Source organism: Cupressus sempervirens, chromosome 4, assembly GCF_028749045.1.
Source record: "Cupressus sempervirens isolate cs-2001-9-10 chromosome 4, ASM2874904v1, whole genome shotgun sequence".
Taxonomy (NCBI): Eukaryota; Viridiplantae; Streptophyta; class Pinopsida; order Cupressales; family Cupressaceae; genus Cupressus; species Cupressus sempervirens.
In genome coordinates this window covers 355,252,233-355,324,321 of record NC_143121.1, presented here as the reverse complement: position 1 = coordinate 355,324,321, position 72,089 = coordinate 355,252,233, and the positions used below count along the sequence as shown (strand labels likewise).

Here is a 72,089-nt window from a genome sequence, read left to right as displayed (position 1 = left end):
AGATTTTGAGCTGATGCACTCTTGCAACCGTTGCGTATATATGGAGTCAATGGTTTCTCCACGGATATTTCCGCTCTTTATCAGTATTTAGCTGTATGCGTAAAACATTTAACATTTTGCTATAATCCCTTCAATTCTAACACCTTCTCTGTGACGGACTAAATTCTGCTCTGCCGGCAGCGAGAAAACCCTAGGTTGGCAATTTGGGTTGCCTTTATGTCTGTTCTTCAACGAGGGTTAGAAAAAATGGGACAGGCTAATTTCTAACATAAAGAAAAGTACTGAAGACAAAACAAAGTCAATTTTTTTTTTCCTGATTCAGGAAAACGTAGTGATTTTTTCACAAATTTTTTGTTGTTTTTTATTACGAATTATAAAGATAATGAATATCAAATGCTGAAATTTTCAAAAAAACTCCATGGTGTTTTCAATCTTTTGAAAATTGGTCAACTCAACTGTACAGTTTTGATAGGGATAGCCATGTGGAAAAAAAATTAAGTATTTTGTGCATAAATACCTTAGTACTCTTTGGAAGGATTCTTCTAGAGATACAACAATAAATGCAATTCACACGGGTTTCATGTGTATCTTTTGCTTCTTTTGTAGCGATGGCGAATCTTAACACATTTTTAAATTGGTTTGTAGGACTTTTAATGATGAGTGCAACTCTACAAAAGAGAAATTTAAGTTTAACAAATGTCACAAAGTGGCTAGTACTTTTTAGCAATATAGTAATTTGTTTTAGCAGTATAATAATTTATTTTATAATAAATTTTTATTTATTTAATTTGAGGTTAGTGTAGTAATAATTGTAGTTGAATTAGTAAAATCCTAACTATAAAGCAATGTTTAATTGTAACTAGTCCTAAGAATAATTTAATTGAAATGCTATTTAGATTATTTGAATGGTTGAATTTATATGATTTTTAAAAATTTACAAAATCAATATTTTATATGAATTATATTGTATAATGTATAACAATTTTAATTATTTTACTATATAATAATAATATCGTAAAATAAATAAATGTAAGAATAGTATATTGTTTGTGATATAATGTTTTATAAATTGAGGGTGCTTTCCCTCTTTAGTCTATTCAATGACTTATTTTTATGAATCTTATAAAATTGAAAGTGTTTTTCAATTTGTAACATTAATTTAAATTGTACTTTAGTTTCCTTAAATATTTAAATAGATAAAAGGTTAATGAGAGGAACAACCATTCACCAAATTGTGTAACTATTCACCAAGTAAATAGCACTCAACAATCTCACAATAGATATAATAAAATATATTTACCAAAGATGAGAAAAATGTCCAATATATCATATAAGAAAATAATAATTTTTCATATTATAAATATAATTTAATACTAGTACAAATAACCACTTCATTTTCCTCATTAAAAAGGTAAGCTATTCTCTTAGTTGAAAATTGGTGAATTTTGAAATATCTATTTTTCAAATAATATTCAAAACAAAACTATCTAAGTGTAAGAGTCCATAGCAATGATGAGTCACCGGTATACTAAATTTTATTCTCAATGGCCCAAACAACCCTTAAATATTGTTCAACTTGATTTGATTTTTCTAGTTTCGCTTTTATCTTAACAAAAATAATAATGTTTATATTATGGTAATTAGCACTATAATGTTGGGAAGTGCATTAAAAGTTGGCTGAATATTTGGAGGGACATAGTGCTTGTGGGAAATTCGTGTATAAGACCCTAATTTTTTTAGCAAATCAATAGTACCAAATGATGGATAAAAAAAACCATTACAAGTTTGAATCCATACATCCAATTTATCATAAAAAACAAGTTGCAAACTTTTCATAAAAAGCTTTTCTTCTATAATAATATTGACTAAGGAGGTAGGATCAACAAGACAACCACAAGTAGGTTTCTCAGCAATCTTAGCATAAATATGAAGGGGACCATCGGGAGCTTTAATAGTCTCAAGATCATCAAAGGTAATAAAAAGTTCCTGGGGTAATTTTTTCTTAGGTTGTTGTCAAGGTTTAGGCTTCGATTTAGGTTTAGGTTTCAGTTGATATAAAACTCAAACTTGAGATTGAAGTGGAGGTTGAGATTGAGGCAGAGATATAATTTGAACCACATGCTCCACTTGATTAATAACATGATTAAGATCATTCATCTTTGAATCATACATAATATCCATAGAAGATGGCTAAGCAATAATATTAGTATCATGTGTAGGTAAAGGATTCGTATAGATTTACAAATTTTGATTGGGAGGACAAACAGACTTATTCCCACTACCATCAAAATTATCAATGGATAAACCATTAGAATCAATTAAGTCCTGGACCATATATTTTAAAGAATAAAATTTCTTAGTATCATAACCATTCTGGTGATGATATTGACAAAAAGATTTCAGATCAAAAGATTTAGCCACCATTGTAGTAGGTAAAAGAGGACGAATACAAGGTAAAGAAATAATATTAGCAGTTAACAACCTATTCATAATAGAATGTAAAGATTCAGAGAGGAGTAACCGTATGATTCAATAAAAAAGTAGTGGATGTAGAAGTGGCATTGTTTGATGCAACAACAACTTGATCAACAACTAGATTTGCTTGTTTACTTATCTTGACATTATTGTTAAATTTTTGAACTTTATTTGGATTAGGAGTAGCATCACTTTTATCAATAGGAATAGGAGCCATTAGAATGGTGCTCTCAAATTGACTCGCTTGTAATTGATAATGATGAAGCATCACACAAAGTTGTTGAAAAGAAGTAAATTCAGTAAGAAAAATCGTATCTCTAATATCCTTTTTGCAAATTTGAAATAAACATACATTGAATATCAATATTAGGAACATGATAGGAAATCTAAGCATGCAAATGCTTAAATCTACCAATAAATTCAATCAATTTTTCCTTAGAATTTTGTTTACAATGCATCAAATTAGTCAAAGACACTTGTGAGCAAATGTTGTTTTGAAATTGTTGAATAAAAGCATTAGCAAGTTGAGGAAATGAATGAATAGAATAAGAAGTTAAAGAATAAAACCACTGTAAGGCCTTGTCATGAAAATTTTGAGTAAATAACTTTTCTCAAATCATATGATCATGAGCATAATCACTACAAAGGATTTGAAATGTTTGAACATGATGAACAAGGTCTCCGCTACCATTATAATTCTCAAGATGAGGCATATCGACTTGCTGAGGAATGGGAGTACAAATAATATCCCAAGAAAAAGGACTTCCCATGTCACAAGTAGGGATAATAAACTTGTTTTGAGTCAAGGATGCAAGTTGTTTTTGTAAAGATGGCATTGTTTGATCAAAATTGATAATTGTAGAATCATGAGAAGAAATAGAAGGAATAGCAACATTAGATACACTAGGTAAAGTGTAAGAAGTTGTAGGAATATAAAACACAACTAGTGGAACACTAGGAACTACAGTTGGCATATGAGTAGAATAAGTAAAAGGAATAGTATCATAAGAAGGTTGTGAAGTAGGAAGGGACATAGGAGGAACATGCATAGGAATAGAGGGAATTGTCATAGTCACCGAAGGAGTATAGGTAGGAACACTACGGAAAGCAATAGAAAAAGGTTTGACACTAGTGATAGGAGGAAACAACCCTAAATCTTGAGCTTCCTGAGCTAAAGGTTTAACATTGGAATGTACAAGGTGAGTAATACGATGCAAGAGATTAAAACCTTGGTCACTATCACAAAGAAGTTTTATTAGGAGCCTCTATAGCTTTTAGAATAGAATCTTGATTATGGTTTTCTTGAAGAAGCCAATTATCCATTCTATCAAGTTCATTTGAAATTTTTTGGAATTGTTTAGGAGGAACTCTTAAAGCATCATCCATAAGAGGAGTTTTGATCCATAAGGGGATTAGAATTAGGAAGAATCAAAGCTTCATTCAAAGTCCTAAGGAAAGGAGAAGAAGACTCAGGCTCAAAAGTACCCATAAGTCTACAACTGCGTCTAACCCTAAGATTAGAAGTAGGACTGGAAGTAATAAAGCTCATATAAACCAATGCAATATAGATGAACTACAATATTTTTTTTTTTTTGAAAGAGATTTTGCAATTTTTGTGTATTTTTGAATTTAAAATGCAAGAGCATAAACTAAATCTAATCTTAATGCAAGAAAAGACCTAATAACACTAAAGGAAATATAGCACCACAAAGCACAATAGGGCATCTAATTCCACAAAAGAAAAGTTGGTAAGCATGCTGGGTTCACAAAAATGAATAGAAAGAAAATAGAAACCTCATCTACAACCCTAATTTCGAAAAGGAATGATCCAGATTTATTAAGCACAAGAAAGTGTTCAATGCAGAAATGGATCAAGTGATAGAAAATAGGGAGAAAGGAAGTTATATGATCTTTTTATTGTGGGGGGAGTATGTGCTTAAATCCTAAAATAGGTAAAAGAGAAATACTAACCTTGAATTTGGAAAATATTATTTTTTGATGTCTGTATGTAGTTTCTAGAAAATCTACAACCTGTTCTGGACCGAAAATGTCGAGACATAGAAAACCCAAAAATGTTTTTTTTTTTTTGAAGGGATGTCAACCTTGACCTTGTTGGCGGGGCACAATCTTACCTGGGGCACAATTGTACCCTGAAAACTTGACCTTGACCTGCATTGCTCCGGTGGAATTTTTGTTTGCGGATCCTACAAGTTCAATGAAAAGGGTATCTAAATTTTCTTTCCAATTCATTGTTCCACACATGTATCTACAAGAAAAATAGTTTTTTTTTTAGATGGGGAGCTTGCCTCAGTCAAACCCTAGTTTGGAATTAACCTTGAAATATAATTGCAACAATATATGCATAAACAAAGTAAATGGAACTATTCACTTAGCTTATGTGGAAATCCTTATGGAGGATTCAAATCCTTGAATCCACAAGTACGGGTGCTCCAAAAATATGTAGAGATGTATGTAGGATGTCTTAAATCAATGTCATTAGATCTTCAACACCAATCTTGAATGTATCTTTGCATAGAAGAAGACTTGGATGAATGTCGATGAAATCGTCAACAAGAGGGCTCCATAGACATTGAATCCTTCAATAGCTAACAATGGATCTCCTTGATGAATTGGATGCTTGAACACTTGAACACTTGATAGAAATTCACTTCATGTAGGTGGATGTACTTCATAAAGGGTAGCTCTTAGCTCATAGAAAATTAGATCGCTCGTGCATAGATTGTAGATAGGAACTTTTCTCATAGAATCGTGGATGTCAAAATGAGGGAAGCAGACTTACTTATATAGAGATCTAGGGCACTAACTCCTAGAGAAGGTTGATATAAGAGCATTAAACCCTATTTAACCTTAACCCCTATGAATGGACCTAGATCAAATATAATTTAAGAGTCTACCATTCTGAAACCCGAAATAACCGACCCAAAAGTAAGAAAAGAAACTTTCTGAAGCCCAAGATCCTAAAACTCCCAAGAATTAAAAATGGGACCTGGGGTCAGGGTTGTGGTCATCCTTGACCTAGGTTAGGGTCGAGATTGACCTTGACCCATAGGCCAAAGTCCTCAGAATAGTTTGTTAGAAATAGCCTAGAAATATAGAGAGAAAACCATAACAAAGGAAAACTATCAGATCCATGCAAAGACACATTCAAGTTGCTTGACATGATCCCAAACCACTTACTCAAAGGGCTAAATGCTCTTAATATGGAAGTGCTTCCATTTTAAGATGATACACAAACTACCTTCATAAATATGCATTTTTACATCACCTGAAAAGTTTCTAGACATCAAACACTAACCCTTGAGACTGACTAAATCTAAAATTACATATAGAATCAACCCGATACACCTTTGACACTTATTTTTGAAATTTTGGTCAGCCCAACTTCAAAAGGCCATAACTTTTGAACCGTTGCTCTTATTTTCTATTATAACCACTTTTTGGAGTCCTTAGCTTCTGATCTATAGGGTATTACATGCACAAGCTCTAGTTGACCCCATTTTGGAGCTCATCTAGGGTCTCTAAGGGCTTCAAAGATGAGATTGGTTTTTTTGTAAAAAATTTGCAAACCAAAAATCCACATTAAATCCATGAATACTCATGATATAGCACTGATCCTCAACTAGTAGGCTAATATATCCAAGATGAGCGTCCACCTATAAAATTAAGACTTTCTAAGCTCATATGATTGACGTTCTAAGTAGCAAGCCTTCACAACCAACAACTCTGCACTGAGACAACCCTTATTCAAGAAATAAAAGGGAAATATTTTTGGGTGATACAAGATTTCTCTTACAACCACCATGCTTCAACATCATGGATCTACATACTTGGTTAATGTGTGGACCTATGCCAAAGGCCACATAATACTATCTCATGTATTATGTTGTTGGAAATGCAAAGGAGTAACTAAAAGGGGAGGGGTGAATCATTTATTACAAAAACAAATTCAAGTCCCTTAAGATGTCAACACAACTTTAAAAGAAATCTTTTTTGAAACTCGGTTAACACTAAATTATTGTTACTCAGTTAACATTGAATATATTACTGTCACTTGGTTAACATTGAATATATTACTGTCATTAGTTAATAGTGAATATGAAAATCTAAGATATTAAATGTGATTAAACTTAATTAACTTAGTTGAAGAAACATAGAACATATATCATGAACACATGAGACACTAATTTAACATGAAACCCAATTTGAGAAAGTCACCAATTTCAACTAGTTATTGTTTTTCACTCTTCTGAAGTGATCCTTATTAGGAGCAACCATGTTAAAGGTTACAAAACACACTGTTAGGTGTGATCCCATTAGAGAATTTATCACACCATGTTAGGAGTGGCCTTGTTAGAGGTCTTTAGACAATTTAATTTAGAAATTCCACCTTGTTAGAAGATTTGCCAAATAGTTGTTAGGCTAACTCTCTTAGGAGATTTGATTCATTGCTACAATTATTATAGAGTAACAATGACTTGACCTGATTGCTAATGCAACTATCTTTATTGATTTATATCTTTGTTCTGGCTTGATTACTTGATCCTACTTGATCAAAATATTCTTTGTGGCTCAATCAACTTGGATATTATGTACTCTTGCAGATATCCTTCCAATTTGCTTCCTTAATTCATCTTCTTCAATTCCATACTTTAATCCTCAACTTGACCTTATACTTACATGATTTACCTTGTCAAGTCAGCTTGAATACACTTTCAATCAAACAATTTTCATCCCTTAAGTCAGCTATCATTAACCAATAAATCTACTAGACTCAATATCTTGACAGTCTGCTAATAAATAATTGAATACTCAGTTAACACAGGAAAACCCTGCGTTAATCAATCCAACTCGGTCAATACTGACTTCTTGCTAACTTTCCTTTGGTAACTGAGTGAACTCGATCAACACATGATCCATGCTAACTTTCCTTTGGTAACTAAGTAAACTTGGTCAACACAGGATCTACCCTCAATGCTTGAGTGAGCTCAGTCAATACTATCTTTGAACTTGGTTATAACTAGAATGCTTAGCATATAGAGGAACTACCTTCAATGCTCGAGTGATGTCAACAATCACTAACCAATTTGGTAAGGCTTGACATTTTGTGTAACATCAAAGACAACACACAATTGAACAATTATTTTCAACAATCTCCCTCTTTGGCATTGATGACAACACAAGATGTCATAGTACAATGAAATTTTAGAGAAAAATAAAGGTAAACATAATATCCTTAGTTTTATTATGATTCTCATCCATGAGAACTCCCTCTATCAGTGAGAACTCCCTTTAACATCAATCTCTCCTTCTGGAATGATTTTCTCTTACTGTAATTTCTCTTATATGACATCAATCTCTCCCTCTTTATTGATACAAAAATTATTTGATATGACAACAAACTCTCCCTCTTTGACATCTCATGCCAAAGACAAATTTCAATGTATATGTCATGTACTTAATGTATTGATTCATATGCAATCTGCTCTAACATAACTGCATCAAATTGATTGATCTTCAAATGCTCAGTTGATGTATTGCTAAACTTTGATTAGTGAAATTTAGATAGTGGAATGTACCCTAGCATACCTCTTAGATGCAAAATTACATCCCTAGGTAATCGCTTGGTGAATATTTCTGCAATTTGTTCTTTTGTATTCACATATTCCAATCTCACCTCTTTTTCTTGCACTAATTCTCTCAGAAAGTGATATTTTATTGCAATGTGCTTTGTCTTGGTATGCATGATTGGATTCTTGGAAATGTTAATTTCACTCATGTTATCACAGAAGATAACTGATGGATCCTTGATTTCTTCCTTCATACTTGACAACAGTTGTTTGAATAAAATGATGTTGGAACAATTGACTGCTACTCCAACATATTTTGCTTCTGTTGTAGACTGAGAGGTGCAATTTTTCTTCTTGCTTGTCCAAGAGACTAGCCTCTTTGCAAGAAAAGAATGTTCCACCACTAGTGTTTTTCCTTTCATCAATACTTCCTACCCAATCAACATCAGTGAAGGTTTTTAATTCAAGGTTTCCTCCTTTCTTATACCACAAACCATAGTCTTCAATACCTTTTAGATACCTCATAATTCTTATTATTTCTATTATATGATTTTCCTTTGGATTGGCAAGAAATATTGCCATTATACCAACTGCTAATGCAATATTAGGTCTTGTGTGTAGTACATACTGAAGTTTTCCAATCATTGATCTATATATAATTTGATCTACCCCTTTGGAATCATCATTTTTGGAAAGCTTATGTCTAGTAGACATAGGTGTTCCAATTGGTCTAGAATCCTCCATTCCAAATTTCTTCAATATCTCCTTATTGTACTTTGACTAAGTGATGTAGATGTCATCCTTCTTCTATTGAATTTGCTAGCCAACAAAGAATTTGACCTCTCCAAATATCAACATTTCAAATTCTTTACTCATTTCCTTGGAAAAATATTTTTGCAAGTCATCATATCCAATGAATAATATATCATCTATAAAGACTTCTGTCAACAATATCTTCTTTTGTGGTCCTTCCTTGATGTATAGAATTTTGTTGTCATTTGTTCTTTGAAAACCATTTTTTACCAAATAACTATGCAATCTTTCATACTAGGCTCTGGGGGCTTGTTTGAGACCATATAAAGCTTTGTGTCTTGTTTGAGCGGGGGGCCTTGAATTTCTCCAATTGGAGTCGTTTACTAGTTCTTCGAGCATTCTTCTTGCTCCTCCTCGTGTCTATATCTAAATCAATGAGGCTAGTTTTTACTTCAGAGGAAAGGGTTTTCTTGATTTTTTTGTGGCTTGAGCCAGGGCTAGGGTCCATAGAGATTTGGGGAGTGATAGTAGCCAGCAGGTTGACCAGAAGTGGTGGGTTTAAGGCAAGGTGGTAGTTGTAAAGTTTATTCATGAAACCTTGGTGGATGAGATAAAAGGGTTTACCCTCCTCTTTATTTTTTTGAGCCTTATATACATAGTCTTCCATGGAATTCAAAATAAGATATGAAAATAAATCTGATCTAGGTTCCTAAAATGGTTGAGAATGAGAAAATGGTAATAATATAGTACCTGGAACTAATCTTCAAGGGTAATATACCTCATTATGGTGTAGCAAATCACATCCCAAGGATTCAAAAAATCCTCTCTGGAAAACGAACATTCATTCAAATTGGCTCCTCATTAAATTTGAAGACTTCCTCATACTAGTTTCATCATTCACCCTGGCTTGCTTGTGCCAATTCTTTCCTTCTAGGGAAAACCCTCTAACCCTAGCAATAACCTCTTCCATGGTTCCAAATTCCATCCCATTGATATTCACTTTCCTATCATTCCATGAGTTGAAGAATTGCATCGAGATGTGCTCATCATGTTTTTCCATTCCTTCCATAAATGGTAGTAAACCAACTTCCCGAAGATAAATCATCACAACTTCACTCTCACAGATGCAAGCCTCAACTCCCACTAGTTCAATGTAGTCACTGGCATCCATTTCTCCACCCAACTTAACCACCAACTCCTAAGATTTTTTTGACATCTCCTTGTTGCAAGTTTGGCAGTCATAGTAGGTTAAATAAATTACACCCAGAATGAGAATGTCAAGGTAGAAAAAAATCATCATGAGACCCTTGAATTTGAGTTACTACACTTAAATACTTAAATGAAATGGTATATGGTTAAAATGTGGAATTTGGCTGATGGATATTAAGACCTTGTGGAGACTATTGAAGGATATTTCAAGAATGAAGAACCCCACTTTGAGATAAGTTCTAGTGAATGGCAGGTATTTCATCTTCTCAATAAAGAAATGAAATGTAAGAGGATTATGTTGCAAAATGACCAAGAAATTGATAAAGAGTTTGAACTTAGGGGGTGATTTTCTAGTAAGTCAAAATAATAGGACTTCAAATCTAAAGAGGATAATACAAATGAACCTTCTAAGAATATAATGATCTCCTTGATAATATATGTGCCTCCCCTATTCATAAACTAGGCAATATTCCATAGGACGAACCACACTACGCATAACCATAATGAAACCAACAAGAGGAATTCTATGCTTCAACCCAAAATATTTGAATTGCATCGAAGACTAAAGGAGGTAGAAGATAGACTTGATTCCTTGAGTCTATAAAGTACATAGGTTTTGGTTCTTATTCTATAACAGTTGTTCCCCATTTTGTAAATATATGAATTGAAAATCACTCCAATCACATGGAAAATGCAGTTGAGTTTGGGGTAAGCATTAGAGGTAAATTAAAGAAAGTGATATTTAGTGGCTGAGAAATATACTATTTGGTAAACATGTTGAGGAAATATTTTCTAAGACCACATACAAGGGAACTTATAGATAGCTTGATGTTCATTGATCATCATATTAAGGTTGCATAACCAAAATAGAAGTTAGGAGGTAAACTCTACTTCTATCTTCTCATATGTAATGAGAGAAATTTGATTCCAAAGGAACTATATCCTTCATCCCTTGTATAAAAATGTAAAATTTTATTACTATTAACTTCATGTGCAACATCATGAATGGTGTTATTAGAAAGACTAACATGGTCCTCGTGTTTGGCCAAAGTAAAATGAGAATGTCAAAAAATTATAGCATAATAAATAGAAACAAAAAAAAGTTGTTATCAAGTGGAACTAAAACCAAGAGTACTTAATATTGTTAGGAATAAAAAATATTGAGAGGGGCGGTGGGGGCAACAGGGGTGAATCGGTATTTTACAAACTTTAGCCTAAAACTAAGTATTATTAATAACCTCATAACTTGCATATGAAAGTTAACTAATTATGATAATCAGTATGTTGGAATACTTTAGAATAAATGGGGGAAGGGGAGTGAATTACTTATCCAAGGTCCAAATGTCCCAATACAACTTTTCAACACTTAACAAAACTCATACATATACATCATTATTATGTTTCTTGCATGCATCTAAAAATTCCATCAACTTAGAGGGTCATTGTCCTAGGTTAGAATCACTTAACAAAAATGTAAACATTTAACACTACAAAATCATTCACACATTTTGACACAAGGATTTTACGTGGAAACCCAATTTGGGAAAAATCACTAGTAACATGCTACTAATTCTCACTCTTCTAAAGTGATGGCCTATGAAAGGCCAACCCTGTTAAAGGTTATAATACAAATTGTTAAGTGTGACCTAGTTAAAGGATTTCAATCACCTTACATTAGGAGTAAGCCATGTTAGAGGACTTTAGAAAATTCCATTAGAATTTTACCTAGTTAAAGGATTTACAAATGAATATTAGGTCAACCTTAATCCAAAAGATTTATCCTAAACTGATACACTGATTAGAAAGTAATAGTTGGACTTGATCTAATAACAAATCACAACTCGCTTGTAGATTACTGATCTATGTTTCAATCCTTCATTCTGCTTGGCTTTCACACTTTAGCTCTGATAACTTGTTCACCCTTCAAGAATTCATCCACATAAGCCTTCTTTCATTGCATACCAATTGCAGACTCTCTTATTAGGTCGCCATATGAAGCAACACCCTTCTCACACATGCCAAATGTTTCTTTAAGCCTTGTATCCCCTTATAAAGATAATTTAGGTCTTTTTGCTACTCAATAAAAATCATCCATTTTAGGGTTAGGTCATATTCATTGAATCTTCCCTCTCTTTTTTTTGTTCCCTCCAGAAACTTCTTCTACAATCCACTTTGAATTTGCCTCAAGGGTATGTGCAGGATCATGGTGTGCCAAAAGGTGGCAATGTGAAAAAAATAGAGTTTGAACACGTCTAAAAGCGCTTCAAAATCCCCTCTGACTTTTTTTCACCTATCCAAGTACCAAACTTGGAAAGTAAGGCCCAAGCCTTATCGGATATCCAATTTGAGATCGGATATCTGATATGAGATCGGATATCGGATCTCATATCGGATATTGGATCTCATATTAGATATCTGATATGAGATCCGATATCCGATATCGACATCATAAAAATTGGAGGGAAAAGGCACAAAAATTAGAGGAAAAAACAAATTTGTAAGTGATATAACTAATTTGAGTTATGAAATATGTAAAGATATAATATATAACCTATAAATATATAATATAATAACATAACTATTATATATAAAATAATATATAATATATATATATATATATATATATATATATATATATATATATATATATATATATATATATATATATATATATATATATATATATATATATATATATATATATATATATAAAACGTAATGTAAAGATATAATATATAATAATATATTATGTTATTATTATTATTATTATTATCTATAAATATAATATATATTATTATTATTTTTACTATATTTTTATTAAATATAACAACGTAATATATTATATATATGTTATTAATACATATTATTATTATCATATATAAATTATAATCTATAATATATTATTATTATTATCATATGTAAATTATATTATATAATATATTATGTTATTATTATTATAATCTATAAATTATATATATATATATATATGATTGTTATACTATATTATTATTATTTTTACTATATTATTTCTAGTGGTGTCATTTATATGGGTCAAAAGGGCTCACAGGATGACCTATGACCCCTTTCGACACATTCCATGATGACATATGTCCCTAAGGGATCCTACGACCCCTAGTGACATATTATAATAGTTTATATGGGTCGAAGGGGGTCACAGGATGACCTATGAACCCTTTCGACATATTACAAGATGACATTTGTCTCTAGGAGTCCTAGCACACTTAGGGACATATTAGAATCATTCATATGGGTCGAAGGGGGTCATAGGGTGACCAATGACCACCTTTGACACATTCCACGATGACATATGTCCTTAGGGGTCCTAAGACCCCTAGGGACATATTAGAATCATTCATATGGGTCGAAGGGGATCATAGGGTGACATATGACCCCCTTTGACACATTCCATAATGGCATATGTCCCTAAGGGTCCTAAGACCCCTAGGGACATATTAGAATCTTTCATATGGTTTGAAGGGGGTCATAGGGTGAACTATGACCCCCTTCAACAAATTACATGATGACATATGTCCCTAGGGGTCCTAGGACACCTAAGGACATATTAGAATGCATCATATGGGTTAAAGGGGGTCATATGTTGACCTATGACCCCCTTTGACCCATTAAATGATGACATATGTCTCTAGGGGTCCTAGGACCCCTAGCGACATATTAGAATCATTCTTATCGGTCAAAGGGGCTCATAGGGTGAAATATGACCCCCTTCGATTCATTAGATGACGACATATGTCCCTAGGGGTCCTAGGACCCCTAGGGACATATTAGAATCATTCTTATGGGTCAAAGGGGGTCATAGGTTGACTTATGACCCTCTTCGACACATTACATGATGACATATGTCCTTAGGGGTCCTAGGACACCTAGGGACATATTAGAATGCTTCATATAGGTCAAACGGTGTCATAGGTTGACCTATGACCCCCTTCGACTCATTAAATGATGAAATATATAGCTAAGGGTCCTAGGACCCCTAAGGACATATTACAATCGTTCTTATGGGTCAAAGGGGGTCATAGGTTGACCTATAACCCCCTCTGACCCATTAGATGACGACATATGTACCTAGGGGTCCTAGGAACCCTAGGGACATATTAGAATGTTTCATATGGGTCAAAGGGGGTCATAGGTCAACCTATGACCCCCTTCGAACCCTTAAATGACAACATATATCCCTAGGGGTCCTAGGACCCCTAGGGACATATTAGAATCTTTGACCCATTACATGACGATATATGTCCCCAGGGGTCCTAAGATCTCTAGAGATATATTAGAATCATTCGTATGGGTTAAAGAGGGTCGTAGATTGACCTATGACCCCGTTCGACCCATTACATGACGACATATGTCCCCAGGGGTCTTAGGATCCCTTGGAACATATTAGAATCGTTCATATGGGTCAAAGGGGGTCATAGGTTTACCAATGACCCCCTTTGACCCATTAAATGATGACATATGTCCCTACCGGTCCTAGGACCCCTAGGGACATATTAGAATTGTTCTTATGGATCAACGGGGGTCATAGGTTGACCTATGACCCACTTTAACCCATTAAATGATGACATTTGTCCCTAGGGGTTCTAGGACCCCTAAGGACATATTAGAATCATTCTTATGGGTCAAAGGGGGTAGTAGGTTGACCTATAACCCCCTTCGACCCATTACATGACAAACTATGTCCCTACCCCTAGGGACATATTAGAATCCTTCTAATCGGTCAAAGGGGGTCATAGGGTGACCTATGACCCCCTTTGACCCATTACTTGACGACATATGTCCATAGGGGTCCTAGGACCCCTAGGGACATATTAGAATGTTTCATATGGGTCAAAGTGAGTCATAGGTTGACATATGACCCCCTTCAACCCATCAAATGACAACATATCTCCCTAGGGGTCCTAAGACCCCTAGGGACATATTAAAATCATTTTTATGGCTCAAAGGGGGTCACAGGTTAACCTCTGACCCAATTCGACATATTACATGATGACATATGTCAGGAACATATTAGATTCGTTCATATGGGTAAAAGGGGTTAGAGGTTGACCTATGACCCCCTTCGACCCATTAAATGATGACATATGTCCTTAGGGGTCCTATGAGCCCTAGGGACATATTAGAATCATTCTTATGGGTCAAAGGGGGTCATAGGTTGACCTATGACCCCCTTTGACCAATTACATGATGACATATTTTCCTAAATGTCTTAAAATTGTTCATGACCTATTACATGATGACATATGTCCCTAGGGGTCCTAGGACCCCTACGGACATATTGGAATCTTTCATATCGGTCTAAAGAGGTCATAGGTTGACCTATGACCCCCTTCGATGCATTATATGACGATATATGTCCTTAGGGGTCCTAGGACCCCTAGGGACATATTAGAATTGTTTATATGGATCAAAGGGGGTCAAAGGTTGACCTATGACCCGCTTCAACCTATTAAATAATGACATATGTTCTTAGGGGTCTTAGGACCCCTAGGGACATATTAGAATCATTCGTATGGGTCAAAGGGAGTCATAGATTGACCTATGACCACCTTTGACACATTACATGATGACATATGTCTCTAGGGGTCCTAGGACACTTATGGACATATTAGAATGCTTCATATGGGTCAAACGAGATCATATGATGACCTATGACCCCCTTTTACCCATTAAATGACAAGATACGTCCCTAGGGGTCCTAGAACATATTAGAATTGTTCTTATGGGTCAAACGGGTTCATAGGGTGACCTATCACCCCCTTCGAACTATTACATGATGACATATGTCCTTAGGGATCCTAGGACCCCTACGGACATATTAGAATGCTTCATATGGGTCAAAAGGGTTCATAGGTTGACCTATGATCCCCTTCGACCCATTAAATGATGACATATGTCCCTAAGTGTCCTACGACACTTAGAGATATATTAGAATGCTTCATATGGGTCAAAGGGTGTCATAGGTTGACCTATGACCCCCTTCGACCCATTAAATGACAGCATATATCCCTAAGGGTCCTAGGACCCCGAGGGACATATTAGAATCATTTTTATGTGTCAAAGGGGGTCAAAGGTTGACCTTTACCCCCTTTGACCTATTACATGATGATATATGTCCCTAGGGGTCCTAGGACCCCTAGAGACATATTAGAATCATTCTTATGGGTCAAAGGGGGTTATAGGGTGACGTATGACCCCATTTGACCCATTAAATGATGACATATGTCTCTAGGTGTCCTAGGACCCCTAGAGACATTAGAATCATTCTTATGGATCAAAAGGGGTCATAGGTTGACCTATGACCCCCTTCGACCCATTAAATGATGACATATATCCCTAGGGGTCCTAGAACCTCTAGGGACATATTAGAATCATTCTTATGGGTCAAATGGGGTCATAAGTTGAGCTATGATCCCTTTCGACCCATTACATGATGACATATGTCCCTAGGGGTCCTAAGACCCCAAGGGACGTATTAGAATCTTTTTAATAGGTCAAAAGGGGTCATAGGGTGACTTATGACCCCCTTCGACCCATTACGTAACGACATATGTCCATAAGGGTCCTAGGACCCCTAGGGACATATTAGAATGCTTCATATGAGTCAAAGGGGGCCATAGGTTGATCTATGACCTCTTTCGACCCATTAAATGATGACATAGGACCTTTAGGGACATATTAGAATCATTCTTATGTCTCAAAGGGGGTCATATGTTAACCTATGACACCCTTCAACATATTACATGATGACATATTTCCATAGGGGTCCTAGGACCCTTAGGAACATATTAGATTCATTCATATGAGTCTAAGGGGGTCATAGGTTTGACCTATGACCCCCTTTGACCCATTACATGATGGCATATGTCCCTAGGGGTCTTAAGACCTATAAGGACATATTAGAATCATTCTTATAGGTCAAAGGAGGTCATAAGTTGACTTATGACCCACTTCGACACATTACATGATGACATATGTCCCTAGGGGTCCTAGGACACCTAAAGACATATTAGAATGCTTCATATGGGTCAAAGGGTGTCATAAGTTGACCTATGACCCCCTTCGACCCATTAAATGATAAAATATATAGCTAGGGGTCATAGGACCTCTAGGGACATATTCCAATCGTTCTTATGTGTCAAAGGAGGTCATAGGTTGATCTATAACCCCCTCTGACCCATTAGATGACGACATATGTCCCTAGGAGTCTTAGGACCCTTAGAGACAAATTAGAATGCTTCATATGGGTCAAAGGGGGTCATACTTTGACCTATGACCCCCTTCAACCTATTAAATGACAACATATATCCCTAGGGGTCCTAGGACCCCTAGGGACATATTAGAATCTTCGACCCATTACATGACGACATATGTCCCCAGGGGTTCTAGGATCCCTAGGGACATATTAGAATTGTTCATATGGGTTTAAAAGGGTCATAGGTTGACATATGACCCTGTTCGACCCATTACATGATGACATATGTCCCTAGGGGTCCTAGGATCCCTAGGGACATATTAGAATCGTATATATGGGTCAAAGGGGGTCCTAGGGACTTATTAGAATCATTCTTATGGGTCAAAGGGGGTCATAGCTTGACCTATGACCCCCTTGGACACATTACATGACAACATATGTCCCTAGGGGTCCTAGAACCCTTAGGGACATATTAAAATAGTTTTTATGGGTCAAAGGGGCTAATAGGGTGACCTATGACCCCCTTCGACCCATTACATGATGACATATGTCCTAGGGATATATTAGAATCGTTCTTATGGGTGTAAGGGGGTGATAGGTTAACTTATGACCCACTTCGACACATTACATAATGAAATATGTCTCTAGGAGTCCTAAGACCCTTAGGGACATATTAGAATACTTCATATGGATCAAAGGTTGTCATAGGTTGACCTATGACCCCGTTCAGCCAATTAAATGATGACATATGTACCTAGCAGTCCTAGGACCCCTAGGGACATATTAGAATCGTTCTTATGGGTCAAAGGGGGTCATAGGTTGTCCTATGACCCCCTTTGACCTTTTAAATGATGACATATGTCCCTAGGGGTCCTAGGACCCCTAGAGACATATTAGAATCATTCTAATGGGTTCAAGGGGGTCATAGGTTGAACTATGACCCCTATGACCTCTTTCGATAGATTACATGATAAAATATGTCCCTAGGTATCTTAAGACCCCTAGGGACATATTAGAATTGTTCATATTGGTCAAATGGGGTCATAGTTTGACCTATGACCCCCTTCGACCAATTACATGATGACATATGTCCTTAGGGGTCTTAAGATCCCTAGGGACATATAAGAATCGTTCATATGGGTCAAAGTGGCTCATAGGTTGATTTATGACCCCCTTAGACCTATAAGAATGATTATAATACCTACCTAGGGGTCCTAGGACCCCTAAGAACATATGTCATCATTTAATAGGTTGAAGGGGATCATAGGTACCCCTATGGGCCCCTTTGACCCATAAGAACGATTCTAATATGTTCCTAGGGTTCCTAGGACCCCTTAGGGACATATGTCGTCATGTAATGAGTCGAAGGGGGTCATAGGTCAACCTATGATCCTCTTAGACCCATAAGAATGATTCTTATATGTCCCTAAGGGTCCTAGGAACCCTAGAGACATATGTCATCATGTAATTGGTCGAAGGGGGTGATAGGTTAACCTATGATCATGTTTGACCCACATTAACAATTCTAATATGTCCCTAGGGGTCCTAGGACCCCTAGCTATATATGTCATCATTTAAGGGGTCGAAGGAGGTCATAGGTCAACTTATGACACTGTTTGACCCATATGAAGCATTCTAATATGTCCTTAGGTTTACTAGGACCCCTAAGGACATATGTCGTCATATAATGTGTCGAAGAGGGTCATAAGTCAACCTATGACCCCCTTTGACCCATAAGAACGATTCTAATATGTTCCTAGGAGTCCTAGGACCCCTAGGGACATATGTCATCATCTAATTGGTCGAAGGGGGTCATAAGGTCACCCTATGAGCTCCTTTGACCCATAAGAACGATTCTAATATGTCCCTAGAGGTCCTAGGACCCCTAGTGACATATGTGGTCATGTAATTGATTGCTTATGACCCCCTTTGACCCATAAGAACGATTCTAGTATGTCCCTAGGAACATATGTCATCATTTAATGGGTTGAAGGGGATCATAAGTCAACCTATGACCCCCTTTGACCCATAAAAATGATTGCAATATGTCCCTAGGTGTCCTAAGACCCCTAGGTACATATGTCACTATTTAATGGGTCGAAGGGCATCATAGGTAAACCTATGACACCCTTTGATCCATATGATGCATTCTTATATGTTCCTAGGGGTCCTAGGACCCCTAGGGACATATGTCATCATGTAATGTGTCGAAGTGGGTCAATTGTCAACCTATGACCCCTTTTGACCCATAAGAACGATTCTAATATGTTCCTAGGGTTTCAAGGACCCCTAGAGACATATGTCATCATGTAATGTGTCGAAGTGGGTCATAGGTCAACCTCTGACCACCTTTGACCCATAAGAATGAGTCTAATATGTCCCTAAGGCTCCTAGGACCTCTAGGGACATATGTCATTATGTAATGGGTCTAAGGGGATCATAAGTCAACCTATGAACCCCTTCGACTCATATGAATGATTCTAATATGTCCCTAGGGGTGCTAGGACCCCTGGAGACATATGTCGTCATGTAATGGGTCAAATGGGGTCATAGGTCAACCTATGATGCCCTTTGACCAATATGAATGATTCTAATATGTCTTTAGGGGTCCTAGGACCCCTAGGGACATATGTCATCATTTAATGGGTCGAAGGGGATCATAGGTCAACCTATGACCCCCTTTGACCCATAAGAATGATTCTAATATGTCTCTAGGGGTCCTAGGACCCTTTTGGACATATGTCATCATGTAATGCGTTGAAAGGGGTCATAGATCAACCTATGACCCCCTTTGACCCATAAGAAGCATTCTAATATGTCCCTAAGGGGTCGTATGACTCCTAGGGACATATGTCATCATGTAATGGGTCAAAGGGGGTCATAGGTCAACCTATGACCCCCTTAGATTTATAAGAACGATTCTAATATGTCCCTAGAGTTTCGAGGACCCTTAGGGACATATGTCGTCATGTAATGGTTCGAAGCAAGTCATAGGTCAACCTATGACCACCTTTGACTCATAAGAATGATTTTAATATTTCTCTAGGGACATAGTCATCATGTAATGCGTCGAAGGGGGTCATAGGTCAACTTATGACCCCCTTTGTCCCATAAGAACGATTCTCATATGTCCCTAGGGGTCGTAGGAACCCTAGGGACAAATGTTGTCATTTAATGGGTCGAAGGGGATCATAGGTCAATCTATGACCCCCTTCGATCCATATGAATGATTCTAATATGTCCCTAGGGGTCTTAGGACCCATAGGGACATATGTCGTCATATAATGTGTCGAAGGCAGTTGTAGATCAACCTATGACACCCTTTCACCCATAAGAACGATTCTCATATGTCCTTAGGGGTCCTAGGGACATGTCATCATGTAATGGGTCAAAGGGGGTCATAAGTCAACCTATGACCCCCTTTGACCCATATGAACAATTCTAATATGTCCCTAGGGGTCCTAGGACCCCTAAGAACATATGTCATCATTTAATGGGTCAAAGGGGGTCATAAGTCAACCTATGACCTCCTTTGACCCAAATGAACAATTCTAATATGTCCCTAGGGGTCCTAGGAGCCCTAGTGACATATGTCGTCATTTAATGGGTCGAATGAGGTCATAGGTCAACCTATGACCCCCTTTTATCCCATGTGTCAAAGAGGGTCATAAGTTGACCTATGACCCCATTTGAACCATAAGAATGATTCTATATGTCCCTAGGGGTCCTAGGACCCCTAGGGACATATGTTGTGATGTAATGGGTTGAAGGGTGTCATAGGTCACCCTATGACTCCCTTTGACCTATAAGAACAATTTTAATATGTCCCTAGGGGTCCTAGGACCCTTAGGGACATATGTCATCATGTAAAGGGTCAAAGGGGGTCATAGGTCAACCTATGACTCCTTTTGACCCATAAGAATGATTCTAATATGTCCCTAAGGTTCTTAGGACCCCTTTGAATATATGTCATTATGTAATTTGTCGAAGGGGGTCATAGGTCAACCTATGACCCCTTTTGACCCATAAGAAGCATTCCAATATGTCTTTAGGGGTCCTAGGACCCCTAGTGACATATGTCATCATGTAATGGGTCAAAAGGGGTCATAGGTAAACCTATGACCCCCTTTGACCCATATGAACAATTCTAATATGTCCCTAGGTGTCCTATGACCCGTAGGAACATATGTCATCATGTAATGAGTCAAAGGGGGTCATAGGTTGACCTATGACCCCTTTTGACCCATAAAAATGATTCTAATACGTCCCTAGGGGTCCTAGGACCCCTAGGGACATATGTCATCATATAATGGGTTGAAGGGTGTCATGGGTCACCCTATGACCACCTTTGACCCATAAAAATGATTCTAGTATTTCCCTAAGGGTCCTAGGACCCCTAGGGACATATGTCATCATGTAATACATTGAAGGGGGTAATGGGCGAATCTATGATCCCCTTTGACCCATAAGAACAATTATCATATGTCCTTAGGGGTCGTAGGGACATATGTCATCATGTAATGGGTCAAAGGGGGTCATAGGTCAACCTATGACCCCCTTTGACCCATATGAAAAATTCTAATATGTCCCTAGCGATCCTAGGACCCTTAGAGACATATGTCATCATTTAATGGGTCGAAGGGGATCATAGGTCAACCTATGACCCCCTTCGATCCATATGAACAATTCTAATATGTCCCTAGAGGACCTAGGACCCGTAGGGACATATGCCGTCATGTAATGTGTCGAAGGGGGTCATAGGTTAACCTATGACCACCTTTGACCCATAAGAATGATTCTCATATGTTCTTAGGGGTCCTCAGGGCATATGTCGTCATGTAATAGGTCAAAGGGGGTCATAGATCAACCTATGACCCCTTTTGACTCATATGAACAATTCTAATATGTCCCTGGGTGTCCTAGGACCCCTAGGGACATATGTCAACATTAAATAGGTCAAAGGGGGTCATAGGGCAACCTATGACCCGCTTTGATCCATATGAACAATTCTAATATGTCCCTAAGGGTCCTAAGACCCCTAGGGACATATGTCATCATTTAATGGGTCGAAGAGGTTCATAGGTCAACTTATGGTCTCCTTTGATCCATATGAACAATTTTAATATGTCCCCACGGGTCTTAAGATCCCTAGGGAGATATGTCGTCGTTTAATGGGTCGAACGGGGTCCTAGGTCACCCTATGACCCCCTTTGACCTATATGAATGATTCTAATATGTCCCTAGGGGTCCTAGGATCCTTAGGGACAAATGTCTTCATGTAATAGGTCGAAGGGTGTCATAGGTCAACCTATGACCCCCTTTGACCCATATGAACAATTCTAATATGTCCCTAGGGGTCCCAAGACCCCTAAGGACATATGTCATCATGTAATGTGTCGAAGGGGGTCATAGGTCAACCTATGACCCCCTTCGACCCATAAGAATGATTCTAATATGTCCCTAGGTGTCCTAGGACCTCTAGGGACATATGTCATTATGTAATGGGTCGAAAGGGATCATAAGTCAACCTATGAGCCCCTTCGACCCATATGATTGATTCTAATATGTCCCTAGGGGTGCTAGGACCCCTAGGGACATATGTCATCATGTAATGGGTCAAAGGGGGTCATAGGTCAACCTATGACCCCCTTTGACCGATAAGAACAATTCTAATATGTCCCTATGGGTCCTAGACCCCTAGGGACATATGTCATCATTTAATGGGTTGAATGGGGTCATAGGTCAACCTATGACCCCCTTTGACCGATAAGAACGATTCTAATATGTCCTTAGGGGTCCTAGGACCTCTAGGGACATATGTCGTCATGTAATGTGTCGAAGGGGGTCATAGGTCAACCTATGACCTCCTTCGACCCATAAGAACGATTCTAATATGTCACTAGGGGTCCTAGGACCCCTAGGGACATATGTTGTTATGTAATGGGTCGAAGGGACCTATGACCCCCTTTGACTCATGTATATTAATAATATACATATATATTAATAACATACATATTAATATAATAATATATATTAATAACATATATATATATATATTATATTTAATAAAAATATTACGTTATTATATATATTAATAACATAATTATATATATATGTATATATATATTACGTTATTATATTTAGTAAAAATAATAATAATATAAATTATATTTATAGATTATAATGAGAATAACATAATATATTATTATATATTAATATATTATATGTTATATCTTTACATTACGTTATTATATATATATATATATATATAATATTATAATACATATTTACATAGTAATATAACAAAAATAATTTATAAATCATAAGCTATAAAATATTATATTATAATATACATTACATTATATATATATATATATATATATATATATATATATATATATATATATATAACTTTATTATATTTAATAAAAATATTACGTTATTATATATAAATTAATAACATACTTATATATATATAATATATATATTACGTTATTATATTTAGTAAAAATAATAATAATATAAATTATATTTATAGATTATAATGAGAATGACATAATATATTATTATATATTAACATATTATATGTTATATCTTTACATTACGTTATTATATATATATAATATATTATAATACATATTTACATAGTAACATAACAAAAATAATTTATAAATCATAAGCTATAAGTCTTAAATCCGGTTTTCCCTCCAAAATGGGTTGGGATTTCAAATTTCCCACCAAAATTCACCTAGCCATATCGGATATCCGATTTCAAATCAGATATCTGATTTGAAATCCGATATCCAATTTCAAATCCGATATCCGATTAGGCTTGGTATTTACCAAGCCTACCCGGTCAACCCAAAAGACGTGTTTGAAGAGGGTTTTAGTGATACTCAGACTTCGGGTAGTCATCTGACAATGTTATTTTTATTGAAATTGAATGAAATGAAAAAGGTTTTTTAATATCGCTCTCGAGATTCCATCAATATAATTTCTGTCAAATTCTGAGATCGATAAGTATTTATTAGTTAATTATCAATGAAGATTATTGTAAAGTGCTGATTGACATACTGATTGAAAAACAGCTATAATTTTCAAACGGTATAACATTTTTTAAATCTAAAAGTTGCGTCACATTCTATGCTTCACCTAGTATAAGAAAAAAAAAAGTTTAAATTTGGTAAAATTTTCTATTAGTTAAGGTGGTCAGACATGGGATTTTTTTTTTCGAAAAAGTTTTGCTAGAAACTTCATATTTAATTATTTATTTGGAATTAAAATATCAAAAAATATGCGTCACATCCGGGCATGAGTCTACTTTTCATATCTATAATTATATTAAAAAAATATTATCATTTGATTTTGATTAAGGTGGTCAGACATACACCTACTTTTTATTTTTGCTCTGAAATTTTTGTAGTACTGCATTAAAATTCAAAATTTTGACCAATCAATTATTTTTTTCTCCTAATAAGACCTAGTAGTTTAGAAACTACATTCAATTTCCTACAGATTATTTTCTTACAACTTTTTGATATAAAGTCCATAACCACTTTAAAATTATGTGTCAAGTTGACATAACCCAGATTTTCTGATTTTTCACTGCCACTTAAGGCCATAGTTTGGTACACCATGATCCTGCACATATCCTCAAAATGGTTTATCTTCATTTCTATGCCTCCAACTCATCAAGCTTATCTTCCACAAACTTCACACAATCTAAGAAATCAACTTTGTCGGCTCAGATTTAGAGAATCCACAATGAAACTCATATTGCTATCACTTGACAATAACTAACCTCTAATGATCGGCACATACTATGTTGCTCGAGATCCACTAAAATTTACTCAACACATACTATCTTTTACCGTAACTTGGCACTCACTAGAATTTACTCAACACATACTAAATTCACTTGACATACACTAGATCTTCACTTTGCTCAGCACTAACTAATTTTCTACTCAGCTTGAACTAACTTTGCTTGGCATGAACTGATCACTCAATCAAGCTTAGCAAACTAAATTTGTATTACTTGTTCTTCAAGACTTAACTAGTGTATCCATCAACTTCAACTTTAAGTAAATAAACAATACAACATATCATCCATGTCTTACTTGGTCTTAGTACTCCTTTTATATACCAAATAACTTAACCTTTCCTCTAGGTGCTCTTGTTATCACATGTGATCAAATCCTCTTCATCAATCAAACAAATGATAGCATTTAGACCAAACAAGCAATTGTCTCACCAACCAACAAGTAGCAGGTTTGATGTCATTGCCAATATAATGATTATTCTAAAATTCCATACAAACAATCTTGTTTTCAACATAGTAAACATAAAGATGCAATAAGAGAACACATAACACCATAATTATTTACTAGGGAAACCCTAGCCAAGGGAAAACCCCAGTGGGGATGGTACCCAAAAAATGGTCAAGTAATCAAGAGTATCTGATTAAAAATATTGACCCTATTAGGAAAGTATTATATTTGAATAGTGTCTTGGTCCTTGTTAGAGGACTCAGGCCTTGTTGGAAGCCTCAACCCTATTAGGAGTTGTTATATAAAAATACAAATAGTATGCAAGATAAGCCCATGACCCAAACATGCAATAAATAATGTGGTTCCTCGATACAAAGAGTTACACAAAAACTTCTTTCACACTGCTACTTATATCTTCAATATTTGATATTGACTTTTCTCCTCAGCACAAAAAATTATCTCACATTCCTCTTATCGTACATCAAAATTCACAATTCTCTTATCATTCCTCTTATCTTGCATTTTGCTTATCATTCCTCTTAGCTACTTATATAAGGAGATGAATGAGACCATTTTTTATTGCTTAGTTTCTAATCATTATTGATTGTTGACAAAGTGAAAACATTTGAAGGAGAAAGGAGAACAAGGTGAATTGGGCAGAATAGAGGAAGAAAGATCAAGCAGAGGAAGTGCAAGGTGAAAGGGAAAAGGAATAAATTCCAGACAAGAGATCAAAAAGAAAAAGATAGAGTGAAGCAGAGCTCTAAATAAGAAAAGGTGGTTCTAAACCTAAACATATCATTTGACTATTACTTTGTTGCCATTGTAGTAGGGAAAATCTATTAATTGAGTAGATCTAACCACTCTATGAAATCCTATATGCTAACATTGATTAGTGATGTTTGCAAATCCTTTAAAAAAGGCCTCTCTTTAGTAATGAAAAGAAGTGAATAAGGTATCAATGATCTTTGGTTAAAATCCTCTAACTAGGTTACATTAAAAATGTGCATATAAACTTTTTATGAGGTTGACCCCTAATAGATCTCACTTCAAAAGAGTGAATTATTCAGGTTGATAGTCCCAGGAGGTTTTTCCCTTTACAGGGTTTCCATGTAACAATTACGTGTTCAATTGTGTCTTTTCTTATGTGTTGCAAAGTGTTTTTTTATATTTTATATTTCATACCAGAACTCAATATAAAATAAATAATTAATCTGATACTTGATATAATCACAAATAGTGAGATGATAGTTTGAAGTAAAATATTTAAAGGTGAAAGGGGTGAACCCACAATACTGGGTACCACTTTTGCGGGATGAAAGAAATCGCGAAATGATGAAAAATTCTCACATTTCATTTTACGTATGTTCGCACGAACGTTCTAACAATGTTCATGCAAACATAAAATAATTACTTGTTCGCGTGAACATATTGAGTTTAAATAAGGTATGTTCGTGTGAATATACCTTATTAATATGTTCGTGCGAACATATTTAAATGGCAATTTTGCTATTAAAATTTTCTTTTCCCATTTGAGAACATGATAAATTTTGCCTTTTTGCGCAAACACAAATTATTTTATATGTTTGTGCGAACATGTTAACTTAATTTCTGTCTGTTAGATTATTTTTCTCATACATTCCTGCGAACATATGTTTGTGCGAACATATCTAATATGTTCATGCCAACATTGTGTTCACACGAACATGTCAATTTAAAAAATTTTGGTATTATTTTTTGAAAAAAAAATGAAATTGGCTCTTTTGACCCCCAAAATTGAGATTGAATGATCTCCTACTATAAAATTAAAAAATGTCAAAATGTGCTGCTCAGAGCAAGCTTTCCAGTGATTATAATTGTAATACATATTTTAGTCATTAAGACTTTCAAATATGAGTTTAACTCATTATAGGTTCATTACCAATTGAACATCAACCGACTTCAACACCTCGAGAAAATTAGTAAATTAGGTCAAATTTTTTTTGAAAAATATGTAGGAACTAGCTTATTGAGATACCTTTCTATTCAAAAAAAAAAATTTAGGTTTATCATAAATTGACTTCAAATTATCTATGTCAAACGAAACGTATGTCTGAATTACGATTCGTGTCAGTTCAAAACTTCATAAACTATACAATATTCAACCAAAATGAATCAAACCAAATGCATCCTCTGAATATTGATGTTACAAATCTAATGCCGAAAGAATTACTTCATTATCATTTCTAGAAAAAAAAGTTATATGTGTCAAACGAACTGTCACTCTTTAAAAATATAAAATTTTATTATGTACCACTTTTTGGAGGAGATGAAAAAATTGACATAAATATTATTATTTTTTAGATTAAAAATATAATTACAAAGTAGGAACAAAGCACTCAAAATCACTAGTTTATGTCATCTTGAAATTATTTATAGTTTTGGAGATATAGTCACTTGAACGTGACGTTTGTTTCAAAAATATTGATTTTAGTGTCAAAATTGGTCAAAAAGTGGAACCCATTATTGTGGGATCACCCAAAGATGAAATGTTGGATGTGGTAACTGAGCTTGTGATTAGAAAGTATATGAAATTTATTTTTTTGCTGAATTATTTTTAAGTCCTATGGGATAGCTGGATATAATTGATTCATGTGGCCCCCTCCCTGCCCTCCTATAGTTATCTAACACTATCCCCACCGCATGTTTCCACTTAAGCAAGGATTTTTGTGTGACCAAAATATTTGTGTCATGTGTGATGTTTAAGTGGTTTATGTTTATGTGCATATGGTGAATTAGATTAGCTAAGTTTAATTTGTTTATGAAGTTAAGTATCTGCATGATTACCCTGTTCAAAATTATAAGGCTAATCTATTTTGAAAGGTTTACTTTTTTTTAAGGATACTAGGATTCACCCCCATCTCAACATCATGTCTTTCCTAAATACTCCAATAGAAATGGTCAATTATAGTTAAAAAATTAAAGTTACATTTTCATATGGATTTGCATCTACAAAAGACTATCTTTGACGAACAAAAAAATAAAGTTTGGAAAAGAACACCATGAAAATTAGGAAAAATTACACTAGACTTTCAAGAAAAGTTAGATTCCTCACATCCTAGATTCTCTTAATTTGGAGTTTATTTGCATACTTGATATTCCTTAGAAACATCAAATATTTAAGTTTCTATTATTTAGTCAATTTTAGATTTTTTTTGGTTAATGCCTTCTTGTCATTTGTAGATTGTGACCATCTATTTTTGTCATTTTAGTGCAAAATTGACTTCAGGAAAAATTTATGTGTGTCAGTAGAGAGGAGAAGATTGTGTGCCCTTTTTAGAAGGAAACATGCATTATTTTCTTGTTGTAACATAATTTGGATGCAAGTTGTTGTTCCAAATGAGTATTTTGTGTTTAATGAAAGTCTAATGAGATGCCCTAATTAAATGTTTTTAGATGATGTTTTTATGTTCTAACGTAAAGATCTTATAGTTTGATTATCAACTTAAAATCTCTAGTTTGGCTAGGTTTTGGACGAAGAGTAATTCACAAATAAATCATCATCTACTTGAATTGTGAGTTTAAATGGTTTATTAGTATAATTTTCATGTATGCAAAATTTATTCTATAATTCTTTATTTTAAAACTAAAAATTCAATAATATTAAATTTACAAATAGACTTCAATTATTTCATTCTTGTGTTTCTATGAGTAATAAATTTTACTAATATATAGAGAGAATTTTTTAAACAAATGTTCTCCAAATTATCTTAAACATAGACAAAATAAAATTTGTATATTGTCTTTAATTGTCTTAAATGGTTGTCTAAAACAATTGTCTTTCAAAGAGGATACAAAACATCAGACCTATTGTAGATAATATTTTGTAACAATAACGACAATAGCTGACATCTATCTATAATTTAAAAATGACAAAAAACAATGTTTTTCTAAGGAAAAGTAAATGTTATTATATATAAACAACAATAATAGGGATTGATCAGTAGGAAACAATGGAATTGAATCACCATATAGATAACACCCTGTAAAGTAGAATCTATTACATTGTAAAAACTTATATTTTTATATGGGCATATTAAAGATAAGCTAGAAGCTATGTTTGGTAGACCTGATCCATATTTATGATTAATTTATGATTTTGGTTTATAAATATGTAGTGCATGTTCCCTTGACATCAGTTGCATCTTTGATACTCAATGAAGAGTGTTGAACAATGTGCATTACTTTTGTAACTCGATGAGAAACTTCCCAATACATTGTGCATGACATTGATGCATCCACTAGCTACAACAACATCCACAATTGTCCCTAAAAATTAATTAATTTGATATTAACGTATGTCAGAATAGTTGACAAAAATGATGTCCCCTAAACATATAAGAAGTAGCACACATTGCTATAAATTTATGATATTAGTTTTTGAGTGGCATGTAAAATCAAGTGCCTTACCATCTTACAATTTTTCTATTATTATCTCACATTAAAAACCCATGGAACAAAATATTGACCTTGATACACTTCAAGAAATTGCTTTTGGACCAAGATGCTCATTAATAAATATGAATCATGCATGCACCCATTAAATAATTCATCTAACATGCTTTGATTTAATCTACACAAATTCAACCAAGCTAATCTTCAGTCTAATTCTATCTATATAGTGGCATGACTTTTGGAATTGAAGGATTTCATATATGTGAAATAAATAGCATGAATCACAAAGATGTTACAACTTTGAAGCCGTCCCCCCCTCCCACCTCCATGCCCTCTCAATATTGGGAGGGATGGATCCTCCCCCCACCCCCCACCCCTCTAGATCATCCCCCTTCTTGCCTGGATTTGGAGCTGGTGGCGATATCCCAAAATAGTCTCTTTATTCTACAGGATGACGATGTTATCCTAGTAGAACCTAGTACCATCCCCAAGGACTGTGCTTATCTAGGCCCCAAACCCTTGTGTGTCCCCTCGAAAGCTGCAACTTTATCGATGATCCCAAAGCCAAATTGTCTAGGGGTTGTTGTTGGTTCCAAGATTCCTATGGACTCTAATGCAAAACCCACATTTTCCTCAGGACCCACAGGACCTCTAATTGCACTTCTAGATTCTATGGTGGATTTTATCTCCTAAGGTTTTACCCTTGGCCTTGTAGGAAAGTTTGTTTCTTTTTGGCCTACAGTGGACATGGTCTTAAAATGGTGCTCTACTAAATGGAAACTTATGGGTTCTATTTCCATCTCTATGATGGCTAGTGTCTTCTTATTTAGGTTCACAGACTAAGAAGGATTGGGATTCGATCATGGCTAAGTCCTATAGCTTTTGAAAACACCATCTGATGATGGCTAAGCAGAAACCTAGATTTAATCTAGAATGTGATCTATATAGATTCACCCCAATATGGATATGCCTCCCTAGGCTGCCCCTGAAGTTGTAGGATGAGTGTGTTTTTAGATGGATTGGTAACTCCTTTGGGCAGTTCATAAAAGTGGACTCGATGACTAGATCAAAGATTAAGCTTAGCTTTCCTAGGATCTATGTTAATGTGGGAATGAATAAACCCCTCCCCACCATGATGGACCTGAAATCGAAATGGGGTACTTGGTCATAATCTCTAGGTTATGAGAATGTTGCCCCTTCTACTAGAAGTGTAATAGCTTTGGCCATCTTTTTGTTGATTGCCGGACAAGCAAGAAACTCAAGAACAAGGTCTCAGCCCTAGGTGTTGAGGTAGTTGAAAGCTCAAAAATAGTTGAAATGGTTGTTACCTCGAAAACCCTAAAAAGCACAGAAACACTAGGCTCAGGGGATTCATAGATAGATGAAACCCCCAATATTGAGGGGAAAACTAGATCCCCTATGAAAGCCCAAGATGAGAGGCAAGGGGAGGAGAACATAGGTAAGCTATCTGAGGTATTAGAGGCAGAGATGCATGAAGAGGGGGAGATGTTGGACATTCAAGTCCTAGAAATATCGCAGCTGGGTGAGGGGCTGCTAGGCAAAGAAATGATTATGACAGGAGAAGGGAATGCATGTAGCTCAACCCCCGAAGTGGGAGCTAGTTCACCATTTGAAAATGGAACCCTTGTGGTTTCCCTGCCAGGTATTGTTGAAGTTCTTTCACCTACTTTAGGAAGCCCTAACCAAGATATTTTTAACAAGGATTTTGAATGGAGGATCTCGAAGAGAAGGACTAAAGGAGGGAATAAAGCGGATGTTAGATCAACTGAGAGGGTGGGTAGACCTCTGATCAGGATCATCTGCCAAAAGGAAATGGAAAATGAGATTTCTCAGGGAAAATAAAGAACCCTGAAGGAAACCCAGAGTCATAAAAGATGAACGTCATATCTTGGAATGTGAGAGAGCTAAATAGCCCCAAGAAATAGTACAAAAAAAAAAAAAAAACATTGAACTCAGGTTTGATTTGCTTTTTTTGCAGGAAGTTAAAATGACTACATAGGTCTTCTTGAGAGTGGCTAGTTATGTTTGGCTAGGTGCTAGAGAGATACACTTATTGTGAGGCTAATGGTGCTTCTAGAGGGATTTCCAAGATGTGGAATCCTAATAAGGCATCGAGAGTGGATATTTATATGAGCACCCATTTTCTTGCTACAAAATTCATCATCCAATATGGCAACTATATTGTTTTAGATTTGTATGCCCCTAATACTCGTAATGGTAGGCTTGTTGTTTGCAATGAGGTACCAATATGGCTGACCCCATAAGACTAGGAAATATCTTATCTATGGGGGACTTCAAAACCCCTTTATACCCCTTGGAGAAGATGGGGGGATTGGAGGACTTCTCAGATAGTATGCAAGATCTAGAGGATTTCTTAAGAAGAAACGATATGATAGATATTGATCTCTAGGGCTCAGCCTTCACCTAGTCTAACAATAGACTGGGGAAAAACTTGATCCAGGATAGGCTTGATAGGGCACTCATCTCTGCTAGATGGAACATTCTTCAACACACTACCCTAAAGGTTTATCCAAGGACCATTTTGGACCATTCCATGCTTCTTTTGTCCTAGACACAAAATTTAAGTAGATGGAGGCCTTTCATATATGAGATTATGTGGCATGTGCATAATGATTTTAGAGATTGCATTTCTCATTGGTTGAAGGACCTAGCGGAAGGTATGGCCATGTTTCAAATTGCCAAAAAATTGGAGAGAATTTACAAGGAGGTTAAGGAATGGTGCAAATCGTCATTTGGGAGTTTAGCCAAAGAAAATAACGATATGGAAAAGAAGCTAGTAGTGCTCCAAAATCAAATCACGCAAAGTGGACCTTGGGTGGAGAAACATTAGGAGGAGAGGGAGTGCTACCACAAATGGAACTCCCTCCTGAATAGGAAAAAGTTCTTTTGGAAACAAAGATCTGGGATCCAATGGTTGGTTGGAGGAGGGAGAAAAAAACATGATGTTCTTCAATAGATCAGCCTCAAGGAAAAAAAGAGAAACACTATAAACATGTTAGAGGATGATAATAACTAGGATGTCACTGAAATGGGCCAAATAGAAGAAAGAGCCAACTCCTATTTCTAGGAAATATATAATCCCCCTTTGGCTCAGGTTGACATTAACTTACAGAGTGATATTCTACGAATCTTCCAACTAGTGATTAATGACCTGATGAATGAGGGGATTATGTGTAAGGTCAAAGAGGAAGAAGTCAGAGTGGATGTTTTTTAGTATGAATTAGTACAAAGCCCCTAGCCTTGACAAGTTCCCCCTACCTTCTTGTAGGAATTAGGGGACATTGTAAAGTATGACGTTATTCATGCTATAGGGTTTTTTTAAAGAATTGGCAAGCTATTGAAGGAAATCAATCAAACCTTCATTGTTCTCATTCCTAAGATTGAGAACCCCTGGAGGATGGTAGACTTTAGACCCATTAGTCTTTGTAACACTATCTACAAGATCTTTGCAAAAGTTATGTTGAATTGCTTCAAGCCCCTCATGGACAAATTCATTAGCCCTCATCAAAATGGCTTTGTGCCTGGGAAATAAATTCTTGACGCGGTCATAACTACCCACAAGGTGTTACACTTTATTCAAAAACTAAAAACCCAGGTATGGCCCTTAAACTAGATATATCTAAAGCCTATGATAAGGTCAGGTGTAACTACCTATTTGGTATTCTTGCCAAACTTGGCTTTAATGAGAAGGTAATAAGAATTATAAAGAATGGTGTGACTTCTATTACTTTCTCTATAATTGTTAATGGTGCCCTGGGCAACTTCTTCTCTTCCTCTCAAAGTCTTCATCAAGGTGACCCCCTATCCCCCTATCTCTTTATTGTTGTAGTAGAAGTTTTAAGTAGAAATTTAGTCTCTTTAACTAAATCTGGTAGAATTAAGGGCATCAAGCCTACCTCTTGGTGTCTCTCTCAAGTCTTACAATAGTTTATGGATGATACTTTCCTATTTGGTGTCTCCTCAATCCATGAAGCCAAAGAATAGAAAGACACCTTGAATATGTATGTGCTAGTCTCTGGCCAATGCATAAACTACCAAAAAAGTAAATTTTATTTCTTTAATACTTGTGCTAGTTTGTGGGAAAGGATTACTAGTATCCTTGGATGCGAGGAGGCAACCCTCCTTGATACCTATCTTGGTCTATAACTCACTGTTAAGGAGGTCTCCAACCATTTTTGGAATAGTCTCATAGAATGTTTACAAAGGAAGCTAGTAGGCTAGAAAGGAAAAATATTGAGCAATGTTGGGAAACTCCAACTCCTCTCTGCCTCTCTACAAGGCATCCCAATGTATTTCTTATCTATTTTCAAACTACCAGGTAGATTCAAAGACATCAATGAGAAAATTTAGCATAATTTTCTATGGTCCGAAATTGAAGAAAAGGCTAGAATGAGCTTTGTTAGCTAGGAGAAAGTTTGTAGACCTAAAGCTCATGGAGGATTGAATTCAAGAAGAACTAGAAACTTAAATAAGGCCCTATTAACCAAAATTAGCTAGAAGTTGGTTAATTTCTAGGGTAGTTGGAGTAGCATCATAATGGATAAGTACTTTGGGGGATTGTCTTCCCACCAATTTACTTGGGCATAGACTTTGCCCCAAGGCTCTAAGATCTAGAATAACATTGTTAACACCTGGAAGATCATGAGAAAGGGGTATTACTGGATCATGGGGAATGGTAATCCAAGATAACCCCCTTAGGAAAACTAAGTTTTCTCCTCTAAATGAGATGTACTCTAGAATGTATGGCCCTTGGACTTGACACTTTATCACCCCTAATAGACAATGGATTACATTCCAGAACCTTCAGCCAAGGGATTTGAATTTAGCTTAAGAACTATAGGATCTCTTACAAACCTATAGGATTCCCCTCACCCTGATTGAGGATTCCTTAGTGTGGAAACTCACACCCTTGGGGGAGTTCACTATCAAGTCTTCTTATCTTTACATTGTGGCAGGGAGGGGGCACATGTAGATTGGTGTAAAACTTGGCACCCTTAGATACTACCAAAAATAAACTTATTTTGGTCGCCAGCTCTGCATGGGTCGATCCTCACTATTGATAACCTCCAATTTTGAGGTTGCCAACTTGTCAACTACTGCATTTTATTCCTCAAAGATGTTGAATATATTTTTTACACCTGCTCATCCACTATCCCTTTTTCGTGGACATTTGGAGGGAGGTTCTTGCTTTATGGGAGGTCCGTTGGTGTATGGATAATGAGTTGAAGTAATTTGTCCATTGGGATGGTCCAACTACACACCCTTACCTTAAAAACCTATGGTTGATTCTCCCATCATATGTCTCATGGAAAATCTAGAAGGAGAGGAACAATAGGATTTTCAAGGACCAAGCCAACACTAGCTTGGGGGTGGCCCAACAAGTTATCAAGCTCCTTAAAGAATGCAGCAAGATTTGGTGTTGGAAACCCCCTTCATCCCCCAAGTGAAAATGATATGAAATGGGTGTTGGATTGGAGTGTAGGCTCGATGGAGGCATAGTTTGAAAATTCCAAAATCATGGCAAGAAAGAAGACAGTTTGGTACCCCCCACCCTGGATCAAGCTAAATTTTGGTGGGTTGGCTATGATGGGTAGCACCACTGTAAGGGGTATCCTTCAGAATAGCTTAGGAATGTAGGTGGTCACTTATTCAGGTAACTATGAGGGAGGCTCTAATAATAAAGATGAGGCTCTTGCACTTCTCTAGGGTTTGAGAATTACAAGGGATTGGGGAGTCACTAAGCTGGCCATAGAGGGGGACTCTATGCTAATTTTCAAGGCCGCTAAGGGAGAGGGAAAATGTAACTAGTCAATTAAAACCATGATTGATGAAATTCAAAGGTTGATGGAAGATTACCAGGAAATCTATGTGGAATATATATACCAAGAAGGTAATAGCATGGCAAATGACCTTGCTAAAGTTGGTCATGGTGTCACATGGTTAGTTGAATAGAATGACATCAGTTTATTGCAATCATCAACTTAAGTTGTAATGGTAATGGAGCATACCTACAATAATGACAAATGAACTATTCAACTAGGTGGTAGGTCTCCTTTTTTACACTTGATCATGGGAATGTGGCACTCTGTAAAGGGTTTTCTTAGCATGTTTCGATGTTGATTAACATTTATGTTTATGACCTCATATATATTTTTCTATGAAATTCTCTCAAGGTAGATTTTGGTAAGATTTGGGATTATGCTTTCAAGTATGCCTACAGATGGAGCACTAATGATAGCTCTAAAAGGCTTTTTTTTTTTTTTTTTTTTGTAATTCCCAAAATTGCAACTTTAATGAAGGAGATTATTCAAATAAACTTTCACACATTTCAAGTAATTGGCCTCAAGATATTTTTCGATCAAGGCACTTCAAATAATAATTACAATGATAGAAATTTTTTTGTTTAAGGAGTTTCGAATAATAATTATGGCATCAAAACTCTTTGGAATGATTATTTTGACCCCTTCACTAAACTCAAATAGTTTAACAAGATTTTTGTTTGCAAAGTGAAAGAAATGATTTGTGATTCCCTTAAGGTTTTCATGTTGGAGGAAATGGAGGAGCTTGTATTTCTTGTTTATATGGTTGGAGAAAAAGACAAAATTGATCCCTAGAAAATTAAAAGTGAATAGTGGGAGAAGGAATGTGTTTGGATGTATATCATTGAGGGTGGTTTGTTGTTGTTCATGAATGCTAAGGAAGACTATGATGAGATGATGTCTATGTAGTTAGGTAACTCCTGGAACAACCATAAGGTGACCATAAATGGTATTGCTTTTGAGATTAATTAGGATTTTATTTCTCAAGCTATTGGTCTTTTGCTAGAAGAAAAAAAATGGAAAAGGGTGACTATAATTGCAAATGAGAAAAGTATGAATCACTTCTTCTAAGCCCATGGAATGATTTTTCCTTTTTTATCATGAAACACCTTACTCTTGAGAGTCACCACAAAGTGACTTACCATTTCCACTTCCTGCTTTTGGACCACATTCACTATCATGATGAAATACATTTTCCTTTCTTTTTACCACATGATTTAGAGGCATTTGTTATGGATGTTAGGAAGTGTAGACAAGAAGGTAAAAACTATACCATTTTGCATTAGGGCCTCATTTTTTGGCTTTATAATTTCAATCTAATTTAATTGCTACAAATGTTAATATTAATTGGTTATTCTACTAATAGTAACATTTTTCTACTACATGCTATTTCTATCACATATATAAATGGTTCAACTCCAAAAGTCATGCAATTATATAGATATAATTAGAGTGATGATTAGCTTTGTTGAATTTATTTAGATTAAATGAAAGCATGTTATATGAATTTTTTAATGGGTGTGCATTTGTTTATTAATGAGCATCTTGCTCCAAAATTAATTGCTTGGAGTGCATTGGTCAGCATTATGTTCCATAGGTTTTTAATGTAAGATAATAAAGGGAAACCTGTACATATGGTAAAGTACTTCATTTTACAAATATAATAATATTATCATTATTATTGATATTTTTCAAATGTAGATTTCAAACTTTTATAAATATAAGAGTAGGAGACATGTCTTTATGATTAATCATTATTAGTTAATATATATTAACAATATAAATCACAATATAACATATGCTATATATGTATGTGTGTGTGTGTGTGAGTATGTATAATGTGTGTGTGTGTGTGTGTGTGTGTGTGTGTGTAGTATGGATCAACATTGCATCTTAAGATTAAATCAATCTAACTATAGCTATAAAATCTAACTATAGCTATAATCTTAACACTCCCTCTTAGCTAGGGAGGATTTTTTATGAAACACAATATGCTCTCAAAAATATGGAGATATATAATCTCAATGTGATATTTATGGATATCAACAAAAATCCATCAACTCACACATATATTACATATGGAATTTTATTCAATTCACTATGAGGCTAAATTTCTCAACACTCCCTCTTTAACAAAGAGAGAATTAAAGCAATTTGATTATAAGATTTGAATGTCACCTTAATTGTGGTCTATGATAGATTTAAGTTATGGTGTCCAACAAGATCTGGCACAAAGAACCATAACAACTTTCATGGTGTCTGGTGAAATCTAGCCCGAAGAACCATAATAAGTTGGCTATCAAGGTGTCTGGGAAAATTTGGCCCAAAGAACCATGATAAGACTTGCTCCAACACATTTTGGTGATAGGAGATATAGGTCTATTATTGATACGATCCCCACTTTTCAATAGTTACCTTGTGTTTGTTATCGTAGCTTCCGACACTGTGGGACAACTTAATGTGGTATGTTATGATAATAGGTCCAACTATTGATAAGATCATCACCTTTCAATAGCTCCCCTGTAAATATATACATCAATGAAAAATGGTCACCTTTCATGACATAATCACAAGACCATCATTTAGTAACTCAAATGATATCCACCATGAACCAAGTCAGAGGGTGGAACAAGGATTTTCACCTCAGACTTCTCTCTCATAGAGGAAAGCACATTACAAAGAATTTCTCTTAGAATTTCTCCTCATAGAGAAGATATCATCCACAAAAGATTGCACCTCAAAATTCTCCCTCTGTATAATGATTCTTAGAAGTCAGGTCTTGTAGTTACTCCCGTAGAGGCTCTCCTCACCCAAGGACTTTTGACTTTCTAGTAATAAGTAGTTACTTCCTTCAGATGTACATAGGAGTAGGCCCATAAAAATTATGCTGTCATACACATGTATATTTAGACTCCCCCTAAGTATCAATCTTCTAAAGATTGAGTCCTGCACTAATGCCTTGGTAGGATACCTAATGCACCATTCTTATATTCTTGCAAGAGTATCCCTGGAGACCAACGAGTGGAACAAGATTATAACAAGGTGCATGATTTTTATTATTAATACATATAAGCAAGAGACTATAATAAAAAAATAAGTGGAAAACTCAAAGACAATAAATAAATACTTATCTGTACATCAACTTCCTTGATATAAATGCTTCAATGAAGGTCCATATGCATAAAATTAGAAAATGCCTCCAATGGAAAATGTGTAATGGTCACCCTTGGATGTCCCAAAAAACTAAACCAAATTGCTGAAAGGAATTATGTCAAACAGTTTGCATTCAACTTCTTATTTCTCCGTTTAATGTTTTAAACCCCTTATAACTCCAGAAATAAAACGTTTATTTGTTTGTTGTGTTTCATGCATGGAATTGGTATCATACAACATAAGCAAGAAAGAAACTACAATGATATGCAAAGTGGAAATGAACTACTGCTAATAAAATGTTATTTTCAGAATTCATAAAACCAAATACATGGCAGATTTATCAACTCACTAATTACTTCAACAGTCTTGACATAATACTCCAGCCCATGCTTACGAACTTGCTGCTACAATACTTTGTCCTCCAATCAGTCCACTACCTTCATAATACCATTCCCTCCAAGCGGCATAAGCGTCGGACAAGTAGTGAAGAAGATATGAGGAAAATATCAAATCTGCCTGTAGCCGGAAATGCAACTAAACTGGCTGATAATGAAGCCAATAAGAAAGAATTCCAAAGGCCAAACCCCAAGGAAATGACGTCTAGAATGTTACAAGAGAGGATAGACATCCTCAAATGCCAAGAACAAAGCTGCAACTCACACACCAATTTCTTCTCATATTCAACCTTCTAATGAAGCCACAAATGCTTCCTTTTATTCTATTCCCACGGGTCCGCTCAACTCATATGGGCAATGTGGGATAAAAGATGTGTAATATAAAACATATATTAAAATACCCCTTATGTCTCCTTTGGGTACACATCACCATAAAAAAAATATTAAAGTAACACTTTAATATTTTACAATTAAATTAGACGTTACTTTAATAAAACTTCAGGCATTAAAATGTATTAGCAATCGGACTCCGAATAATGCGAGTGATAGCTCATCAGAAAGCTCTCACCGAGGAGTATCGAATCCAATCACCAAAATTGACCTGCACTGTGTCCTGCCGACTTACTAAAAATAGTAAGTATGCCTGAAATTGAGTAAATCAACTTCGTTTTGGCCCAAACTGAAAATGACTAGGCCAAAACACTCCAAGATCCCATTAAACCCTTCGTTAGCCCTCGGAACCATGTAGAACAAGGATAACGCACACACACTTGGTCAACTGCTAAAATGGGGACATTACAAAATGAAACATTGAATAATGTAATTATTCACCTCTCCCTCAATGTAAAATTCCTAGTCCTATATCCTTGAACAATTTTAGATCTCTTCAAATATGACAAACTCTCCCAATGTATATAAAAGTATATGAATTACAGATTTTATCTATTAGTTTGTGACTATACACAATCTCTTCTTGATATTCTAATATAATACATTGCTCTAGTTTGAAGTTTAAGTATCTCTTTTGGTTGCAACTATTGATCACTACCAATCACTACCAATGAAGTAGCACTATGATTCATATCCAAATGTTATCCGTTGATTTCTTATCTTAATAAGCAGGCCTCTTGTTAAAAGACACCCAAAAAAAAAATCTTACCTCAACTATAATCTACTCTTGCCCTCTTGCCCTCTTATCCGTAGACTGCTATAGGGTCAAATTTGCTCACTTTTCATGTACTCCCGAGTTTTCTTATTTATTTTGTTGATTTTCTCTATATCTATATTTTATTGCTAAATGATCCAACTCTATGAGAATTCTGTAGTTTGATCTTTTTCTTTGGTGACTGTCGCTAGTAATCAAGGAAGTCCCTTCCAATGACATTCCTTCATCCACAATTAAATAAAAATGATAATCTCTTATCAACTTAGCAACCTTCAAATCAGTTAATATATTGTACACAACTACATGCCTCTTCCATCTAGTGTTTGGGGTGAGAAGTCATGTGAAAGATATTATTCATGGCTTGTAATTTCTTCGTACATATTTTTGCTCCTCTTGGCTGATGATAATAATTGTATCATCATGTTAGTATTTCATGGTGTTAACTCAGATGCCTATCGCTAAACAATAACATTGTGTTACATATTATTTGGTAGTCAATATATTGCTATGACTATATAGGTCGATTTCCATTAATTTAGAATTTTTTGACATCATAATATATATAATCCATAGCCCTGTACATTGTGATCAATTGTTGTGGAGTATTTATGGTTGTGGAATTTGTTGTTCCATTCCCTCTATGTATGAGGTTCAATTTAAGGAATCACATATAAATCTCTCTCAATGACGTTACTAGGACTTATTCCTCTTTAATGTGTTTGGAATCCTCCTTTACTTTGTATCTATCTTCTACCCCTTTCTTCAACCATTCTAATTATGGCTATTTTGATGGTTCCAAACTTTGTGACCATTTGTCAATAACTGAATATAAACAGTGACGAATAGTACCCAATGTTTCCAACTCTTGATATTCTATTCGAAATTTGGGAATCCATTGATTTAGTAACATTGTGATCTGCAATACTGAAAAATGATGAATGAATTTTTTGAGTAACTGACCTTAGTCGTAGATCAGAGATATTTAAAACATAATAGAATTTTGGATCGTGAAAGAAATTAACAGCAAGAAGAAAAACAAGACCAATCGTTGCATGTTTATACTAAACTTTGAAAGGAAGAATTGAAATAGGTTGGGTAAGCATCACTAGCCAAAACCAGTACACTGCGTATTGCAGTTGGCACAACTTGATCGAAGCACATTGTAATGTGAATCATTGACTTGTGGCCTATCATAACCTGCAAGTAATCTATACAATGCGGGACTTTTTGATTGTGAGAAAAGCAGTCCGCCAAGCTGATTGTTGGTGCATAATTCCAACTCTAGCTCCAGCGGTAGAATAGACGCTGATTCACTGTTCCGAAACTACCAGTGCATCTTTGACTGCAGTGTACATGCAGGGGAGAGTTTGTTTTTCAGTTTTTAATAATAATAGCTACTGAAAACGTATAGTAGTTGTAATTTCAGCTTCCTGCTCTGTTCAATAAAATAAGCTCTGTTTTCTTTATTATTAAAGATTGCTTTTTGTTTTTCTCCTTTGTTCTTCCTGCTAAAGCTGGGAATTTTACATGGTATCAAAGCCTAGTTGGCTGGAAGAAGAAGTATTATTTCTATTGCAGGTATTGCAGATTAGAGCTTGTTTAAAATGAAAAATTTTCATTACATTGGAGGTTGTTAATGTGTTTCTATTTGTAACCATAAACTGAGAAAGAAAGTTCTGTTTTGGGGAAGATCAATGATGTCTTATATGTATTTTCATCCATATGTTGTCAAGCTAACTTCAGAAAATTATCTGTCTTGGAAAAAAGGGATAAAGGATCATTGCATTGAGCAAGATTTAATGCTCTATCTCCTTGGACACATTTATGAGCCAAGCAAGTATGAACGAAAAATTGCATGGTTTAATAGTAATAATATTGTCTATGGACTAATATGTCTTACTATTTCTGAAGATATTTTATATCATATAGAGCACAGAGAGTGCCCTTTCATTGCTTGGACCATCATTTGGCAGTTGTATGGAGATGTTGATTCTTCATCTGAAAGTGATGATTCCTTGGATAACCAAACTTCTATGGGTGATACTAAGATTTTAGTTGCCTAATCTTGTGTGAACACTTTCCTTTGTGGATGATCAGTTTATTGATGACCTTGGTGCTTTTTTTGTTTCTTCAGAGATTAGAGTTGCTTCATTGAAAGCTTCCAATGTTTTATTGCAACAAGATGAGTTGTGTCTTCTGGATCTAGTTCATTGGGATAGATTTCTACCATAAACATCATTTTTGTTTGTAGAATCCCTCATTTTGGATCTAGAGGATAGCATTGATTTAAGTCATCTTCTCTTTGATGAAGGTGATTCTTCTTCCTTGTCTGCATAGTCATTCTTCACAGATTGATACGAGTTTGGATACATTTGCACAACATTCTGAGGAGATCTATTTGCCTTTTGAGGCAAAAAATGTGTCTTTTGATTATGTTCTACAATAGTTTCTAAAAGATTATAGCTATTTCAAGATCTATACAGAGACAATGGAGCAGTTGTCAGAGGCATCACACATCTTGAGATTTCTTCCTACTTATTCCTTTCAGGATTGGGGAGACTTCATTCATACATCTTCAGTTATGTTTCTTCCTAAAGAGAAGAATGTTGTTTGAAGATCATGGACCACCTTCTACACATAGTGTCGAGCATCTACCATTCACTACACACCATGGAGGCATCTATCTTCTCTTCCATTTCACTTTCTTGGAAATCTTCTTGGGGTCAAAGAAATTGTAGTATGGTAGTTTTATTGCTTTATTAGCATCAATTTTGAGGGGGGGGTTTTATTACTACTAGGTTTTCCCTCTTTCCTCTTGTTAGATTTTTCTTTTCTCCTAAATTAGAATTAGGGGTGGTGTTGGTGCATAAGTCCAACTCCATTGTTATTAATTCCAACTCTAGCTCCAGCTGTAGAATAGGACTCCAGCGGTAGAATAGATGTTGATTCACTATTCCAAAACTACCAGTGCATCTTTGACTGCAGTGTACATGCAGGGGAGAGTTTGTTTTTTAGTTTTTAATAATAATAGCTGCTGAAAACGTATAGTAGTTGTAATTTCAGCTTGCTACTCTATTCAATAAAATAAGCTCCATTTTCTTTATTATCAAAGATTGTTTTTTGTTTTTCTCCTCTGTTCTTCCTGCTAAAGCTGGGAATTTTACAGGGGTTTTATTCTTCCCAGTTGTATGCACAATGAGTGCATGAGCTTTGGAATTTTTCAAGGTACCCATCTTAATAAGTTTATCCTGCTCATGTATTAAAGACTCAATGAAGGCATTGAGTGTGGGCATCTTCCAATTTACTCCTATTGTGAGTCTGAATGTGTGGAAAGAAGAAACAAATACTGCATATTTTGGACCCAACTTCGATAGAATGGCAAGAACTAATTTACTTTCCTCTTTGGATTTATCAATACTACATCCTTTCAGCTACAACAACAAAGCTTTGAACTTTGTGAAGTAATCTTGGATATTGTCAAAATTCCTTGGATCTAATGAGATGCGCTCATTTTCAAGGATATGATCTTGCATTTCATCTTGCTTTCCAAATAGGGTTTCCAAAGTATCCCAAACTTCACTTGGAGTTGTGCATGCCTCAACATGGAACAATAGTTCTTGAGATATGGACAAGCATAACAGACCAAATGCTTCATCCATACGGTTGAAGTATTTAGATTTCTCTATTGTTGTATTGGGCTCAACCTCTCTATTCTTAACTATTTGATAAAGACCTTTACTTCGGAGCTGAAGTAAATTTTTAGGCTTCCAATCAAAGTAGTTGTATGGTGTGAGAATAATAGAGGCTGGAGATTCCATTTTCTAGTTCTGATTTCCTATACCTACAACAGAGAATATTATATTTTTCCCTTTCCTGTAACCCACTCTGATACCATGTAAAATTCCTAGCTTTAGTAGGAAGAATAGAGGAGAAAAACAAAAAACAAGCTCTGTTCAATAAAATAAGCTTTGTTTTCTTTATTATCAGAGATTGTTTTTTGTTTTTCTCCTCTATTCTTCCTACTAAAGCTGGGAATTTTACACTGATATGGTGTTAGAGTATCTCTTCTATGTCTAATGTGTTGATGAGGAATATTTGACAATTTACATCTAGCACTCTAATTTTTTATGAGTGAGTTTAGTCTGCACCATTGGCAGAGTAATTTCTCCCACCTACCTTGTTGTCCATAGTCGCAGACGAACAACTGAAAGCAATAGATAGTGAGCCATCTACTGCAGTCTATTGTCATTAGCCACTAACCTCCCATCTTGACTAGTTTCACATGATATTAATATTATATTGTGTGGACAACTAGCTATCTAAACATATTGTAATCTATAAATTGAATGCATTGAGAATAGAATGGCAGAGGCCATTTTGGATTTCTCCATGGTTTCTCCCTTAGTTTCTCTTTTTATTGCTTGTTTAGTGTTATTTTTTATCATGGTATGAGAGTCAATGGAAAAGCAATCTTGAAACTATTTTTGGTTAGATTGGTTGGAATGAAAAGTGCTAGCCATTAAGTATTTTGTTGTTAAGGCTAAAGCAATGTAGCCTAGTAAAAAATGGAATTTGAAGTTGTCCTCTACATCATTAGATCTGCAAAGACAAGAGCTAGGGTAAGAAAATCTTGTTTGATAGATGAATCAAAGCCAGGTCAATGGAGAATCATGTCACCATTTGTGACAGAAGATTAAATCTACTAGTGAATCCTATCACCATTTGTGATAGATGTCATAAGGAAGCTGATCTAAATTTCTTGTGGATCCTATCATCATTTGTGATAGAAGTTAAGAAAGGGAGATCTTGTCACCAATTAGACTTTCAAAAGAGAGATTTGTTGCAAGGAAAATTTTAATTGTTGAAGAAAACCTAGCTATAGCTAAAGATGAATTCATTGAATAAGATCGAGCTAGTGTTGAAGATGAGGAATGTGTGTCTAGTATTATAAGTCACTCGTAGGAGTTAGCATTCATTAGGAAATGAGATGGTGTATTAGAGCTAGTTGCCATAGTGAAAATCTTTTTGTGTGTGTTGATTTGAGATTTAAGCATTGGATCAGAAGTGAAAGAATATATCTATTTAAATGTGTTGTTGTCAAGATGTGTATGAGGAAGATCAAAATTTGCGGTAGATTGAAATTGTGATAGTTTTCTATCCTCAAGGGCTATGTATTTTGAACAAATTTGTGGTGTGTGAGTTACATTTGTTAAAGGCAAATTTAGATTGTATTGTACCTAAGTTATTGTAAGTGGTGCATTATCGGTTGTATTCGACACCCTAGAGTTTGGTTAACGTATTGATGAATCATGTATCTGAAAATAATTTCTATAGAACTGGCCAATTTGCGATGTTTCCACATCGTGTGAGTTAGTGGTAATCTGAAACCATTTTGTGTTGTTTGGTGGTTTGTAGTCACCACTATTATGTGAGGTTTGTGGTTACTTGAAACCATTCAAATGCAAAGTTTTTGGTCAGCTAGAAACAATTTGTATTATATTGGTTTGGGGTAAGTCATAAAACCCAAAGTGATTATGATGAGGGGTACAATATAAATGCAGTAGCATTAGCGGAAGAAATTAAGGGGGAGTGTTGTCAGAGTAGTTTCTCCCACCTACCCTCTTGTCCACAGCCGCAGACAAACAACTGAAAGCAATAGAAAGTGAGTCGTCTAGCGCCGTGCATTGCCGTCGGCCACTAGCTGCTCATCTTGACTAGCTGCACATGATATTAATATTATATTGTGTGGACAACCAGCCATCTAAACATATTGTAATCTATAAATTGAATGTATTGAGAATAGAGTGGCAGAGCCCATTTTGAATTTCTCCATGGTTTCTCATATCTCTTATGATTTCTCCCTTGATTTTTCTTTCTATTGCTTGTTTAGTGTTGTGTTATATTTTTTATCACACACTTCATGATACAAAATCTAGACTATTATTCTTCTCATTAGTTTATTAGTATTCTCTAGACTATAAATTTATTTTAGTTAACATCTTCATTACTAAAAAGTTAGATAATAAGAATGCATCCTATAATACTACAACTTTCCTTATGATTATATTGAAATATCTCTCCTTATAATTATATTGAAATAACTCAGTTTCAATCTTAAAAATAATAGAATAGTGATTACATAATTTTCACAATCTGAAACTCAAATCTTTTTGCTACGATATTTCCCGAGACCGCTGTAAAGCTTTAAATAATACATTATTGACTAGTGGCCCAAACTATAAATAATCCAAATTTTTACATCAGTTCTCTCGAGACTAATCGAGCTTCGCTGATGTAATCTCTTACGCAAAACTAGGTTAATTATACAGTTTATACCGCCTTTGTATCTATCTTAATATTTTAACAGTTTTACTGCAGCAAGAGGAACATTGTTTTTTCTGTATCATGTCTTCGTGATCTCCTCCGTTATGTCCACTTAAACTCTTCGTCAAATTCGTTGATGAACACTCAAACCCATTCATTGCACTGACTTAAGGGAAAATGGGTGCATCTGATGACGGGATTCCTCCACCGTCTTCTTTATATTGTTCATTCAATCCCTTTCTGTGGGAGGTAGATGATACATTTGAAGTGCCAGACCAATTACAAATGGATGGTTTTGCTAATGAGCCGATGGAGGATTCATTGTCTCAGATCATCGCTACGAACGAAGAGATGATAAATACTGATATGATGAATATTGGGGAGTTGCAATTTTTAACCCATGAAGCAGCGAATCTCAAGGCTGCGGCTGACTATTCCATTACTGCCGGAGAACAATTTTGCAGTAATCAAATGGTACCGAATCCGTCTGATCATGGAAAGATGAATTTCCAAGAAGTGAGGACAGGCGGTGGTCATGAACTGGTCCAGCTTGTGTTAGCAGCGGGACGAATGATAGGCCACGGGGAATACGACTGCGCCGCCTTCCTCGTGAGAGAATGCAATAAATTATCTTCTCCGCTGGGAAATCCCACGCAGAGACTCGGCCATTATGTCTCCCACGCCTTGCACCACAGAATCCAACACAACACCCTCGGCACGTTGACCAACGCAGCTAAACTAGTTTCAGATTTCGCTTACAATATTGATGGCGGCTTTGAGAACAATAATGATTTTTGTAGTAGCGTCGCTTACTACATTAGGGTTCTGCCGCATATGAGAGTGCTGCAGTTCACGTCAGTTGGGGCAATCATAGATGCCGTGGGGAATGCGAGGACAATTCATGTGATTGATCTTGCGGTGCGAACTGGATCACAATGGACGGTCCTGATGGAGTTTCTCGCACACAGAGCTGCTACTTCCCCTGTCTGTAGTAGTCTTCAGATGCTGAAGATCACGGCAGTTGTCATGAATGGTGAGGAGCTTAGGAAATGTGGGAAAAGGCTTCATGAGCTCGCTCGATCTTTGGAGATTCCATTTTCGTGCAAGATTGTGGAGATCGAAAGCATGGAGGAGATTAAGGAAGGTTTGTTCAACGTGAGATCTGGCGAGGCCTTGGCTGTTTACGCTCCAATTGTTCTCAGAAGTTTGTTATACGTGTTGAGAAACATCTGTCTCAACCTTGCTATCTTTTCTTGGAAAATTTCAGAATTAGTTTTCCACTTGTTTATGCATTGGAAAGTGGTTAGTGAGTTGTTAAATGAGTCTTGTCCTTAGTAGAATATAGGTAGGCTACTTTTAGAGCCTTGATGACTCATTTTGTGACTTTTATGGGAGTCTAGACTAAGAGACAAAATTGTGGACGGGATTACTATTTTTAACCTGGTTGTTTTTCCATATTAGAAATGTAAATGTCAAAAATGGGTAACATGTGGCATGGTAGTTTTGCTCATGGTTTTGTAAAACCATAAGTGGTTTTCAGGTTGTAAAATCACAATAAAAGGAGGGCTTGGGGAGGTGTTTGTGTAATTGAGTTCAATTTGCAAGACTGGTGCTAGAAGGAGTCTCTCTAAGTTCGAGTTGTGGCGATGCGCTCCTGTAAGAACTTGCATTGCAAGTGTATTGTAATCATCTTGGTTTGATAATACATTGTGCGAGTTTTGGAGGGTGGGATTTTTTTCTTGGAAGGGTTTCCCCACGGTAATCACTGTGTTGTGTGTTCTTTGTTATTATGCATTTCTTGAGATCTTTGCAATAGTTACTTTGATTTGCATAATCGTCCTCTCAAAGATTAGCGCATGAAGTGATTTCGCACACTTTTGCTTCCTTACAAGTGGTATCAGAGCCTGGCCAGTTTTGGTTCTATTTGTTGGGTACAAGATTTCTTGAGCTAATCAAGGTTTGAGTGGGAGCTTGTGCAGAGCATTTCATTTATGTGTTGCAGAATTGAAAAGATGGCAAGCATGTTAGGAAGAATTGATGTTGAAAAGTTTTCTGGCACAAACTTTGAGATGTGGAAGCTGAAGATGGAAGATCTGTTGACTGATCGGGATCTATGGGATGCGATTGATGAGAACAAGCCGAGGCCCACAGATCCGACATTAGCTGCACAATATGATGTGAATGATAGAAAAGTTAAAGGTCTCATCAGATTGTGTCTTGTAGACTCGATTCTGATTAATGTCCATGAAGAACCTACCTCGAAGAAGCTTTGGAAAAAGCTTAGTGAGATCTATCAAGCGAAATCACTTGTGAATAAGATTTTCTTGAGGAAGAAGTTGTATTCCTTGAGAATGGAAGAAGGTGGACAAATTTCTGAGCATCTGGAAAGGTTTAATATGTTGGTGACTTAGTTGACCTCAGTAGGGGTGCCAATGGATGAAGAAGAAAGGTGTCAAATCTTGTTATGTTCGTTGCCAGACTCATGGGATAGTCTTGTGATGGCTATAGGGAGCACTTCAGTTGTCTTGAAGATGGAGGACGTTGTTGGTTCTCTACTTTTTGAAGAGATGAGAAGGAAGGTCTCTCTGAATGCTAAAGAGGCTTTGAGTGTTCATGGAAGACCAAAAGAAAGAGGCAAGAACGAAAAGCAGCATGGCCATTCTATGTCCAAAAATAAGGGGAGATCGAAAACCCCTAGTAAGTCCAAGGAAATCTGCTAGAATTGTGGCAAATCTGGACACTTTCGAAAGGACTGCAAAGAGGAGAAGAAAAAGAAGAAGAAGAAGAAGCAAGATTCTAATTCTGAGTTCGAGAAGGAAGATGGAGATGCTTTCATTGCAGCCTTGGCCACTCATGCAGGTGAAAATGCATGGTTAATAGATTCAGGTGCATCTTTCCACATGACTCTTAATAGGAACTGGTTTAGTAAGTATGAAAATTTTGATGGTGGTAGGCTGTATTTGGGTGATAATTCAGTACTTGATATTGTTGGTCGTGGAAGTATTTGTGTGAAATTTTTTGATGGTAGAATTAGAAGATTTGATGGTGTCTTGCATATCCCTGGACTAGCAAGGAATTTGTTATCTGTTAGTAAGCTAATAGATGCGGGTGTGCATGTACAGTTTTCTGAAGCAGGTGTAAAAATGGTGAGAGACGCTATGGTAATAGCAAGAGGAAGTAAATTGGGTACATTGTACCAACTTGATGCACGCACAGTCGAGTGCAATAGTACTTCTGATAAGATTGTGAAAAAGACTACTCAGTTGGAGAAGGAGAGAGTTTCTCTTTCAATAGATGGTCATGGTTTTTGGGTACCCAAGGGTGCTCTGTCTACCGAATCAAAGTTGCTTGAAGAGAAGACTATGTTATGGCACCAGAGAGTCAACCACATAGGTGAGAAGGGTCTACGGACCTTGAAAAATAAGAACCTTGTTGATGGGTTGAATGACTGCAATAAAGTTTGATTTTTGTGAGCATTGTATCTATGGTAAACAAAATCGCATTCAATTTTACTCGAGTTCTCATAAGTCTTCATGTATTTTGGATCTAATTCATTCAGATGTATTTGGTCCAGTTGATGTTCCTTCTATTGGCAGATCAGTTTATTATGTTTCTTTCATTGATGATTTTAGTAGAAGAACATGGGTTTATTTCCTTACGAGTAAAGCTGAAGTTTTTAGTCGTTTCAAAGAATTTAAAGCAATGGTTGAATTGCAGACTGGAAAGAAAATAAAATGCTTGAGAACTGATAATGGTGGTGAATTTTTCTCCAATATTTTTGACACATTTTGTAAAGATTGTGGTATTAAAAGAGAGAAGACAACTCCGTATTCTCCACAGCAAAATGGAGTTGCAGAAAGAATGAATAGGACCTTGATGGAGAAGGCTAGGAGTATGCTGAGTGGTGCTGGACTAGAACAAAAGTTCTAGGCTGAAGCTGTAGCCACTACCTGCTACCTGATAAATAGGTCTCCTACATCGGCTCTTGTTGATAAGACGCCAATGGAAGTGTGGTCGGGCCACAAGCCTTCACTTAGACATCTGAGAGTGTTTGGTTGTGAGGCATATGCTCATGTGCCAAAGGAGAAGTGAACAAAATTGGACAACAAAGCTGTCAAATGTATCTTCATCGGATATAGTTATGGTGTGAAAGGATATAAGCTTTGTGATCCTGTTGCACAAAAGGTATTTTATTCTAGAAGTGTTATTTTTAGAGAAACTAAGCCTTCTTCTGTTACAGTGCAGCCAGAACAAATTAAAGAAAAGAAAGATGTGATTCAACTTCCTACTACACCTGAGAAAGTTGAATCAAGGTCCTTAGAAAGACGAGATGTTGAAGAGAGCTCTATGAGTTCTGAATCATCAGAGGAAGAGGGAGAACCTAATCATGAACCTGAAACTCCTGAACCTGAACCAGATCTTGTTCGAAGATCTACTAGACAAAGGAAACCACCTGAAAGGTATGGGTATTCTCCTAATGATTGGAGGTGCATATTTGCATTGAAAGCTAACATTGATGAATCAAGATCTGTAGAAGAGGCTCTTGGTATGAATGATTCAAAGTCTTGGAAAATAGCCATGGATGAAGAAATGGCAGCTCTTAAGAGGAATCGAACATGGGACCTTGTACCATTGCCTGAAGGACGGAAGCCTGTTGGTTGTAAATGGGTGTTCAAAAAGAAGATGGGTTCAGATGGAAGCATTGAGAAGTATAAAGCGCATTTGGTTGCAAAAGGTTACTCTCAAGTTGAGGGAGTAGATTATGGTGAGATTTTTTCTCCAGTATCCAAAATGACATCCATTAGATTTTTGCTTTCTATTGCAGTAGCTTATGACCTAGAGATCGAGCAAATGGATGTGAAAACTGCTTTCCTTCATGGAGATTTGGAGGAAGAAATTTACATGTCACAGCCAGAGCACTATGTGGTGAAAGGTAAAAGTCATTTGGTTTGTAAATTGAAGAAATCCTTGTATGGTTTAAAATAGAGTCCTAGGATGTGGTACTAGAAGTTTGATACATATGTGTTGAGTTTGGGATTTGTGCGATCTAAATCTGATCATTGTATATATTTCAAATCTAATGGTGATGGTTTTTTGGTTATTACCTTGTATATCGATGACATGTTGTTTATTGGCAAAGGAAAAGGTTTGATTGCAGAGTTAAAATCTCAACTCTCAATAAAGTTTGAAATGAAAGATCTTGGTGCAGCTGGGAACATTCTGGGAATGGAGATTATACGAGATAGACAAAACAAAAAGCTTTGGCTAGGCCAAAGTAAGTATGTTGATACTATTTTGAAAAGATTCAATATGCAGGATTCAAGACCATTGAGTGTTCTGGTTACTATGGGAACAAAGCTTTATAGCTCATAGTGTCCTACATCCCCATTGGAGATGGAAGAGATGAGTTGAGTACCATATCAGAGTGCTGTTGGAAGTTTGATGTATGCTATGGTTTGTACAAGACCAGACATTGCCCAAGCAGTGGGACTACTTTCCAGTTATATGTCTAATCCAGAAAGAGCACATTGGGATGCAGTAAAAAGAGTTTTTAGATACTTGTGGGGTACCTTAGAGTACTCAATATGTTTTCATGGAACATGAAGTGAGCATTCCTTGGATATTCGAGGCTATGTGGATTCAGACTAGGCTGGTGATGTTGATAGAAGAAGATCCACCGGTGCATATGTGTTTACATTATTTGGTGGTGCAATTAGTTGGATGAGTAAGCGACAGGCTGTGGTCGCTTTGTCCACTACTGAGGCAGAGTATATGGTAGCTACTAATGCCTGCAAAGAAGCCATCTGGCTAAAGAGATTGTGTTCAGATATAGAGTTCAAATAGGGTGTAGTGACAATTTATAGTGACAACCAGAGTGCAATTTGCCTAGCGAAGAACCCAAATTTTCATGCGAGGACCAAGCACATTGATGTACAATATCATTTGGTGAGAGATATGGTCGAGGATGGCAAGGTGAAGCTGGAAAAGGTAGAGACTTTGGTGAATGTTGCTGATGCATTAACTAAGCCCGTGAGCACAAAAAAATTCAGATGGTGTTCAGAGTCTATAGGCTTGTCGGCCCCTAGCAATTAAGTCCATGATATTTTAGATCCCCTGACTCTTGCAAGGTGTTCGACAAGTGGGAGAATGTTGAGAAACATGTGTCTCAACCTTGCAATCTTTTCTTGGAAAATTTCACAATTAGTTTTCCACTTGTTTATGCATTGGAAAGTGGTTAGTGAGTTGTTAAATGAGTCTTGTCCTTAGTAGAAATAGATAGGCTATTTTTAGAGCCTTGATGACTTATTTTGTGACTTTTATGGGGGCCTAGACTAAGAGACAAAATTGTGGACGAGATTACTATTTTTAACCTGGTTGTTTTTCCATATTGGAAATGTAAATGTAAAAAATGGGTAACATGTGGCATGGTAGTTTTTCTCATGGTTTTGTAAAACCATAAGTGGTTTCCAGGTTGTAAAATCACAATAAAAGGAGGGCTTGGGGAGGTGTTTGTGTAATTGAGTTCAATTTGCAAGACTGGTGCTAGAAGGAGTCTCTCTAAGTTCGAGTTGTGGTGATGCGCTCCTGTAAGAACTTGCATTGCAAGTGTATTGTAATCATCTTGGTTTGATAATACATTGTGTGAGTTTTGGAGGGTGGGGTTTTTCTCCCGAAAGGGTTTCCCCACGGTAATCACTGTGTTGTGTGTTCTTTGTTATTATGCATTTCTTGAGATCTTTGCAATAGTTACTTTGATTTGCATAATCGTCCTCTCAAAGATTAGCATAGAAGGCGATTCTGCACACCTTTGCTTCCTTACAATATGACTCGGTGCTTCTCGTCAACGTTCTCTGTGTTATCAAGAAGATGAGGCCTCGGATCATGGTGACTGTTGAAATTGAAGCTAAGCATAATTCTCCATCTTTTGTTAAAAGACTGAGCGAGGTGCTTCACAAATACAACACTTTTTTTGATATGTTGGATCTGATATTTTCGGACAAAAATGATGTAATGAGGGTAAAGCATGAAGAATTGATTGATGGGAAGCAAATAAGGAATATGATAGTGTATGAGGGGAAGGAGAGGACATTTAGGCATGTTACAAGTGATGTATGGAGAACATTCTTCACACAGGTGAGGTTCAAAAGAAGGAGCTTCAGCTTTCGGGCTTTGTATTGGGCGAATTTGCTGTTAAGGGAATATGCTGCTGGAGAATATAATACTCTGGGCACTGATGGACAAGCTATTATTGTAGGGTGGCAAGGAACTCCATTATTTGCACTCTCGGCATGGAATGGTATGAAATGAGTGTTCATACGAGGAGAACAGACTCGGACTCTAGCTTTCGAATGCTACACCATTCAAGCAAGAGCTTTCAATTACCTTTTCTTTAACCTTAATTTGCATAGAAGGTTCAATTATATCGATCACAAGGTAGTTTTGTTTATTATCAGCTATATTCATTGACAAATAGATTTATTACTAATTCATATTAGAAAATATTGAACATCTAATATCTCTGTAAAGATACAAACTTATATGACATTTTAGATTTTCTTTTTCTATCATTATCTATTAAAGATATCTTAAGAAGAAACGAAGTAATTTCTAATAATCATTGTGAATTAAATGTTTTTTTCTAAAGATATTCATACTATCAATGCAGTAAGATCTATTGTCATTAATATCACAATATTTTAGGTGATGTAGAAATCAATATGATCACTTTTATTCATTTTTTAATTCAAAAAATTAATCTCTTGAACTAATATTATGGTGCTTGAGATTCAATATTGATCTATACTCAATTGGTTTTGAAGTAGTTGATAGCAACCAAAAAAATGGGGGGATGGCCCTTGAGTACAAAAAGGCTAAGAATTCAACCAGAGGTTACCTCCCAGTTATCTAACCAACACCAAATTTAAACATCAAAAACCATAAAATGTTCAGAGCCGAATTGTCTTTAACCATAGTCCTTAAACTAATATGCATAAGGAACTATATATTAAACCAACAACATTTTAAAACATCACTACTATTGGTCCAAATATTTGACATAGTCCAAAAAACCCCATCAAGTGTAAAGTTCAAAGACGTAAACATAAAAACAAAAATTAAAAATAATATGCCCTGGGCTAGATGCCCTCTTCCTTCTCCTGGTTACTATTCTTCTACTCTTCGGGTGCTTCCTTAGCCGCATTCTCCTCGTTTGCTTTCATCGATCTATCTAGGATGGTTTTTAGCCAGTCCTCCACAAGGAACCCATAGATGGAACAGGTTGTCTTAGTTATCTTTCCTAGGTCTTTGTCCTCTTTATTAGCTTGTAGGAAGTAGAGGGTTGTGGCCGCGAAGGGCATAACCTTGGTGGAGAACTCAACCAGGGTTTGAAATCTGTGGCAGATAATGGTATGGTTATCCACCAGATCCCTCATGGCCTTCTCAAGCCTCTCCATCTGCATCTTAGTGTGGCTATGTTTACCTTTCTTCCCAGTTCCCTTAGGGGTTTCCTTCCTAGGAGATGTGATGTCTTTTCCCCCACTATGAGTCGGGGTACCCTTAGGGGTCTCCTTCCTAGGAGATGTGATGTCTTCCCCCCCATTATGAGTCGGGGTAGCTTCTAGGGTATCAAAGACATGGGTCAGGCTAATAGAGCTATGCATAAGTTTAATGTCTTGGTGGAGACATTTCTTTTTAGTAGGTTTATTGTCACTATCAGCAGAGTCAGAGATGGAGTCGTCCTTCAGGGGGGTCTTAAATTTCTCTAGCTGGAGGCACTTGCTAGTTCTCCTAGCACACTACTTGCCCTTCTTGGTGTCAGAGTCAGACTCAATAATGCTAAATTTGACATCAAGGCTAATTTTGACCTCAGTGGCATGGGCTTTCTTGGACCTCTTAAGGTTAGAGCTAGGGCTGGGGTTCGAGGAGACCTGAGGGGTGATAGAGGCCAAGGGCTAAACCAGGAGTGGGGGATTCTGAGCCAGGTGCTAGACGAAAAGTTTATTCATGAGGCCCTGGTGGATAAGGTAGAAGGGTTTCCCCTCCTCTTGTTTCCTTCTAGCCTTAAAAATTCTATCCTCCAGTGAATGCAGTAATAGAAATAGAAAGAAGATATGATCTAGATTTCTGAAATGATTCAGGATAGGAAAATGATAATAGTATAGTACCTAACAGCAGTCTTCCAAGATAATCTATCTGATGATCACATAGCAAATGACATCGCAAGGCTTAGGGAGGGCATCCCCACACAAACCCACTACGCAATCTCTTTGGTTCCTCCTTGAATTTGAAGAATTTTTGCAAGCTTGCCTTCTCATTGAACTTAGCTTGCCTCTACCATTTCTTCCCACTCAATGGAAAATCCCTAGCCCTCACAATGGTTTCTTCAAAAATTTCAAAACTCATGCCATAACAGTAACTTTTCTATCCTTCCAAGTTTGAAAGATCTGCATCGAGATGACCTCATAGTGTTTAACCATGCCCTCCATATAAGGTAAAAGGCCTCCCTGATGCAAGTAGACCATCTCAGCCTCGATGCTAGTGATACACTCCTCCACACCCTCTAGTTCAATATGGTCACTAGTGCCCATGTCGCCGCCCAGGTCCATCACTAGCTCTTCTAACGACATAGCCTTGCACCAGGTTTTGGAGTCGCTAAATATAAAATGCAAAGCCACAATAGAGAAAATGAAAAGGTATTGCATGCCAATGCCCAGCCAACTTTTTGGCATTGATTAATAGCATCCACAATCAGCTTTGAGTCTCCTTCAATCAGCATCTTGTGTTTTCCTAGGCGGGTCATGGATTTGATACCCTATAGTAGTGCCAGGGCTTCAACCATATTTGAAGAGTTAGTTCTAATGTATCACAAAAATATTACTATCAGTAGAATAACCAATAAATATTATCATTTGTAGCAATTGAATATAGATTGTTGTTGAATCTCAAACACCATAGTATTGGTTCAAGTGATGAATTTCAAATTGAAATATGTGTAGAATTGATTATAGAGATTTCTACAATACTTAAAATATAAAAATGATGTAATGTTAATCATAGTAGCTCTTATTGCATTCATGGTCCTAACATCTTTGAAAACATCAAAAACATTTTGTTCACAATTTTAAAAAAAATTACTTCGTCCCTTAAGATTATCCTAAATAGATAATGGCAGAAAAAGAAAATCTAAAGTGTGGTAAAGAAAAATTTTCTATCTCTTAAAGAGATGTTTGGTTTTCAATCCTTTTTAATATGAATGGGTAATAAATCCATTTGTTAATAAATATGCCTGTTAATGGACGGAACTGCCTTGTGATCTATATAGTTGAACCATTTGTAACGTGTTTAAATTAAGAGAAAAAAAGGGTAATTGGAAACTCTGCTTGAATGGTGTGCATTCGAAAGCTAGCGTCTGTTCTCCTCGTATGAACACTCATTTCATACCACTCCATGCCGAGAGTGCAAATAATGGAGTTCCTTTCCACCCCACAATAACAGCTTGTCCATCAGTGCCCAGAGTATAATATTCTCCAGCAGCATATTCCCTTAACAGCAGATTCGCCTGATACAGAACCTGAAAGCTGAAGCTCCTTTCTTTGAACATCGCTTGTGTGAAGAACGTCCTCCATACATCAACTGTAACATGCCTAACTGTCCTCTCCTTCCCCTCATACACTATCATATTCCTTATCTGCTTCCCATCGATCAATTCTTCGTGCTTTACCCTCATTACATCATTTCTGTCCGGAAATATCACATCCAACATATCAAAAACCCCAATATTCATCACATGAGTATTTATCATCTCTTCGTTTGTAGCGATGGTCTGAGACAATGGATCCTTCATGGGCTCATCAGCAAAACCAAGCATTTGTAATTGGTCTGGCACTTCAAATGTATGATGAAGCTCACGACGAACATCTGCCTCTCAGAGAAAGGGATTGAATAAAGAATATCAAGAAGATGGTGGAGGAATCCCGTCATTAGATGCACCCATTTTCTCTCAAGTTAGTGCAATCACTGGGTTTGAGTATTCATCAACGAATTTGACCAAGAGTTTAAATGAACTTCACGGAGGAGGAGATTACGAAGACATGATCCAGAAAAAACAATGTTTCTCTTGTTGCAGTAAACCTGTTAAAATACTAAGATAGGTACAAAGGCGGTATAAACCGTATAATTAACCTAGTTTTGCGTAAGAGATTACGTCAGCGAAGTTCGATCACTCTCGAGAGAGCTGATGTAAAAATTTGGATTATTTACAGTTTGGGCCACTAGTCAATAATGTATTATTTACAGCTTTACAGCGGTCTTGGGAAATATCATACCAAAAAGATTTGAGTTTGTGAAAATTATGTAATCACTATTCTATTATTAGTTCCTGCCTACAGCAGGATACTATACTATTGGATTCGTTCATTCATATAGTCGAATCATATTGGAATATTTTTGAAATAGATAAAGTTCGTTCTATAGTTTATCAATTTTAATATCATAAAAAAGCTAATTATGAATTATGCTAATGACTCTTCTAAAAAAGGTAAGGAAAAAATTCAATTTTATTCTCTCTCTCTCTCTATATATATATATATATATATATATATTCAACAAGACATTTCCGAGACTTGAAAAAGCTCTTCAGACAGAACTTTCTAGAAATATCTTCCCTTAGAATTCTTCCAAACTCTGTTGGGCTTGACACTTTTGCATTGTTGGTCCCATCACTATAGCTCTACCTTTCCAATGACAGTCCTCTTTTATATCATCAGTCTTTTTTGCTAGGTAAACAATGTCTACCAGACTCTGGATGTGGTTCTGAGCAAAGGGATGCCTTTTCGAGGGAAAAAGGTTAAATGTTAGTAATTTCAATATGACCTGTTCATGAGGAAAAAGTTAAATTTTGGTAATTTCTATATATTTTAATGTGATTTTATTTAAAAATTTATAGTAATACCACTATAAAGATGCGACATGTCTATTTGATATAAATTATCAAAGCAGCTTGTTACATCGAATATTTATAATGTTTATACTGAAAAATCTAATTGCAATTTTGAGAAGACTCTGCAATTTACTAACACAACTTGTTGCTATAGCATTTAATCATTTTGCATTTCTAATTTTATGTAGTGATTCATAGTTGGGTTTGTAGGTGTGAGTAATTGTTTGGGAAAATATTTGGTAGGTTAAATGTTGTGATCTTTTAAATGCACTATAATTTTTGGCTAAAGATTTAGTGTGAGGTTTTGATTGTTCAAAAGACCAATATATAAGTTTGGTAGAAGAAGAGATTGTGAGGCCTTGCCCCGACCCATCGTAGCATAGTGATACATTACTATTATTTTGATGCTCACGACTCGAGATGTCGAGACATTATCTGATGCTTAAAACATATTATATTATTTCATGTTGTGTGATGTTATTTTTAGATATTTGATGTTTGTCATTTAATGTTTTATGTATATGTATGTTGATGAAATCAGTAAATGTAGGATTGATACTTTGATTTAAGAGATTTTAATGGTTAAGAAATGAGAGAAACCCTGATTGATGTATGTTTCAATTTATGTGAATTTTTGATACGTAAATACATATGTGCATGTGATTTTATGGGACTACTGATGTGTGCAATGTGTGTGCAGATATTTTAGCCGAGAAACCTAATGGAGGAACATAACTGATCCCTATGTGCTATTGTGGAAACCTTGTTGTTCGTAATAAAATTTATTGTGAGATGTATGTATGTATCTTTCTGCGATCAGTAAAGGTTAATGTTCGTAAACTATGTTCTTATAGTGTCACTTGACACTCGTGAATGGTGTATGCTCTTCAGCGTGCTTATTAGGGTTAGTTGTGTAACCTTTGGACCTAAGTTGGATTAAGTTAATGTCTTTTTGCTAATTTGGTTCTTAATCGAGTTTAGTCACCCTTAATCCGATTTAGTGCTTAATCTGCATTTTAGAGTTGTTAGTTAGTCCTAATTATTTCCTAACTTTTGTTGGTTCCAAACCTATTACTAAGGCTTTAAAACATGAAATATTTATACCCAAGGGGTATGGGTATGGGTTTGGGGTCTTTTCCAACCCCTAAGCCCCTTTTATTGACTTTTGAGGTCACTCAAAAAGTCTCTTTTTGCCTTTGTGCGAAAATTGACTATGGCTACCATGAGTTGCCTCACCTTAACTCCACTTAGTGGTTAACCATAGTATGGGTTGAGTTAGAAACTTCTAGATTTGTAGGTGGGTGGGAGAAGTTATTGCTCTTTTTGGTGGTTAAGTTTGAGGCTTATTTAGAGGCCCTTCTTGGAGTAGTAGAGGTTGTTACCCAATCTCTACTTTTAAAGAGGAGACTTAGAAGATTGAAGGAAGGAGGGGAAAAACTCTACTCAAACTTGTTCATTTTCCATTACCTCTTTGTGAAGGTAGGAATTTTCATCTCCCTTGTTTAGATTTTCATGCTTGTTTCTTGCTTATGCTACTTTGTTGTTGTTGGATTCTTGTATGTATGTGGGTATGTTGAGAAGGATTGAAAACCATTTTTTTTGAATGATTTTCTTTCATGTTTATGTTTGCATTTTGAAGCTTTCTCGTATGGGTGTTTTGGTATTACTCACCCTTGGATAGGGCAGAAGTGACCAATTTTGGGAAAGGTATTTTTAGTTGGACTCCAACTAGTGTAGAGTCTCTTCTTAGGATGAGAAGAGGGAGAGAGGGTAGGGTGTTATGGGCCCCTACTTGTCAGCACAAACCTCATATGAGTTTGGTATATTAAGATAGAAGAACAGAAGTTCTTGGTTTATAGCTCCAATTGGGCATCTATTTTGGTGTTGTGCTTGACTTCTCCTGATGGAAGAATCCACCTTTCCCTAGTTTTGATTCATTGTGAATCCTATTGTGAAAGCCCTATATGAATATGTATGTTTGATTGTCTCTTGGTCATGCTTGTTGCCACCTGATCAGATTATGTTCTCTCTACGGTTCTTAGAAATGTGTTGCAGAAATTGATATGGAACCCTTGATGAGGGTCATGAAGGAAATTCAATTTAATGGTTATAATTTAGGATTGAAATCCTATGAAATTTGTATCTCAAAACCTTGTTGTAATAGCAATGACACCGGGTTTTCTTCCTGGTTCTTTCCCAGCTGAGCCTTTGAATCAGGTTTGCCAATAAAAATGGTGATTGAGTAATATTGCTTACCATGAGATTTAATCGTAATTTTTCAATTAGATGGATGCACATCAAAAATAAGATGATATGATGATGGTTTAATTAAGAAAAATTTTCAAGTTTTCCTTATATGTTAAATATGAAAACTATGTTGAGGAAAGAAAAAAAAAGGTTATGGTTGATAGTTCAATTCAAGTTGTTTAAGATATCAATTAATCTATGTTTTTAATTCATCAAAAAAATTACACCTTGAAAAAAAAATACATTGCTTTGAAATCTAGACTTAGAAAAAAAAATTTGAAAAAAAAAGTGTGCCAAGAGAGCAAAAACTCTCTGGTTTTTGTATGGGGAGCAATTTAAATTCTCCCCTTGAGACAGAGAATCTAAGAGATTCTCTCATTATCCTTTTTGGCTTTATTGAATATTGTATGTAAAATTAAAAATAGTAATTAAATAAATAAAGAAAATATACACTAAATATCCTCCTTACCTAGAAAACTTTATGACTTAAATGTGTCACCATCTCCCCTTGGGCGTTACCCTTGGAATGAATTTTTAAAAAGTTTTATTTGAAATTTTTTGTGCAAAGTCAATGGGCCTCATGGAGATGACATCACCCTCCTGCCCTTCCTTAACTTTCACTGTCCTTGGCATTTGTTAAAATATGTTTTGAAATTGTTAAAATTTGAAAGCAAATCTGCTTTCTCATGGGCGGTCATCTTGGTTTCCACCCAAGACAAGTGGGGTGGGAGGCTTATCACTGACGCAGGGTTAGTGTACTTGGCAGCGCGTAGGCCTTGGGGAAGCTTGGGGAAGAGTAGGGTGTTGGAGGTTAGTATAGGTTTGTTAGCATAGGTGTTAGGTGGAGTTTTGGGGGGGGGGGGGGGGTTAGAGAGTGATAGGTGTTAGTTTGTTTTTGTAGTTAGTTTAAATTTATTTAATTGGTAAGTTATTTTTAAATTTAGCATGTAGTTATAAGTTAGTTTAATTTAATAAAGTTTTAAGTTAGTCTTTATTATGTTTTTTTTTATATTAAAATGTATTTTTTTTAAAGTAGTTGTTATTTTAGATTTTTGTAAAAAGTAAGTGTAGTTAGATATTAATTTAATTTAATTAGATTTTCTATGAATTTAAGTAAGAAATTAAATTAGTATGTCATAAAGTTGTATAGTAGTGTTGGTTTTAATAGTATAAATTAGTTTAATTTTGAGTTAGTAATTTTAATAGTTAGATATTAGTATTAGTTATTAATGTCATTAGACATTAGAAAAGATTAGTCAGTTTAAATGTTATGATGCTTAGTTAATATGTTTGAACCCAACTAATTTAAAATAAAGATTACTTAAAGCTTAATTAATAGTTTTGATTGACATTGATTTTAGAAGTTAGTTACTTTAAAGTTTAGAAATGTTTTAATGATTTATAGATTTAAATAAAAATGTGATTTGAATAACTTCTAAATAATGTTTAATTACGAATGTATCGTCACATTAATTAGTAAGTTCTTTTGAATTCAAAAGATTCAAAGAGTTTTACTTATCTTTACTTCATTTTGAAACCAGTTTGAAAAAAGTTAAGTTTATTGTTAATTAAATAATGCACAAGTGTTGATAACAATTTGATAGCAAGAGTTTAAATTTTTAAATAATTTTATTCCTTCTCTTGGTTAAACCTTAGATGAATTGTAGTGAACCTTCACTTCTCTTGCAAGCAATCAGATTAAAACTCAGAACATTTTAATTATAATTTAAAAATAAAAATTGTGTGTTTTTGCCCACGTAGTTTGGGCATGACAAAGATCCAATGATATTTTATCCTTTTTAAATGTATTTAAGACATATATGATGGAGATTCATTTAAGATAAAGTGGAATTCAAGTTATAAAGAAAATAATTAGAAATATAAAGAAAATATAAATTGTAAAATGATGTATGTTTAGATATTTTTGGTATAATTGGTTCATAAAAATAGTTTGTATATTTGTTTTTAATTAAAATTGATAATCGACATATATGATTTTAATTAGGTGGAACAAAATAGAGACCGAGAACAAAATAAAAATTGAAAGCTTTGATACTTGAGATTGAGAGAGTGCATGATTGATCACATTCTTATGATTTATTCATTTTTTTATTTTAAATTATTTTTATTTTGGTATTTTAAATTTGAAATTCATTTGTGTTTATTAATAATGATATTTGGAAAGGATTTTATTAAAATATTAAAAGTATAAGATACATTGAAATGTTGACCTTGAAAATTAGAAGTTTTAAAATAAGTTAGTAAAGATTGAGTCTTCTAAACTATTATTAATTTTAATTTGAATTCTTATTTTTAAATATGAAATTAATAAATTGAAACTAGTAATAAAAATGTATCATAAATTGAAATTAAGTAACAAGTTGACATTATTATTTTTCAAACTATATTATAAAGTAATATATGAAGTGTCATTTTGATTTTTAAATAGTGATCATTTTATATCAAATTGAAGACTAACATTTCTGAATTAATTCTAATATGGTAAAGAAATTTTTTTGAATCTCTATCAAATAAAAAATATTGAAAAAGAAGCAATAATAAAAAATGAAGCAATAATAATAAATGAATGGAACCTAAAATTTAAATATAAGTGCATTGTGTATAACTTATCCATGGTTTATAGAACAATGCCATTTGCCAAGGCAAATTTAATGGTTTTATCATGTCCTAAAAGTTTGTCCATATGATAATGGTGCTTTGTTCTCTCTTATATATTCTAGGTATTGTTCTCCTATTTTATGTTAGTGGATTTGTTTTAACTTTACAGATCACTTGTCCTCATTCAAATAACATGTGATTTATAGTTTAGAATGTTTCAAAACAATTGGGTTTTCAAATAACGGATAGGATATTGCAAGGTTATCTGGCTATGAGATCAAAGAAATGGTTGGGCAATGTGGTGAGAGATTCCCATTGTGGTCAATGTCAGTTATGAGAATTTTCTAGAGATTTAGTAGTCATTAATTAATTTGGTTGGTGTCTAGTTACTTTGATGTTATGTGGCAAAATTTGTATAATATATGAAAGAAATTTTGATAGGAAATTAATTACAATCCTATCTTTTGATTTTTTTCTAAATTTTTCAATACAAAAAATAGGATTTAAGCCTAGGAAAAAAGGTTTCAACCAATCAAAAATAGGGATTTTTAGTTCTCATAAATGATTTTAAAAATACACAGCTTAAAACTTTAAGAATATGAGCTTGGTTATTAGTTCCTTCTATAGGCTAATGGAATTATTTTATTTTATTAAATCAAATCCAACCAATTAGGTTTCATAATTTTTTATACATGTATGTAATTGATAGTTTAGAAATTTTTACACATTTTGAAAATCTAAAAGTAACTAATTTGTTGTGTTTTCATTGATTGTTAGCAGAAAAGGCAATGAAAAAAATTACACTTTATTGAAAAATTTTGTTAAAAATTACAGAAGTAACTTTTCTTCCCACCTTCTAGAAAGATTTGTAGCTATTTCTTTAGTCTTCTAAGATATTTATTTCCCTCCTGCCTTTTAGAAAGATCTGTAGCTATTTCTTTAGTCTTCTAAGCTATTTATCTTGCCTTCTATAGAGAGCTTAAGTTTTTCCTTCACCTTCTAGAAAGAGCTTTTTATAGAAATGTTTGCTGCCACAAAACTAAGCAATGTAACATTTAGTAAAAAATTATGGAGGCATGGCTTGCCCACCGAGTTTTGAACTTTGTTTGTCATGAAACTCATTAAATGGACTAGATGCAATTCAGGCATTGGAAATTTATTACTAGAATATGACCCTAGCAATGAACTCTATGCATGGATTTAAAAGAAAAAATAGGTTACCTAGGCATTTATGCAAATACTACTGGGTAAAAGCACAAACCTATGTCACCCTTTTACAAAGGAAAAGGCTAACTAAAGTATAAATGTTCACATTCAATGACATAAAACTAGTATTATTATTTATAATTTGAAAATGAAATAAACTCGTGAAATGTGTAGAAATGGATGAGGTTTAGGATTATAATTTTTAATAATTATTTGGAATAAGAAATGATATATTTTCCTATTTTTAAAGATATTTTTTTAGTCGTTGAAAAATGCTGGAAATTAGGGGTCTAGTTCCCACCACAAAATGACATGGAAATAAACTTATTTCCCTTTGATCTCAGACTATGTTATAGATAACATATTAGCTAAAACAATCAAACATTAAAATTGGCTTTAGACCTATGATTTCTCTTTTATAACCATTCAAATTTCAACTTATTCAAATTGATAGTTTTCATCTCTCACCACATTTTTCAAAATAAATGTATTCGAACCAAAAGAAAAATTATAGATTCTAGAAGAGGACTCTCTCCTATAGAACGTCATATAATTTTTAAATTTTTTTGATATGATTTAATATTTTTTTCTTTCTCAAAATTGACATCTTCTCAAGTGTTAAAATACGTACTTGTAGAATTTTTTAATTACAATATACTATATCTAATTAAAACACTATAAGATCTATATGACAATATTCATGACTTTGAGCTCTATGAAATGGTGTTTATACATTATTAAAAATATATAATAATAAATAGTAAGTGTTATTGAAATGTCAATTTTCTAAAATAATTTTATTTCTTTAGTAATTAGATAGTAACTAGTATAAAACATGCATTTAATAGACATTTCCAATTCGAAAAGTGTGAGACCATATATAACTTAGCTAGAATAAATTTATCAAGATCATGTGTTTGAACAAAATTGGCTTTTAGATAGAAATACTCAAATTTAGTTGTTCTGACAAGTTAGTCTAAAAGGTGACACAACTTTGTAGTTTTACCCTACTATATCCTTACTTGAAAAAAGGGACATAAGGATGGAGAGCCTTGCATCTAGCATGGATTTTCTATACGAAGAACATTCTTTCATTTTGAAAAATTTATGTTCCAATTTAATTCAATAAAAATTCTTAGTTTCTTGTGTCTATAAGAATTATCATCCAACAATGGCAAACTTATCTCATCTAATTATAAGTATTCTAATGATATAAATCTACTAAAATTGTGGCCAACATCAGAGAATTGTGTGCACTCCTAAATTTGGTTTAAGTTTTGTAACTGTAGTAAAAAAAAATCTAATTGAAAGAAATCACAATATAATATATTCATTTTTCAGTTGTAGTTGGCAATTTTTCTATTTTCTTCCTCACATGCTTGTCTACCTTGCCAATGTTCAGTAGTGTTGCTTACAAATTCCTAGAACCAATTAGCAATAAGAAATAAAAAAAATGATAATAATAGCATGAAAGAGTGAGCTTTCAACCATGTGATCCGTGCTCAAAAATATCCCTTCCTCTAATGCAATCAACCCATGCCTATCCAAACTTGAAAGAAAAATAGTGGAGAAATAGTATACATACCCCTAGAAACCACAAATAATCTTTGAAAAATATCATCAATTACACTCTATGAACATTCTAGCTCTTGTGGCATTTGAGAAGCACAATTTGTGAAACCAATCTTTTTTGTATGACACAACACTGAGTCATAGCACAACATAAATAATGAAAAATCATTTTTTATATGAATATTCATTTTCTATTAATAAATAATATACTAAGTTACAATTCACAAAAAAGGGTTGGGGGATACAAGATCACCCTATGAAAGTTCACATTGTCAAAGCCAGAATCAACATCTATTCATCGAAGAAAGCATATAAGAAGTAACCCTCGGGCATCTAAAGTAGTGCCAACTGAGGGGGGTGGTTCATCCCAATCATGAAATCCCTAGTCATCCCTGGGATTGGTAGGCAAGCTAGGAAGAGTCCAGCAATTAGCAGCATCATCAGGGGCTTGGTCAGCATCCTTGATATTAGCCGCAAAGGTGACATGGCCAATTCTAGGTGAAAGGGCCACTTTCCAGAAACAATACATCGAGCACTAGGAGGGGGAACCACTGGGCCCAAGAACTAGCCTATGCCACCACAGGGTGGGGAAATCGAGTAGTGACACTAACCATCATCGCAACCACTAGGAGAGTAGTGGCAAGAAGCCTATGAATATGGCATATGCAAGCGGCATCCCGAAGAGCTGCAACCTCGACGACAGCCCTTGATCGATGTGGTATCAATTGAAGCATCAATAGGCACTCTAGCAACCATACAAGGGGAATTACCCCAATGATTGAGAAGCTCCTAAAGGTGGGCCACCTTCAGAGCCACCTTGTTAGCTTGCACTTGGATCTACATCATTACATTATTACAAATGCAAGCTTTAGCATACAAAGCGACATTTATGTCAAGAAAACTATGAGTGAAGAGAACAAAATTTCTATCTTTCCACAGAGTGGACAAATCCTCCATCCTGAAAGTATGTCAGATCTGGGTAAATTTTCTAGGGAGCTTGGGAGAATCACCCAAAATAGCCATATGCCAAGAAAAGGGTTCAAGCTGAAATGGCTTATAGAAATCATGAACCCAGTGCCAATAATTTTGAGCATGTCTACAGAATGAAAAAATATGTAGCAAAGACTCTGGTTGCCCACAAAATGGACACTGAGGATCTGGAACCCCAATATGCTTAAGTTGAGGCCCAAGGGGAAGACCTTGAAAAACTAGGCACCAAGAAAAATGTGCAATCTTAGGTTTTGTAATGGCACTCCAAATAGTGTCAAAGTGCTTTCTCCACTGAGAAAGGGAAGACTGCAAATGCTAGCACTAATTGAGGGTATCCACCACTGGCAAATGGGGAGAAAGCCATTGATATCCCAAACTTGGCTTGTAGCTGGTGAAGGGATATGCAATAAGTATTCATTAAATTTAACTCTATATTAAATATATTTATTTATAAATATTATTAGTCTTATATATACATATGAGTCATTTTTATCCTTTATCTAAGATATCTATGTTTATGACTTTTTATCTTTTTGTATCTTTTCCATCCATTACTAGCTCATTGTATCCTTTGTCTACAAACATTTTCATGCTCTAAAACATTTTTAATATGTAGAGGGTTGTGATACTTCCATGTTTTTATAAAGAAATGTCTAAAAGCTATAGATAAATGGAGAAAGATACTTGAAAGTAAAATTGTTTCGAAAGAAAATAATAACTTAAGACAACCTGAAATAGGGTCTCATCTCTATGTGAAGAATAGAGAAAAACAAAAAGTAGTTATTACTTGGATAGTTGATAAGGTTTCGATCTCCTCCATGAAAGAAAAGACAAACTTTATTATACGAAAAAATAATAGAATTCATCCACCTCAACTCCAATCTTACCCCAAAACCCATCTCACTAAAGGCAGGATCTTTGGTGCTTGTGCCCCTTGTTTTTTAGATTGAACTGAGTTATTTCAATATAATTGTAAGGAGAGTTATTTCAATATAATCATAAGGAGAGTTGTAGTATTATAGGATGCATTTTGATTATCTGACATTTTAGTAAGTAAAATGTTAATTAAAATAAATTTATAGTCTAGAGAATAACAAATTAATGAGTAGGTCATATTTTTCTACAACAAGTAAAATTCTGATATTGCTTTCAGACTCAGCTATGTAGTTCTCAAGTCAAGTTTATTTACCCACAACTCATAAGTGTTGGTCAAAAGGAATAGATTGATCATTAATACTAAATATTTTATTCATTTTCATGAAAAAATATTTCTTTTAACATATACTTACTACATAGTGTGACTATGATAGCAATAGTAGAAAGTAAAGATTATTGATAATTAAGAGAGATAAATGGTAAGAAAACATTTATATCAATAAGTGATATATTTTTACATTTGAAAGATCACATTCTTTAAATCTCTTAATGCTATTTAAGAAAACATTTTTAAATTTTTTATTGTTGACAGAACTCTTGAAGTTGAGTTACTAAAAGCTAGCTAGAATAAGCATAAGGGTGTTACTTCCAGGCCTTGCTCCTCTACACTTAAAAAAAGTGGGAAATGGTTAAAATGTTAAATTTGGGTGATGGATATTAATGACCTTGTGGATGCTATTGAAGAAGACTTCAAGAATAAAGAACCCACTTTGAGATGAGTTCTAATGACAGGTTGCTATCTCATATTCTCACTAAAGAATTGAAAGGTAAGGGAATTTTGGTGCAAAATGACCAAGACGTTGATGAAGAATTTGAACCTAAAGTGGGTGACTTATCTAGTTATTCAAAAGAAGAGGACTACAAATCTAAAGAGGTTGACACAAATTATGAGGATGTGATCGAACCTATTGACCTCACAATGAAACTTTAAGAGTCTGATGGTCTCCTTGATAATATATGTGAGTCCCCTATTCAAAATTGAGGGGATATTCCATAGGATGAACTACACTAAACATAACCCTCATGAAACCAACAAGAGAAATTCTAAGCTTTAAACAAGAATTATTGACTTGCATGAAAGACTGAAGAACATAGAAGATAGACTTGATTCCTTGAGTAACAAGGAAATATAATTTGGTAATGCTATTAAATTTATATGCATACTAATAAATGGTGTTATGATGAAGACCATCACAAGCATTATTTTAGGTCAAATTAAAATAAGAAGGGATGCCAAAAAATATTAGGATACTAAATAAAAATAAGAATAACATAACATGGAGTGGAGCATGAGTAATTAATTGTAAACCTGAACCATCTATTAAGAACTTGGGATTTGATTAGGAATGATAGATAGTTAGGTTGGAGAATCTCTTTGAGGCCATTAGCTTCTTTTTACTCTTAATGCTATTTATTAGAGGCTAATCATTCATTTTCACATGTGGATATCAATATTTTTACTGACAAAAAATAAACCTTGAAACATGTCATATATAAATATTAAAACTTGTGTTATATATTATTAAATTTTTTTTATATTTTTCATTTATGATATGGTATTTATGAATTTAAAATCCATCAATGACAAGTCCAATCATTTAAATTGTTAGAATATTTTACAATAACTAGGGGGGAGGGGTGTTAATCAGTCATCCTCAGGTACATATGTACCAATTCAACTTTCAATAACATAAAATACTTTAGATCTAAACATTTAGTATCTTTGTCTCTATAGAAAATAATCAAAGACATAAAACTTGTAGTGCATTATCCTAATAGTAACAAACTTTAAAGAATGTAAAACATTAATAGTAAAACATTTCAAATAACATCCACACAAGTATGAAACTAGGATATAACATGAAAACCCAATTTGGAAAAAACCACAAGTAACATGCTACCAATTTTCACTCTTCTGAAGTGAGCTATGTGAGGAGCCAACCCTATTGAGGGTTACAAAACACACTATTAAATATGGCCTTGTTAATGGATTTAATCATGCTATTAGAAGTGGCCTTGTAGAGGACTTTAGAACATTCCATTAGAATGCCATCTTGATTAAAATATTTACAAATGATTGTTAGGTCAAACTTGATTAAATTATTTCAATACTAATACAATGGTTAGAAAGTAACAATAGGTTGACCTGATAAATACAACTCACTTTACAAATATAGAGATCACAATGTAGATCATATGTTGATCTACTAACTAACCTCCATTATCATTGTTGTGTTTGATCTTCTTGGCAATCCTTCAATAGATTACACTTCAACTCTTCATAACTCTTCTCAACCTCTTCCTTAAGGTCATCAGCCAATCCCATCAACAACTGATCCAACCTCTATAAGGTTAACCCTTATGCCTCCTTAAATAGAGAAATCTAATCCGTTTCCACATAAACATCATTGTAGATCTTAGGGTTTGGTCTGATTCATCCAATCCTTCAAACATTTTGTTTCCTCCTTTCTCTTCTAGAAATTTCTCAAAACTTATCTTTGAATCCATCCATGGAAATGCTCAAACATAGTTTCCTTGAATTACAAGCTCTAGGTCATCCATCCTTATCTTCAACATATTTTACATATTCCAAGAATTCAATTGTGTTAGTTGGGAATCAATGTTTCCTCATTATCTTTCAAATTTTGTCTATCAGCCAACACTGGGTTCTTATGCTTGGTCATCACTAAATTACTTAGTCAATGCTAACTATTCTTCTCAACATACTTTTTGATACTCAATCGATATTGATGCTCTTTCAACATTGTATTTTTCTCAACTTATACTTTCACTTGGTCAACTCTAGCATCACTCGAGATATACTTCTAGTTCTTTAATCTTACTCTCTTTTCTCAGTCAAGACTATGTGTTTGCTATTTCTTTGATCACTTATTCTAGGCCTCAGTGCAACTATCTTCTCCTTTTATGTTATGATTAAATAATCATATTATCTTTTCAAGGTCTAACTAATCAAGTGCACATTGTAGTTTTTCATAACTCAACCTTTCCTCTAGGTCCTTTTGTTATCTCTCCTTCTTAAATCCTCTTCATCAATCATCTTGATATGGAACTCTATATAGATAGAAAATGTCTTCCAATAAGGATTGACATCAATGAAAACATAAGAATTGTTCCAAAAATCTCCCTCTTTGGCATTGATGGCAACAACTCTAATTACCATGTAATCCAAAACATGTGATTTCTTTGAGTAGCTCCCTCTGTGTTTAGTATCAGATTTCTATTAATATCCTTAGTTTCATTCTGATTCTCATTTCAATGTCCAACTGTCTCCCTTTTTAGTTTCATTCTAATTCTCATTCATGCAGCTCTAATATGCAACACATAGACTCCCTCTATCATATTAGATCATGAAATCAATCAACTCCCTCTTTTGATATACAACTTCTAAACTTTTGAGTTCCTTGATTACTAGAAACACCACTCACTAATTTGACTTGGTTAATGAATTCTCCCTCTTTGCAACTCATGATATGGTAACTTTCATGAATATATCCCTCTGCATATGATAATTGTATATTATCTATATTATCTCCTTCTTTGACAACAATGCCAAAGACACTTCATTTTTCTCATATATCTTGACCATGCAGATATCTTCATGCCTGTTCGTCATCTATCATCTTTCTTCACTAATTTAAGCATCTCATAAAGTATAACTTGTTGTATCAACTTGTAAGTTATTATGATCAACACATTTGACAC

The 72,089-nt window shown here is 35.0% G+C and overlaps 1 protein-coding gene and 1 pseudogene across 2 annotated transcripts in view; one reads left to right on the top strand and one right to left on the bottom strand.

Moving 5' to 3' along the window:
- LOC149561525 (pentatricopeptide repeat-containing protein At2g03880, mitochondrial pseudogene) overlaps positions 1 to 9,987 on the bottom strand; it is a 13,310-nt pseudogene extending 3,323 nt beyond the window's left edge. Inside the window, exons 1-2 of the transcript XR_016364240.1 lie at positions 9,778 to 9,987; positions 1 to 75 (exon numbers count right to left, since the gene is read on the bottom strand). The exon at positions 1 to 75 is cut by the window's left edge and continues 3,323 nt beyond it. The product of XR_016364240.1 is annotated as a pentatricopeptide repeat-containing protein At2g03880, mitochondrial pseudogene (transcript). The remainder of the gene's footprint in view (positions 76 to 9,777) is intronic.
- Positions 9,988 to 47,035: 37,048 nt separating this feature from the next.
- On the top strand, positions 47,036 to 54,166 carry LOC149561524 (GRAS family protein RAM1-like). Its single transcript, XM_089827859.1, has 2 exons — positions 47,036 to 48,073; positions 53,726 to 54,166. The coding sequence occupies exons 1-2, from the start codon at positions 47,036 to 47,038 to the stop codon at positions 54,164 to 54,166; spliced, it is 1,479 nt and encodes a 492-aa protein (XP_089683985.1).
- The last annotated feature ends 17,923 nt before the right edge of the window (positions 54,167 to 72,089 follow it).

Coding starts and splice junctions, on each gene's coding strand:
- LOC149561524 (XM_089827859.1), top strand. CDS start 47,036: ATGGGTGCATCTGATGACGGGATTCCTCCACCGTCTTCTTTATATTGT. Junction 48,074..53,725: donor TTCTCAGAAGTTTGTTATAC/GTGTTGAGAAAC, acceptor GTTATCAAGAAG/ATGAGGCCTCGGATCATGGT.